Source organism: Paramacrobiotus metropolitanus, unplaced genomic scaffold (assembly GCF_019649055.1).
Source record: "Paramacrobiotus metropolitanus isolate TYO unplaced genomic scaffold, Prichtersi_v1.0 Parri_scaffold0000058, whole genome shotgun sequence".
Taxonomy (NCBI): domain Eukaryota; kingdom Metazoa; phylum Tardigrada; class Eutardigrada; order Parachela; family Macrobiotidae; genus Paramacrobiotus; species Paramacrobiotus metropolitanus.
Window position 1 is genome coordinate 3,902 of NW_026570278.1, and position 67,366 is coordinate 71,267.

A 67,366-nucleotide genomic window follows, 5' to 3' on the forward strand; every position below is an offset into this window, starting at 1 on the left:
TGGAGGGGGCGCTCGGTTTTGTCTCGGCGCCTGCGGGTAGAATCCACTCGGTTGATCGTAAACTCTTCCGTACCGGTCGGGCTGTGTTCCCTGAGCCGGCATCCGACTTTGTGTAGGTCGGTTTGGAGGTCTCCGGCCTTGTTGGTCGGAGCTGTCCTCTCCGATTCTTGCGTCCTGCTGCTGGTCAGCCGTGTTGAATGACCGAGCTCGCCCGCGTTCAAGGTCGAACTGCGGGTTCTGGCGGAGCAAGTTTGGGTTGGAATTCGTCCGTGGAGGCCGGTATGCCTCCGTGCCAGGTTTTGGTGGCTGGATTGGGAGACGTTCGGCGTCCGTTGTCCAGTCTCTCCTGGCGTTAGGTACTGGCGCGTACATTGTTGTGCGCGTCGCGTACGAGGTGCTGGTATACGCACCAGCCGACGTCGTTGTCGCCACGTTCGTCGTTGGCACTCGTGGTGCTGCAGTCGACGTGTTGTGTTCCGGTTCCGGAGCACTCGGTACTGCTGGTGGTTGTGGGATTGTTCCCACACTCGGGTCGGTTGTTACGACTCCGACGAAGTAGGAGGTGTTGTTCTCCTTCTTCACCATTTCCTGGGTCGGGTTGATTCCCCACAGGATGTCACTGATTGTTCGTGACGGCTGTTGATCCTGTGCCATGGACGTCCGGTATGAGGGCGGTTCAACCCGACTATGTTCCTGGTATGGGGGAAGTTCGACCTGGCTTTGTTCCAGGTGTTTCTTTTCTTCCCTCAGACATCTTGTTTCGATGTCCATTTCGTCCATTTGCCGCATCATGTCTGTGAGGTTGCGGGCTGCCTGTTCGCCGAATTCGTACAGCTCGGTTTCGCGGGCTTCCAGGTAAAGGATGCGGCTGTGTTGCGCCTCGTTTACCTTTTGAGCCTCATTTAGGTTATACTCAAGTTGAGCTCGGAGTTTCTGTTCCTCCTTAAGGACTTGGTTCAATCCATGGACCTGGTCAGCTAGCTGGGCGTTTGCTTCCACCAGGTCGACGTCGGCTGTCCTTTGGTTAGGGAAGCCCATGTCCCGAGCATTCGCGTCGATGAACCGTCGTCCCATTCTGGTGAAGACGAGTTCAATTTCCGACTCGAGCTCTTCTACTCTGTGGGTTAGGCGGTCGATCTCGTCATCGGCCTTCTTTAGTTCCACCACATATCTATCGACTTCGTTTCGATAGACCTCGGCTTCTTCGTTGGCCGTGTTGAGTTGCTGGTGGAACGCTCCAGCTGCCTGCTCCGACTCGACCAATGCGGTCTGCACATCGGCCAGGTCTTTTTGGGCTTCTTCGAGCGCTTTGTTCGCTTCGGCGAGTTCTCGGTTTAACTCGTGGACCGCATCCATAGATCGATCCAACATGCCCTTAAGTGTAGTGGCTTCGTCGATGTCGTGCCGACACGGTTGGTCGGTACGCTTCAATATGGCATTCAGCCGGTCAATTTCCCGTTGTTGGATGGCGATGCCTTTGTTGGCGTCGGCCATTTCGCGTTCCCATTTGCTTCGTTCGAGCCGATGGGTATCTTCCGAGTTTCGGAGCGATTTTCCCGCCGAGTCGATAATTCTGTCTGCCAAAGCGATCTGAGTGATCAGTCTACGGCATCTCGAGCGGAGTAGGTCAACGTCTACGATCCTTTCGGGCGGTGTTGCCGCTATCCACTTCTCGGCCGTATATTCGAGTGTACTGGCCTGGTAGGTGAGGTCGTCCTGGTTGGACTTCACCGGTGTTGTGAAGAATCCGTCCGCACTGTTCGGTCTTGACACCTTTGTTGTGTCAAAGACTTCGTCGTTCGGTGTCGGGGTTCTTTCACTACCAAGTTCGCCAGGTTCGAACATTAACGGTGATGGTCGGATCTTCAGGTCGACTGGTCGACTTTGTGTCGCCTTGGTCGGCTTCGCCGTTTGTTGAGCTTCGGTTACTCGAGTCGACTCGCTTCCGGTTGGCGAAGGTCGGCTCAACGGTGAAATAACCCTTTCATTGGGTGCTGGTATGCTGGTCGGCGATCCAGCTGGGCGAGGAAGCCGCTTCGTGGCGGTACCTCGGAATCTTCCGTTCTGGTTGGTATTTTAGTCGACTGGACGGCCGCATCCGACTTTGTGTCGGTTGGTTGCCGTTCCAGGGAAGTCGGTTGCTTGTTGCCGACTTCCTTTTCTCCGACTTTCGAGGTCGGTGAAATCCTTCCGACCTGTGTGGTCGGTTGGACAGTGCCGACTTCCGTTGTCGGCTTATCCATTCCGGTCGAAGTCGGTTGCTCGGTCCCGTGAGTTTGTGGCAGGTCGGCCTGCTGTTGACCGACTTCTTTTGCCTGCGGCTGGTCGACCATTTGTTGGTCGGCCACCGTAGGTTGTTGTTCACCGACTTGCTTAGTCGGAGATTTTCGCTCGGCCTGTGTGGTCGGCGATTTCCTTCCGACTTGGTTAGTCGGAGCGTCCATGTTAGGCGAAGTCGGCTTCGGCACCTCTTCCGTCCTGTTGGGTGAATGCCGTCCGAGCTCGGTTGTCTTTGTGACTACCGAGCCTTGAGCTCTGTGTGAGCTCGAATCCAGGTCGGTATGAGACAATGTGGTCTCAGCTTGCGGCTGTTCCGCATCCCCCTTAGTCGGGTGGGACGGGGCTGCTGTGTCAGCTGGGGCTTCCAGGAATGTTTTATCCCGGGCGTCCTCGAAACTGTCATCCGAAGTCGGATTCGAGTCGGCAAGGAGGATCCGCTCGTTGCGTTTCTCCCTTGCTTCGGCCGACTTAGTCGAGTCGGTTGAGGACGGTTGACTTTTGTCTTGACCGGCGTACCGGAGTGAGTACTTCCCGGTCATGTTCGCACGCCGAGAATAGTCCGTGTTGAACTTTCTCGCGTACTGATCTTCTCGGGGATTCGACATTGTTGTCGAGTCAGGTCGGCTCTGGTGGAGCCTTTAAAGTTTAATCAGTTAGAAAGAGAAAGTCGAACAATCTTCTGTGTGAAGATGTTCGTCAAAATCAGAAATGTCTTTTTGCTCAGGAACTTCCGAGTGTCAGGACCGTCCAGTGAGATGTTGTTGTTGTTGTTGATGTGTCTGTTGGTGACTCAGTACACGGGGTATTAGTATACAGTACTATGGTACAGTACAGTACGTAATAGTAGTACGGTGTAGTACGTCCTATATTACTGTGCTGACCAGTGTGACGTAACAGGTTAAGTGGTCTTGCACTTCTGCCTACGTCACAGAATGCGAGCCGCGTGCAAAATTTGCAAAAAACGATGAATCACGCCTATATTAGGCTATGGGAACTTTCCCCTGCACGCTGATTGGCTGCCTCTTAAGTACTGATAAGCGGTCGTTATGACGTCACAAGGAAGTTCGAGAATTTTCGCGCTATTTCCCGTTAGAAAAACAAATTATTTTTGCTCGGCTAGAAGGTCGATCTAGCTCGGATTTTTAAGTTTTTAACCGTTAGCAGTTATTTTTATTAATTAAGAAAATTTTCTGGTGGTCGAAACACCGTTGGAAATCAAAATAAAGAGAATTTCCGACCTGTTGCCGGTTAGCCTTTGTTAAGCTGTCTAGACAGGTTCGTTGACCTAGCAGGTCGGTTCTCGACCAAAAGCAAAATTCCGAGTCGGTTTCTCCGTCGAAAATTACTTTTTAACCGTTAGAAAATTTAGATCTACGGCTAGAAATAGTTTTCTACCGCTAGAAAATGAAAAGCCGACCTAGTTTCGGCTGAAATCGACCTACAACCGTGACTTTACCAGTGTCGGTGTCGGTGTCGGTTCCACTCGATTTCATCCGTCCGAGGTCGGAAATCCGTCGTTTCCGAACTGAAATCCGCGAGTAAAGTTGCGGGTCGCTGTTCAAAGCGAAGGTCCCCGTATTATTGGAGTAATCCTATCGCGCTGCAGACTCTCGTTCGAGTCTGATCCGTCAGTTGGGAGAAGAAAAGTCCGTGCTGTTGGGAGATGAGATTCCGCTCTTCAATGTGGAAGAGACCAAGGAACTGTGCTCACCAGCTGGGTAAGAATCACTTCAGTGATCCTCGTTTTCCTCAGCTGTAAGACGATGCGACCGTTCTGATCAAAGTCAAGGTAGAGATTGCTTCAGCAATCGATCTAACAGTGACTTTCAGGTTCCTCACAATTTCTCCGTGAATTGAGCCTTCACCGTCTCCTCAAAGGGTCCGTTGAAAGAAAACCAAACGATCCTGCTTACCATGTAACAGGCAAGCGCGAGGAGATCACGAGTGTGCTTTATTGTACAAATAAAGGAACAATACTGCGTAATAGCAGGGAATGCAAGAACAAAGCACTGATGGCTAAACAAGCAAGTGAATGCTAGAAGGCTCTTGAGCGTTCGTCAAGGCGTGAAAGAAGCAACTGGCGGCAAGCACGTGCTGTGTGCCATCAGCTGTGTGATGATGCGCAGACTGGACTCAATCCAACGCGAGCGTATGAACGCTGAGTCATACCGCGAAAGAGGGAGGAGAGAGCAAGTATGCTCAGTGTGTGCGCCGCGTATATCCGCTTCAGCGGATATGAGTGCAGTGCAGCAGCACACGTACGTACAGCGAGAGAGGCGATATGGCAAGCATGAGTGCAAATACGTCCATGGTGGGCCGTATGCACCAGGCGCAGTCATGTGCCTCTGACAACTTATTTTCCAATAAATAACAATAATCATAATTAATAGATTTATTAATTTTACCCATTTTTTTATAAAAAAATATTCAGAATAAAAATTAAGAATCTGTTTTTATAAATTCCAGATTTTGTTTCATTTAATTGAGTTCATGCCAGTTTCAAAATTTTTATAAAAACGACCCAAAAGTTGGCCAAAACTATTTGAATTTCACCCATAAACTGCAAACAGCCTGCACAAGTCAGTGGCGATTCCATCGACGCTGGAATTGGAACCACAGACTGGGCATTTCACCACCATGAATTTCTAACGCGTTCATATATTTTTCATTCTGTTGACGGATTTCACAGCAGCTCACAACCGCTTCGCACCACACCCTCCGCCGATCTCCACACCCAATTGCGCAAAAAAAAATTTCCCTCGACCCAAAAATTCAACAACAACAAGAAGAACCCTTCAGAAAGATTTTCTAAAATTATCCTTTCCATCCCCATCGCTCCCGCTGGCCGCGCTCCGCAGCTTTGCGCGCAGCCCAGTCCCCACCTCCCGCAGGGCGGTCGGCAGAACGTCTGTCGGCCATCTGCGGGCGGTCGTCATTGCGGTAGCGCGGCTGCCGTAACGCCGCATCGGAACGTGGCGTGCTTAGCCGGCGATCGCCGAAGTCCTGTCCTTGCCGTTCCGAATTTTCACTACTTTGGAACTGAATAGGCAGGACGAGGTACGTCTCTAACGTCTGACTATCAATGGCATCGTTCTCTTCCAGATTTTTAAACGCCGCGTCGAATTTTCGCCGCAGTTCCGGGTTGTCTTTGGTTTCCACGGCTTTCTTCACTTCCGCAATCTATCAGCACATGACCAGGCAAATTATTCATTCATAAATACTATTTAATTTGATTTAATTACTATTTAATACCATTTAATGTGATTTAATTACTATTTAATACCATTTAATTTTATTTAATTACCATTTAATACTATTTAATTTGATTTTTCAGTTTCATTTTACTTCCTTCCACATCTTTTCCAAAACATCCCGAAGAAAATGAAAATAATTCAGAATTTTTTTTTAAGAAAAACTCTGAACTATTTTCATTTTCTTCGTGATTTTTGGAAAAGATGTGTTTTAGCAAATTTTCACCTTTTAATTCTTAGGATACTATTTAATACCATTTAATTTTATTTAATTACCATTTAATACTATTTAATTTGATTTTTCAGTTTCATTTTACTTCCTTCCACATCTTTTCCAAAACATCCCGAAGAAAATGAAAATAATTCAGAATTTTTTTTTAAGAAAAACTCTGAACTATTTTCATTTTCTTCGTGATTTTTGGAAAAGATGTGTTTTAGCAAATTTTCACCTTTTAATTCTTAGGATGCTTCGCTGGTAAATTTTCTCGTATTTCCACTGACAAGTTGTTCTGCTAAATTAGTATCATTTAATTTTCAGTTTATTTTTTCCACGTTATAATTATATTCTCACATTGAAAATGATTATTACGAATTTATTAACTTCCCACAATTTTCATTTTATGATTTTTATCCCAGTTGAAGGCTGCTCTAGTATTCAAATTATTATAAGCCTTTAATTACAATTATTATTAATTAATTAATCCATATTAATTATATTGATTATTAATTATATTATTAATTAATTATTGTTTAGTTATTATTCCGTATTATTAGAATTATTTTCTCACGACGGAAGCAATTCCGGTGGTTTTTATCTGTCAAAGACTCAAAAGTTTTATTTTATTTACGCGCTGGTTTACCACGTAATAAATAATCTTACTGGCTATCATTTTCCATGCTGTTATTTTTTCACCTTTTATTTACCGAAGTTCTTGCTGTTTCTCTACAGATACCACATATTCCTATGTCATTGCTAATTTTTATGTTTATTTTATTACAATGGCAAGATTTTCTACAGTAAACTGATGTTAAAATAGTCCAAACAGCAACCACGTACCACATCACTGAAAAGGCCGAACCATGTCGGTTTGGACGCACTGTCCCGCACCGTAACCCCGCTGAAAATCGGGAGGACGTCTTCCAACCGATCCAGTTTGGTCAGCGACAGGACTAATAAATTGCGCAAGGATTTGTGGTTGTGCTGGGATGGATCAAAATTCAGCACCTCCAACGCACCCGCCGCATCGTTCTGCACAAAACCCGGAGACAAAAAACGTCAAAGATAATAAAAAAATATAAAATATAAAATTAAAAAATTTCTCAAAATATTTTACAATTAAAAAACAATTAAAATATCTTTTTGCAATTTAAATTTCGAGTAACACCTTGTTATTTTCAAAACAGCATCTTAGAATTCTTATGCACCACTCGCAAGGACTGTTATATACTTCGGTAATAATTCTCTTTTTTTAAAAAATCCAAAAATGATGACACTGAATAAACTAGGTTGTGCGAATTAATGATAAATGCAAATTTAATTTTAAAATTTAAAAAGAAATTTTATCCAGTCTGCTCACATTTTTCAGAGCTAACGCCGCCGCAAACGCCACCGCGCGTCGCATAAGCAGTGCTTGCCGGTCGATGGCGCGTTTGACCAAGTCCATGACGGTTTTGTGAGCTGCCGGTGTACCCTGCAAACAATAACGTTTTGCCTAATTTTTTCACGTTTTATTTTTCCTTAGTATTATTACGTATTTTTAAAGATAGCGTTAGAAAATTGTATGAAAAGTGTAAAGTGTAGACCACGCATTCGATGACCAAATCGTTACGCGTAGTAACTGTTAATTCACTATTTCGTATTATAAAAACTACTTAACCGAATTCTTTATCTAGCAAAATAAATTATCCACATGCTCGATTTATTACTTTACTGAATTAAACAATTTCTTTCAAAATAAACCAATAGAATTAGAATTACGAATATAAAACAATAACAGATATTCCAATACACCAGAAAATAATTTTTTATCATAAAATTTATTTAACCAAATTCCTTATCATACAAAATAAATTATCTCATGCTTGATTTATTAATTTATTGAATTATTAATCAATCAATTATTAAACAATTTTTTTAAAAAGAAACCAAAAGAATTAAAATAATAAATCAATAACAAATATTCCAGGTTATCAGAAAATAATATTTCATCCTAAACCAAATTATATCATAAAATCATCAGCATTTATGAGAAAATCCAAGAACACAATAATATGTAAACTAATGCGACCAGATAACTGAACGTCATTGTTTTTGAATTGAAATCACATAAAAAAATGCGATTCATCAAAGGCCAAAGTATTAACTATTTTTCGAAATCGTACCAGTTGATAGCCGGCGGCACAGGCCAGCGTCAGGTTGATGCGGAACATAGTCCGGGAATTGCCGATGAAGGGCCGCTCCAGCATGATCTTGTACAGCGTCAGGACGTCGGCGTAGCGCTGGTTTTCGTACAGGAGATCCATGGCTACCGTGTAGGACGTCAGCTGGTCATACACCGGCCTCAATTCCTGAAGAGAAACAAATTCTTCTACCCCAGCAGATTTTCAAGGTAACTCGCAACTACGGAAAATTACGGCCGAAAAATTGGCAATGATCATTAAAAAAAGATTTTAAACAAAAAGTGATTAAATGATTGTTAAAAAATTCAAAAAATAAAATTGTAAGGGCGGGACGCCCCGCCCTCCTGAGTAGCTATTCGCTGTTTCTGGGGATTTCCACCCCGCACATTGCTGCGCTGTTTTGACGGATCTGCAGCACAGTTGCACTGGCTGCAGGATCCTTCCTCATTAGTCTGGTGTTGCTGCGCCACGGTGCGCATTAGATTCGGCAATAAAGCCTCATCCGGGTTCACCGCTGTTCGCTGTCGAGGATACGCGTGGCGCCCATACGGCCCCGCGTTATAAAATATAAGTAAAAGCATAAATACTCGTAAAAACAAATAAGAAATGATTAAGAAAATACAAACATTAAAATAAATAAAAAGTGATTTAAATGGTTTAAAAAATCAAATAAAATATAAGTAAAAACACTAAAACAATGAAAACTTATTTTATGAAAATCCAAATAATAAATTAAATAAGTAAAAAAGATTTAACTGACTAGAAAAATCCAAAAAAAATATAAAACTATTAACAAAAACTAAATCAAAAATGATTTACAAAATTCAAATTGATAATAAAATAAATAAAATATAAATGAAAATATAAATAAAATTAACCAAGCCAGAAAGCGTAGTCAACAAAAACCCAATTAAAAAATGAAAAACCAGCCAAGTCAAACTGCAAAACAAATTTTCTTAGAAAAAATACATAAACTTAGTTGTTTAATTTACCAGTCCAATTTTTTCCGCTTGCATTAATTTGCGTTTTAGGACAACTTACGGGATCTTGAATGGCGGCCAGGGCTTCATCGGGTTTATTGAGATGGTGGTAGAGGCGCATGATAACCGGTCCGAAAGCGAAGGCGGCGAAGCGCTTATCCGTGTGCTGCTTCGAATATCTTCACAACAAAATCCGTGACACATAAATGATAAAATAAATTCAAATTCAAAAATAAATTCAATTACCCACAAATTAAATTACAAACCAAATTAAAAATTAAATTACCAAATAAAATGAATTACAAAATAATTTAGAATTAATTACAATCCAATAAATAGAAATAAATTATCACAATCTCACGCGAAAAAGGGGGACAGCATACTTTTTCAGCATTTTCTTTAGCGTTTGCAAATCCTTCTCGTCCTCCGCCACATAGCACATCTTCCTCAGATCCTCGGTTAAGATGAGTGGTGCCGAGTTGCCGCTCAGATATCCGTCCAGTTTCTGCTTGAAACGCTCTACACCCGCCAAATTCCAATATTAGCGAACCAAGATTTACTCATGGCTGAATTTTTTACAATTAAAAATCTCCCAGTTACTCAGTAAAATCCCTGTTCAAAACGTGGGAATTCGGAGTTTCTCAACATTTACTTAAGTGCATTTCAAGATACATTAGCAGCCAGAATTCTGTAACTCCTGGTCGTAAATTTCGAATTTTCAGCAAAGTTCGAAAGAAAACCAGTAAGTAATTTTCAGTTAAATTTTGCGGAATCAAATTCAAAAACAAATCAAATTCTTCAAGCAAAACTGTCTGAATTTTTTGTAATTAAAATTTGACAAAACCAAAAACTCAATAAAAATATAGTCAATTCAATAAAAAGTAAATTGAAAGTTGACTTATTATTTTCCCCAATTCATCGAATTTTTTACGGTAAATTGTACTAGTAAGTAATTTTTTATTTTTTCAGCAACACAATGTGCAAAATCTAAGGATTTTTTCCCCAAATTCACCGAACGTTTTCCGTCAAATTGCACGAGTAAACTTTAACTTTTTCATGCACCACAGTACTACCTGCAAAATTTACTGAATTTGAATAATTACTCCTTGACTGAGAGGGAAATTAACTCCATTCTGATCCGCATTTCACGGACCAGTTAGGGAGTGCGTACCCACAAGCTAAAGAAGCGACGAACCTTTCATGGTGCCCATTTGCTCCGTGGTCTTCTCGCGCACATCCACGTACTCCGTCAGACCCATGGCTTTCTGGCTGAAGAGCAGCTGGCACGCTGACACTGCAGAGAGGAAAACTTCTGATTATGCATGCGCACTGCAACACGATAAGGGCGCAACTGGATGAGCAACCCACCGGAGAAATTCCGCGGCGCCGTCGTCAGGATGCTGTTTGCGGTTGAGTTCCCGCAACAACCATGGGACAGTGATCGCCAAGTCGCTCCGATCCACCGCGCGTTCATCGTCCGGTTGACTGGAGCAGAACAGGAAAACTATGCGGTAAAAATGCAGCGGCTCGATGTATTCCAGAATGTTCTGTAGGAAATTAAACTGTAAAGCGAAAAGCTCACAAAATTCCCAAACCTACGAAAATAGAAATTAAAAAAGGCAAAATGCTGCAACTTGCGGTGTTCATGGCAGCCGCCCATGAGGGCGGTTGGATGCAATGTGTGTCTGCCGCCCTGTTTGTGGCGGAAGCGAAACTGTACTGTACTGTGCTGGTCATACCGCTAAAATTGTTCTGATAAAGACTTCACCCGTTTTGAAAGTAAAAATTAGACTACAGTAACATGACTTCATCAGAGTACCACGAACTTCCAAAAAGTAGAAGAATTTGAATTTGGGCTTTCGTACTTTAAAAACAGTTTTTACCAATATTACGCGATGCAGTTTCCGCTTTTCCGAAAGAAACAAGTATTACTGTCTCTTATATTTTGTGCCGGTTATGAACGGTCAAATTATGTATTACAAGTTTTGGTTAATTATTATTACAAATGTTGGCCGCGCTTTTAATGATAGCAACTAAACTCGTATCCAAATAAGTTCAAGAATATATGACCTCTGTACTTTTGACAGTACTTTTTTACGTGTATTCAAATGATATCCGCATATTAAGACATAAAAATGGGATTTGAATCATTTGATTTGGATCATTTGGATTTTAATCAATTAAACCGCTTTTTATTTTTTTATTATTTGGTTTTTTTAAATCATTTTGTAGTTGTATTTATGCTTGTGCTTTTATTATAAGAATTTTTTAAATCCATTTAATCACTTTTTATTTGAATCCATTTTTTAACAATCATTGCCAATTTTTTCCGGATAATTGTCCGTAGTTACCTTGAAAACCTGCTGGGGTTGAAGAATTTGTTTCTCTTCAGGAATTGAGGCCGGTGTATGACCAACTGACGTCCTACACGGTAGCCATGGATCTCCTGTACGAAAACCAGCGCTACGCCGACGTCCTGACGCTGTACAAGATCATGCTGGAGCGGCCCTTCATCGGCAATTCCCGCACCATGTTTTATATGGTTATAAAACAAGTTTTAAAGATTTTGTTCGAAGAGTGGTCATAGTTTTTTGTTCTAAGAAAAAGGTGCTTAGAACAGCTTGCGATCATACTGTTAACACATTTTTTGATTAGAACTGTTTTAAAGGCTTCGAACACGAAGTACGACCGGGGCACAATGCTAGACTGTGCTGGCCAGCTGTCTTGTTCATGGTGCGAGTGCTGCGCATCCTGTTGTAAGTCCTGGCCAGGCTGGCCTCATCGGGTCACGGATTGTCTTGGCTGAGCCGGAATGTTTATCTAACACCCATGCGCCAGTGGTCAATGGTGATGAGCACGAAAACAGGGCAATAAATTCCATTGTTCTACGCTGATCATTCGAGACTGTGCGCATGTAGTAATATGTCTTATGCAAATAATTGCAGTCGCTTATATAGCTTCGTAGGGGTTTGTACTGCTTGTGCTCACCAGGCTTCCCGTCACCAGAACAGAGATATTCCTCTTCTGCGCGGTGATGAAAGCCGTGGCAAAAACTTCAGACCTGTGATTGTTTTTAGCGTCTGTAATTTTACACAATTTTTTACTATAGACGTAAATTACATCGGCGGGGAGAGAAATGATTTCTCTATCGGTTTCTGTGTAATATAAAATGGGCATATTTGAGTGGAAACTCACCTTAAGTAACTATGATCGTACAGTCATGCAATAAGATTAATTACGTTCAGTCGCTCGCGACAGTTTTTGTTTGTGTTCAGAAAATTGCGAGCGGACAGGGTACAAGACTCAAAACTGCACTGCGACAGAGCCAACGTGGCAAAATGCATACGAAGTCGTAGCGCCTGGGTCGGAGCGGTGCACCCGTTGGCTATCATTTTTATGAACACAAAACCTTTATCACCTCTAATTAGGCCACACTTCCACTTTAAAAACTTCCCGCTCATTATTCCCCATCGTGGCCAAAACTTGCAATCCGTACCCGCTAACATCGATCCTCCCGCCGGCATCGGCGCGTCGCACGCGCTTCGACCAGTGACAGGAACGCGGACCACCCGATCCATCGCGATACGAAAAGCAGTCTTTGAAGGTGTCCTTCAGACTCCGATCGCTCTCACAGCTCCCCCCGGAGTCTGCTTGTGTAAGCATAATTCCGTAGCGGTTAGACCCCGAGTGCCAGATGACGCCCCAGGCAATATAGATGCACACTGCCCGTCCGTACCCATCGAACCGGTAGCGCAGCACCCCGCTCGTGCCTTCCGCGCGGTGCCAGTACTTGGAGAATCCACAAGCTTCCTGTTGTCCGGGTCGAATGGTGGGTTGTGGAATGATACGGTTTCTGCCGTAATACGCGTAGAAATCCTCGTAATGCAGCGAACGCTGACGGATGGCTCGGGTCATGGCCAAGGAAAGGTCCGTCACATTAGGCGCCAAATCAATGCACGGATACACTTCGCACGTCGACGGAGGAGCAAAGTGATTCTGGATTACGATGACAACATTCCGCCAGCAGTCCATGTCACCGAATGTCTGCAGATCTGCTATGGTTTTCTGCATGAGTGAACCGCCGTTTATTATGCCGTTCACGGCGGAGAATGTGGTTCCCCATGATATGCCTGCTGTGGTCAAAGGGACGGCCAGAGATGAGATCAGAATTATCGTCCATTCGGTCGGCATCGTTGTAACAAGGAAGAGTCGAATTATCCAATCATCACACTTAGCCAACGGATTTTAACCTTCGGTTGTACAACTATTAGCCAACAATATCCCCAGCAAAGTACTGTATTTACTATGGTAAAACTTATTCTACGAGCACGTCCGCTCTTCTCACATAAAACAGTCGAGATAGGATCTAAAACACCGCTTGATCTTGTGCATGTGTTGATGTGCATAGTCCAGGCGCGGTGCGATCTACCGTACTCTGTACATCGATTTCCCTGGCAGACAGAGTGCGTAAGCTGTAAACTGTAACTTAATTTCGGCGTAAGCTGTAAACTGTAACTTAATTTCGTCTCGTGTGCGCACTTCTGTAGCTTTACAGAATAACACAAGCTTGGCAGAACAGTACAATCATTTACTACAATAATTAATATTTGAAATCTGTTGCAGCTATGTCGGATCAAGTCCTAAATTCATTAAAAGAAAAACATCCACCCGCTCCTACAGACCTCAATTTTCCTTCACCGCCCCCGGCTGGATACCCTCAGGGCCTCAAGAATTCTTAACAGAGGAAGTACATGCTGTCATGAAATCTTTCCCCGCTGGCTCTGCTGCTGGGCCAGACGGATTGAGAGCTCAGCACTTGAAGGAATTGATTGTAGTGCCTGGCGAATGCGGCGAATCGCTCTTAAGTACTTGTCCTCACAAAATTGGAGAATCATATTGTTTATGGCTCTATTCCTGACAGTGCATGTTCCCGCCAGGAACTATGTAAATCACATTCAGCCACCGGAATCGCCCAATCCGGTTACCCAGGCTGCGCCTCTTCCGGTGAAAATCAATAAACACCTCTGCCATCAGATCCGGTGTTAACGAACGGTATGCTTCGAATTCGCAGGTGGGAAGTAGCAGTCGATTGGGGCCATTCCACCGTATGCACGCCGCTAGTCTGTCGCATCCTGAGTCGCTTCCGCCGCCGGTCCGCATGCCTCTTCCATGGTCGGGAGGGATTGAGCCCACTGCCCAACACGCCAACATGCCGGTGATTTATTTCTCTCCGCCAGCTGGTCCTTCCAATTCGAATGGTGCATTTGACACTGGTAATCATGCGGAATTGATGCCGGGCTTCATGCAGATGGGTATGCCCATGCCGCCCTTTCAACAAACAGTTTTCACCTTTCGTCGTCTTCTGTGCCTGATGCGTCGCTTCCGGGGATGCGGATCACGGATTCCGGACGGGCTACGTATCAACAGTTGGCGTAAACCAAAGTTGACTTATTTGATACAAATTCGGTTCCTTTTTGCACTACTTTTCTGTGGTTTTTTATGCGTTCTGTTTTTCCACGTGAATACGCGGTTTTGTTGTTGTTAAGTTTGTACGTTGGAATCGCATGCCTTTGAAATTTGAAGTACTGTACTAAGTGTACTTATTGTTGCGACCAAGTGCGATTGTGGGCTGGCTTTTTGCCAAAAAATTCTCAAAAGCAACTTTATATTTTTATATTATTTAGTGCACTGTTTACTGCAGGGTGCTGTACAGACTACAGTGGTTGCCGAGTACGTATTACACAGCTCTGTAGTTGTTAAGTACGTTCTTTGCGTCGGTTGTTTATATTTTACATACACAAGATTTCCCGTAATGGATCCGCACCAAATCGATAACTTTGATAAGGTATAGAATTTCAACAGCAAATTAAAATGTAAAACTATCACTGAACAGCAAAGTCATATTATTATTGTTATTATGTTAGTTACTTGTTAATACTCGTATTATGTTGCGCGAAGCAAATTCTCGTACAACATTGATCATGGTTGTTTTTTAGCGTTCAAATGTTTATCATTTTATTGGTGTGTACCAGCGCTGTCTTTTTAGGGTGGGTCTCACATTCGAAGCGAATCTAGTTGCGATACAGCAACTCCACCTCGCGAGGTGGCTTCGCGTACCGTATCTGTAGGCCTGGCCCCTGCGTACAGCCACCTCGTGCGGTTGAGCAACCGTACCATAGCGAGATTCGCTTTGAATGTGAGACCCACCCTTATTCTACGAAGTGGCATATAAATTGCCGAATAAATTTTTTTTTGTTGTGTGTGTGCAGTTTATAGGTCGTATTTTCGGCCAGCGCATAGCGGCTGTACGTATGCACTGCGTATTGTTTACTCGTGCACAATTCATTATGCAGATTTTAAAAGAGTTTATATACACGTGAAGATGACATCGACTGGTATGCAACAATTACTGCTTCCTTGTTAATCACTTACTAGTCTCGCATTTCAGATTTAGCCTACAACACTCAATTCCTGAAGCAGAGAATCAGTATTGCTTTAGTGCGATGTGGCGTTCAGGAAACGTTTTGTATCAGTAAGAGAATGGATGAAGTGTACTGTGTGTTGAAACGATGCGAACTGCGTACAGTGTAATTTTGAGTTTACCAATGTTAATTTGAATAACTCAATAAAAAAAACCCTCGACAATCGCAATAAAGTGATATGCAGCTGTAGTGTTAATGCGCCGAGTTCCAGCTTCGAATGGCTACTTCGAGCCATCAGCATGTTGAATGTGGCTGTGCAGTGGTAGCGATTCATAAGGAGGTGGAAGCCAATCAGCGGGAACCAATGGCGTGACTTTTGCCCGGGCGTGGTCTGTCTGGTCAGTTGTCGACGACGTTTGCTGATCAGCAACCGAGGGTATTGTATAGGGTCCATAATTGACGTCAAAATTCAAACTGCGAGCAGTATTGGGCAGTTTGTGGATGTTGACGCTGGTCGACACCACCTGACCAAGATTGACCGCCATCATAATACTGAAGAAGGCAGTGTGAGCCGCAAGTAATGAAAATGCTTCAGTGCCGCCGGGAATGAGAATGCAGCTCGAACAGTGCAGCAGAATCCACTGAGTAAGCACCAAATCGTTATCAATTAATACGCTCATTGTCAGAGCAAGGATAAAACCGGGAATGCTGAGTACCAATGATGTGATCAGAAAGCCACGACGAACCCGTGGTCCTTGTTGGGGTGGTATAATGCGTCCAGCCAGCACACCAAATATACCGGTAATAACGAAATAACCACCACCCCAGCAGCCGGAACCGTATGCGGTGCTGGCACGAGTTCGATTATCCGCGGGAGAGTACCAGGTGAATGCTGCGTGAATAAATCGTAAACACTGCCTGTCACTGCCAGTATTTTCATATTATACACGACTGTAACCGTCCAAATCGTCTGCCATCCGAGACGTCCGACGGACGCTTTCGCCCTTAAGTGAAATGGCCCGGTACATGGTGCCACAAATGGGATACATACTCGTACACTAACACTTCGAATTATTTTGTCTATAATCTTTTATATCATCCTAAAGGCAATGATTTGTTCTGGACACTGTTCTGGACACTGTTCTGGACACCGTTTGCGCGCGCAACACCCGGTTGTCGAGATAGGGCGTACTAAAATGTGCGAAAATTTTAAATGCAATGTTGTGTACCAAAAGTGGGGTTATTACCCGATCTTTTTGTTGTAACTTTGCTCTAAAAGGCGCATGGCCATAAAGTCGAAAGTGAATCAGTTTCAGATTCCGCGTCCGATCACTTCGGCCGCACAGGTTCATTTCGGCCAACGTTCATTTCGGCCGTGGCTCACTTCGGCTAACACTCATTTCGGCCAACACTCATTTCGGCAACTGGATGTGTCGGCCATCTTAGGCTCTCTTAAGTTCCCTAGGTTTCTTAGGTCTCGTTCTGTTTTCTTATGTTTTCTTAGGGTTCTTAGGTTTGTTATGGTTTCTTAGGTTTATTCTGGCTTTTTGGGTTTCTTAGGTTTCTTTGATTTTCTGATGTTCCTTAGGTTTGTTATGGTTTTTTGGGTTTCTTAGGTTTTCTTAGGTTTATTATGGTTTCTTAGGTTCATTATGGCTTCTTAGGTTTCTCAGGTTTTTTTATGTTTCTTAGGTTGTTTAGGTTTCTTAGGTTTCTTAGGTTTTTTTCTTAGGTTTCTTCTTTGTTTTTCTGGGTGTCGTGCGGTTGACTCACCCGGGACGGTAGACTCCGTGTGATCGATCTTATGACGGTCAACTGTGACCGGCAAAAATGTCCTTCCTGTCCCCCCGGACATTTTTGCCGTGTCCCCCATGCCATCATCGTCAAAATGGTAACCCGTTGGCCAGAATGGTGCCCTGGGGGACCTACCACGAAAAGCTAATTTTCAGGTCAATCGGTGACCTTTGAAAAACTGCTACCAGCATTACCATAGCGTTACCGGTTAAAACTAACTGAGGGACATTCGTCACCGAAAAGATATTATTGTCGGAACGGATTTACAGCTTTTCGGCATAGGGGACGATATTACCGGAGTGAATTACCGAGTGTCCGATATAGGGGACATTATAGGGGGCATTATTGCCGGAACGAAAGTTTTAACCGGTAACGCTATGGTAATGCTAGTGGCAGTTTTTCAAGGGTCACCGATTGACCTGAAAATTAGCTTTTCGTGGTAGGTCCCCCAGGTCACCATTCTGGCCAAAGGGTTACCATTTTGGCCATGGTGGCAGGGGGGGACACGGCAAAAATGTCCGGGGGGACTGGGGGGACATTTTTGCCGGTCACACCTATTTCCGCCGAAATGTACTTTGGCCGAAGTGAATTGCGGCCGAAATGAATGGCGGCCGAAATGAATGGCGGCCGAAATGAATGGCGGCCGAAGTGAGCGCGGCCGAAATGAAAACGGCCGAAGTGATCGGTAGCCTTCAGGTTCATAGCGCTATCCCATAATTTTAAAATAAATTTTAAAACTTTTGATTTTTATTTTAAAATCAGAAGAAAGTGCTTTGAATGAATCTGACAATTTGTTCGATTTCGTCATTATGGCCAAGTGTCTATTACAGCAAAGTTTCAAGAGCGGGTAATAACCAGTTGTTTGGTACACAAATTAGATGCGTTTAACTTTTCGCCCATTTTAGTTCGGCATATCTGGGCCACAAGATTTTGCGCCCGTGTAGCAAGCGCGCAAACGGTTCTCATTTTCAGAACATAAATCTTTTAGCTTTAGAACGACATAAAGTATTATAAAAAAGTGATTCGGATTGCGCGAAAGCGAAAGTTTGAGTGCTTGTATCCCAATTTTGACACCATGTACCGGGTCATTTTCCTAAAATCGTCCAAAACGTCCGGGAGCCGTCAGAAACGTTCGGGTACGAGTATTCATTCAGGCGAAAAGCTACTAATGTACGCTTACCATTATCATTCAGAATTAAAACAGCAAAGGATACTGAGTAGGAAAAATTTACGGCCGACGTGTTGGCGGACCGGAGACATTTTGGACGGTTTAAGAGCCAAAACGTTCACCGAGCGTCTCTGATATTCATGGCGTTGTAAACGGTAACAAATGATGGAGATACAAGATCGGCAGATAGAAAGCGTGAATATAATCAATCACAGTTTTCAGAATTACATGATTCATTTACCTATAATGTCCAGTATAACAAGTAGTATCCCAAATAATACTTGTAGAACTCCAAACCTTAGGACTGCTTTCCGATTGTGGAGCTGCCCATTGGTCAGTGACGTCGGAGCAGTTTGTATGATGACACCAGACATTGTTGAGATCAGGAAAACTTTCCACTCAACGGGCTTTAACCTAAACAGCCAATACGGTTTTGCGGCAGCAACCTCACTGCAGTTCGATTTTAAAAACTGCGGAACGTTGTCCCAGTTCCCAGTCTAGAAACCACTATTACCTAAGACTGATCACGATTTTCAAATCACGACTTCGAAGTTCGAGGCGTACACAAAATATTTGTCGTACTATTTGAAGTGTGGACGGCTTATTATTTTATGCATGTGCGTGTCTATGTGACGTGTCTTGGCAATCATAGCAGTTCCATCGCACAGTTTCGCAATTGACTGCCCTAAGGGCCTTTCACCAACAAATACATGAATTTTTTTTTATCATTCATCTTCGAGTATAAGCTGGGCAGGTATTTTCATGTACGTAGCTACGTACTGTACTGTACTAGCAGAATGTGCGAATTCGCAGCCATAACACACAGCAGTTAAAACGCTGTTCGCACTGCCATCCGTTTGCCAACTGACACAGAATTTTGTCTAGAAAAACCGACGCAATTCTCTGTCGGTTTAAATTGTAATGTAGGCACAAATACATAAATACAGAATTGTTCGCCTTGAGAGAGGAGATCTCAGATAGTAACACCGTGTTACTATCTGAGAATTTTGAGAAAGTTGCGTGCGAATTTTGATAAACCCGTGTTACTAACACGGGTTTATCAAAATTCGCACGCACACATCCAGTATTTTCAAAACAATATTTGTTGTTTTGAAAATTCTTGCTTAAAATACCGGAAAAAAGGCAGTGTACTTACAGACATATAATGGTGATGTACGAACACAAAGTACTATTAATTCACTGTACGCTTCTACTGTATTGTACATTAGACTAATTAGAGTACGGTATACCGTTATAGAATTTATTTTAAAAACCGATCCACGGCCGCATGTTCCAACTGCACTGGTTTTCGTGAGTATTAATTCAGTACTAATTACATAATAATAAGTCTGCTGTGCGTCAACAATTGACGATCACAATTTCTCAATGGTAAACAATCGTTGTTAGACGGTAGCATTAACTGGGAGCGTCCCCATGCGCATATTATTCCCAGCCGGCAATCCCCGGTAGATGATGGGCATCCCGCCGATCCCGGTGAAGCCCCCGGTCCCGCCCACTCCGGCCATTCCCGGCTGGCCGACGCCCACGCCGTTGGCCGCGTCGATGACGGTGGTCTCGGGGGTGTAGCAGACGTTGCCGCAGCCGTTGTTGCAGCAGATCTGGCCGGCGGTGCATTCCGTGCTGCGATAGCACTGGTTGGGACAGGCCCCGCCCGCCGGCATCCCCAGCCGGGTACGGCCGTCGGTGTTCAGCGAGCCGGCCGGCACCTTGTACACCAGCTCATCGAAGCACTTTGTCACTATAAAAAACAATAAAAATATAATAAATTAATAAAACCGAGCAGAAACACCAAATCGAACTTTTAAAGCAGTTTTAAAATTCATAAAATATTAATTTTTGGAAAATAATAGCTTATTACATAAAAAAAACAATTTTGTATCGTTTTCCGGTTATGCAAGAATTATTTCGCCATTTATTAGGTTATATTTTTAGTTTTTCTTTTTGCCATTCAAGTTACGAAATTATTTTTAGATTTTTTCAAAATTAAACTAACAGAACCTGGCTAAAACAATAAATCCCTGTATAACAAAACCTCTAAAATTTACAAAGTTGTAGCTTCGAAAAGCTATTGAATCAACATATAAAAAAACAATTTTGTATCATTGTTTTATAACAGAGGCAGCCATAAGTCGGCTGTCCGTGGTGATCTCAGCGAGGGAGGGCGGTCAGATGAAGATCCTGTCTGTTGAGGAAATTCCGAAAAATGGCGATGGAGCGGAATCGAACCGCTGGCTACCGAGTGAGATCCACGTAGCACAGCCACTGTGCCATCGCCGCTGTTGGCGAAGATCAAGATATTTGTGCTTGAGCTTGAGCCAACCGGTAGGCGGCTGCTGTGTGGAAAGAGGATTCTCCTCTTACAGTTTGTTTGTGCAAGAATTTATTTCGCTAATTATGCGGTTATTTTTGTAAATTTTCTTATGACATTCATTTCAGGAGTTTATTTTATATTTTATTCGGTATGCACCATTCATTTATTTAAATCGGCGTATAAGAATAGTACTGCTGTTGCTATATTACACAGAAATATTTTTCGAAACTTTTTATTATTGACGTTTTAATTTAGTCTTAAAGAGTTCCGTTTCTTAAAGAATTGGTTCTGTTATAAAGAACTTTTTGTCGATATACTTTCTAGCTTTGTTTTTTGGGTTCACCTGGTCGGTAATAATTTCCATAAATCCCTCCCGCTGCACCGCCCGGCATGCCGATTCCGCCGCCGACAATCGGTGTCAACGTTCCGCCACCAACGATTGGCTGGGGCTGATACCCGGGATATAAGCCACTCCCCCCGCCCATGATCGACTGTCCGTAGATGCCGTTGATGCCACTGGTGCCCCAGGTCGTGACCCCGCCCATGCCGGGATAGATCCCGCCGCCGGGATACATTCCCCCGCCGGTGCCCATCACGCCGAAGCTGTTGTCGTCGCCGTAACGCCGGCAGCGGTAGCTCTTGCCCGGGGAGACCGTGTAAGTCAGCGGCTCACAGTATCGCCCGGTGCCGCAGTTAACGCCCTGTTTTACAATAAAACAAATCTCGTCAAAATACATGTATCGTTGTAAATAACTTTGACAGGTTTACATGCAAACGCTTTACAACCAAATGGCATGTTTTATGGTTGACTACAGCAGGATGTTAAAATCATTACAGGCATTTACAGCCAGGTTTAACACCGAGACTTGATCATCGGCATTTTGTAGTTTAATTTACGACACGGCATTATTCAATTTTTACTGTTTTTGCATGCGAAATTATACCCGCCGTCATCATAATAGGTGTATCGGTTTTTTAAAAGACGTGTGAAAACTGAACTCGAGCGGCCGCAGTTTTTTTATGGTATGAATCGGCAATTTTTAATTATGGTATGTATCAGAAATATCAAGAAAAAACTCTCGATTTATTACAAAGAATTGGGAAAAATCGTTGAAAACAACTAATTACATTTGAAGAGGCTTAGGAAAATTGCAGTACCTGGCAGACACCGTATCCGCCGTACATGGTAGATCCATACAGCGAATCCGTCGGGTACATTCCCCCGGTTCCGGACAGGAAGGGATTGGGATTGAAACCAGCCGATGTGTAGTCCGGATATTGATAGGAATTGTACAATCCAGATCGCTCTAGAATCAGCAAACAAAATATGTCTATTAAGTACAGTTGCAGGCCGCTAAACGAATGTGATCAAAGGTCACCTTCCGACTGCGCACTGCTGATGGTCAGCGCGCACAACACCACTAAAATCATCCGGTCCATATTTCCACAGCTGGAAGTTGAAAAATAATATCATCGACGGATAAAACCCAATACACAAGACTACCCAATCCAATGAGATACGAGTAAATTGTTAAGTAACGAGCGGGGTTTTATATACGTTTTATTCACTGCCGGCACTGACGATGAGTACACACATCCTTAAGAAGCCGACGTTTTTTTTAATGACAGCGTTACGGTATTGTGATTTTAATGTCGTGGAGTTTAATACTTATGTTGTTACCGATGATTCAACGAAGTAATGCTTGGGAACGGTTCGCAGTTCGGTGTAGTGAAGATTTAAGCGAAATTGTCACAGATGATCGGATGTTGCCGGTTTGTACACTGGCCAAGAAAACTTTGCGAGGATTTAGTGTTTGTTTACTCAAGGTAAGACGCTGTGTTTTACAGCTTCCTCAATTATCATATCGGTATGATTCCACATAACTTTATGATGATTCACTCTGCAATTCCAACGGTCACACTTTTCAAGGAAGCCCTAACTTTCTTTTAATCAAAGTTAATAAAAAAATACTAAGAACAGCTTTTTTCCAAGCAGACAGTCCGAAAAAATTTAGAAAAGTCAGGCCACACGGAATTGTAAAACCTTGCGTCAGTTTATACAGAGTGTATTTATTATCATTTAACTGTACTGATCGTAGTCAGTATTTGGGGCAGGTTTCGGTGCAGCCGTCGATGCCGGCAGCGCGCTTTTGGGACAGTACCGTCGACCTTCATAATTAAAACACTGCGCCTCCTCGCCAGTGGAATACACTCCCATAAATCCGCGGCTGCTACAGCGGATACTGTGCCCGATAAAACGACAGCGCGTCCCGCCGGAGGGTGTGCCGCGGCCGCCACACATCAGCCCCATCCCCGCCCTCTGCTGGCAGCTGCCGGTGGGCGCGTTCGGCAGGACAATCACCACGGCGATTAATCCCCAGCCTCCCCCACAACTGCTACAGCCAGGGGGTCCCGGGACAGGGGAAGGCGGGACGACCACGCCCGGACCAGCTGGCCCACCAATGGGCGACGGAGCCGGGCCACCAATGGGCGACGGGGCAATGCCGCCACTCCCACCGGGTGCCGGCGCCGGGGCTTGACCGTTTCCTTTGGCCACGCTGTCGATCCAGTTGGAGAAGTAGCTGACCTTGGTGAAAGCGTCGGCTGTGCCGAGATTGCACCTGCAACAACCAACCATTGCTATAATCGCTTCTTAGGTTTCTTAGATTCCTTAGATCTGAATGCCCATCGCAATATTCGATTCCGTCAGTTTTGCTTCGAAGTAGTAGCTATATTTCGGTGCTTCCATAACGGCACTATTTGTCGTCTTACCCAGGCATGCCGTAGCTGGTCAGTCCCACCAAATAATCGCCATCCGGTCGGCGGTTGATAAGCGGTCCGCCGCTGTCACCCTGTACAATAACACATCCATCGGTTTCTTAGATTTCTTAGGTTTCTTATATTGCATTGCTCTGGAATTAATATGCCGAAACAAACTGCAACGGCAGTCTAATACCTTGCACGTGCCCGCCTGCTCGTTCTCCGTACAGATCTGACTGTCCGGAATGGGATTGTGGGCCGGCCGGCCCAGTTTCTGGGTGCAGACCTTCCGCTCAACCACCTTCAGGGTGGCTTTCAGCAGGATGTCGGAGGCGGTGCCATGCTTTAGGCCCTGTGTGGTTTTGCCCCAGCCGGCGGCCTCCAACGGCCGTCCGGCATCCGGTTCGCGGTTGGGTGGTGGTAGTTTGACGCTGGAGACCTTGATGGTGCCCGTGTCGGCGACGGCGCGCTCCAGCCGCAACACGGCGAGGTCGTTGAGGATATCGTTTTCGCTCCACTGCGGATGGACGATGACCTGGCTGACCTGGATGACGTTGGCCGTGCTGACGGTCGACAGACGACGAATGCCCACGGCGACACTGAGTTGCGATGCCGGTGTGGCCTCACCACTGAAAAGCATGGCTCTCCATTAAAAAGTTACACCGGAATAGCCATAATCGCGCTGCATTAAACTGCATTAAAAACTAATTGTCGGCAATGCTCGGCGGAGATTCGTACTTGCTGTGAACACAGTGGGCGGCGGTAATGATGGATTTCCGATCGGGGACATCCAGCACGGAGCCGCCGCAGATATGCCGGCCACCGTTGCGGAGACTGACGATGAAGGTGAACTCATTGTCTGGTACGGTCTGACCATCTGTAATCATGCAGCTTTTTACAGCATGAAAAGGAAGCGAGCAACACCCAACAAGAGCCAAAAACTGGAACCAACCGTCCTATAAAGCAGAGTCATGCCAACGAACAATTCTGGGTAATACGTGAGACAACCGCTTTTTGCGGTATATAGTGGTGCCACTTGGGCGTCGGCCCCGCACTACCTTTTCTTCGCGCGCTATGACGATAACACCTTATAGTCCGCAATTCTGGATGGCCCGCGCTAAAATCAAGGACGTACTACATTCTCCTTACTGCATACTTATAATCATTGTTTCTTGACCAAAGCCTAATTCCTCGTAATCAACCGGAATCAATGGCGCTTTCGCGCCCGCGTGGGTCATAACAGGGGTGTCGTAGTCACCAGGAACCGCCGCACTCTGCGTCAAATCGGGATAATCATCCGCGGCTTTCCCCTGGTACGTGCTCGGCGGGACGGGCGACGAGGACGGTGTGTCGGTATAATCGGCGGAAAATAGACTGCTTTTCGGCGCACCATCGGGGTAATCGACGGGCACCAGGCTGCTGCCGGTGCCGGTGTTACCCGCTGACATGGTGGCCGGGCCGACATCCACGAATTCCATGTCGTACGCCGACATGGTGCTGCCAGTGCTCTCCGTGCCGTAGTCATCCGGAATCAGTGGACCGCCTGCATCGACAAACGCCATGGCAGTTTATTTTACTCCATTGCAACACTACTGCGGTACTCCCATTATTAGTAACGCTATGCTGTACAGTACTGGAAGCACTCAGCGCAGTGACGGACTCTCTCGCGCGGGATAGAGGGTCCACACAAGATCTGACGGGGACTAGCTCAATCCGTATCCAGATTCTTGTTGCAACCCTGGCAAAATTGTCTGCCACAACCAGTGCGAGCGTTGCTGCTTGACTGGGCAATGCCGCAACACGGCTGATAAGCCGCAATGTGCAGCAAGACGCCGCAACCGGTGCTAGCGTGTGTTCTTAACTAGATTGCTGCAAAGCTTGTATTGTAGCCCGTATGCTGTTGCGTTCGTAGCGAATTTCGGTCTGCAAACGGACAGGTACAGTAAAACCGAACTGAGCACAGATTGAGCCACTTCCGGTAATCTACTGAAAGTCCATGAGCTCGGCAGACAGGTGCTTTGCAACGGGATGTACTTACCGAAACAACCGACGACCGCGTAACACCACAATATACACAGTGCGGAGTTCCACATTTGTGTTTTCTTCAAGGCAAAAGCCCCCACCAACAACTATCCTAATCTGAAGTCATATCATGGATTTATATATTATCGCTATAAACGTTAACGTTTGTCACCTAGTAACGATTCTGTAACAGCCAAAACGAACGTCGCTTCCGTCTTAAGCACTATCGGCGTCAATGTCCGGCTGCTCCCATACTTCCGCTTGGACTGTGGATGCGCTGACCAGGAAGTCCATCACACCGATGGCTCGCGCGATCGCACCGAGGTGCGTCATATCCTGGCATTGCACACAGCTACGTCGTTTGATAATGTGACTGAGTGGCAAGCAGTGTGGTTGATGGGAATCAGTTTAAGCCGCTTGATTCGTATCTAGTATGAAGACGTAAAATCTGTACATAAAGCGTCTGGATAAAGCCGGCAGTTGCGGTGTCGCCTTAAACGATTGCTTTCTCCTATTCAACAGTTACATTTGCCATTTCAGTGCATGTACGTTAGCAAACCATGGCGCGAACGTTTAGGATAGTTTCCCTGTTAGGACTGTTGTGTCTGGGTAATCTACACTTCCCCACGAATTCGCCGTAACGAACGGTTTACTAAGGGAATTCCTTGTTGTAGTCGGTGCGAACGATTACGCGGATTACAGCTGGCAGCCGCATAACACATACGGCGTTATCCCCAACCAGGCCACCGGACCACCCGCTACCGCGCCACCGGCACCGGTCAGCGCACCACCGTCACCTACGCAACCCAGTGCCACCGGCGCGCCCATACCTAAAGGTCACTACAATGCGGCTAAAAGTGCTTTAAAACAGTTCAACTAAGACAGATTGCTTTCCAATAGAACCCGAAGATTACGCGGTGAAACCCGGGGAGTTCCCGTTCATGGTCAGTCTCCGCGGGGATTACGGGCATTTTTGCGGCGGGGTCCTCCTGACGCCCACGCATGTCCTGACCGCCGCCCGCTGCTTCGCAAAGTCCGTCCGTCTGTTATTACCTTTTTAACCGTTAAACACTGTTTGAAACGTGAATTCTCGGTTGCTAGATTCGCGACTCAATGGAACAACCAGCTAACCGCGACGACCGGTATCATTTACCAGCCGGAGGTCTCACCGGCCAACACGGTGGGCATCCAGCGCGTCATCTATCACGCTGATTTCAACGAGTACGACAATAACATCGCTATTCTCAAACTGGCCAACTCCACCACCGGGACACTCCCAGGATCCACGCGGTCGCTCGGATGGGGCGGTCAGGCAGTAGTTGGGCAGGCGCTGACCGCTGTGGGGTGGGGCATCACCGGGCCCCAGGACTACCCGATGCCCAGTGTGCCGTACCAGCTGTACAAGACGCAGTTGCGTCTGGCCAAACCGGAGGAGTGCAGCAGCGCCGAGGGCTTCGGGCGCGGTATCGGGAAGCTGTGCGCTGTCAGCCACAACCTCACCGTCTGCAAAGTGAGTTTCTTAGGCTTCTTAGTTTAGCGCTTTCTTAGGTATTCTTAATATAACAATTAATATCATTTATTATTGTCTGTATTTACGGTATAACCTATAACATGTGTAAATGCCTAAATTAATGATTAGTATTTTCATTCTCTCAATTTTGGAATATTTATATTTGCTGTTCTTATAAGCAGTATTATACCTATTACAGTTCATTCGGAAATTTTTGCCTAGGAACTGAAAACAAGGGGTTTAGCTTATACAGAGCCTTACAGAGAATAAGAGTCCTTCGGCTCTGTGCATTCACGTACTGTACATACATTCAGGTTTAAATTTTAAAACCAGTGTACAGCAGAAGTACAGCAGTTATAGTGCGCAAACAACATCTGGGTTAATACTGCCACTAATCCTAACGCTGCGAATTTGGTCTAGAATGATGTCGGCGGCCCACTGGTTGACGTAAGCCAGCCCAAACCCAAGATTGTCGGCTTAGTAAGCCACGCAATTCGAGGGTAAAATGGCCATGGTAATTCTTATCTGAGAGACGCTGATAAACAATCTTCTGCAGATGTCCGGTTCCCGGTCCCGTGGTGTTGACAGAGGTACGACACTTTGCGGATTGGATCAACGGCGCCGTGGAGGCCGCCGATACTCCACAGAAACCTTTTGCACAGGGCAAATGTCTGGGTGATTGTGGACAAACCGCGGCGAAAAAGCAGACATATATGATCGACTTTTAGCCGACAAAAAGCTGTTTTTTTCTTTGCTGTTCTCTTTTTCTTATGCACGCCTTTTACTTTATGTGTACTATACGACCAATGCAACACTAATAATATGTAAAAGCGAAGATTGCTTGGGTGAGACGCAGCTGACAAACTGACAAATTCCCAACAACAAGTATCAAGTGCACTGCTGTCCCGTGGACGATGATTTAATTACACGAAGTAGCAGGATACTGGAGTTAAGCTCGTGCTGTACTTGACCGTCAATGAAATGTACACACCACTCCAACAGATTTGCATCGAAAACGAACTGCAGAATGATATTTCTCAGCGCTTAATAAAAGAAACATTAAGGTCAGTAAAGCAAAACACAAATTTCTTTAACGGGAACAGAAAAACGCAGGCGTGGTCACGTTACATATTAAGATAATAAAAACAATTTGAAAAGTTTAAAAAGCAACCAAAATCTGATGCACATGTATTTGCATTGAATTTTGCACCATAATATTGAATACAGTTATGGCCGATATGCTGCCGAAATGATCAAGAACAGTGGACATCGTCTGGTAAATGGTGACTGAACAAAAATTGGTGGGTGCAGTAAGGGAAGATTTAACGGCAGAGCGGAAATTACCGTTGGAATAATCGTAGTGCAGCGGCCCAGTATCCAAGTCCATTATGAGCTACCGGTAAATTTACGCAAGACTATTCACCGGGCTTCGACGAGTACACGGTTCGTAGTGACGGCTGACGTTAGTAGGCTAAAGACTACACTCGCATATCCGCTCTTTCTTCTACAAATCAGATATCATCGTGGTTGTCGAACCCTGACGACAAATACCCGCAGTTTTCCGGCACTGACGGAAGCTGAACGGTGATGGTATCAGCGGCCAAGCCGTCCGCTGCAAGATCACGTGCAGGAACAGCGTGCTACCCTTCCGGGTCGCAGTTCAGGCGTATCCGGTCGCTACAGACGTCATTATACCGGCATCGATGATTTACGTATCCGGACTAGCAAAAGTCCACACTAAACAGCGATGCTTGTCCATCGGCCGCTACGCAGAAGGCCGTTGCAGTACGGAAATGCACGTTAAAGCAGCTCGTCTGAGCCGAAGGAGGACCGGCCGGTTGTGCTCGCTGTGTATCTGTTGAATAATTTTTATTGGTTTATACCAGCGCAGGCTGATTGTTCGATGAAGTAGGTACTGCCTTGATCTGCCTAGTTCCTATTAGACGCCGTATAAACTTCTGTTAGATCTGGGCGAAGAACCGCGCCAAGCCGAGACAGCGGGCGGACGGCTTAGACGCCGTATAAACTTCTGTTAGATCTGGGCGAAGAATCCAGAATGCGTTTTATACCAACGATCTTGCTGTGCGGCTGTTTACTGCCGTTAACAGCCGGTAGGTTGTAGACTTGTAGTCCTAGATTAGTAAACGAGCTAATAACTGCAAGTATTAGTGTGGACTATAATATAAATATAGACTATAACTGCGTCTGCATCAAGTGAACCAGCTGAGCTTTACAGAGAAGATTATTCCAGTCGACTATCCGGGCAACAGCGACGCGGCAGCCGACAGCCGTAGTGTGGATGCCTTTGCCGAGGATCCCGAGGACACGGTCGCCAACAGTCAGTCGGATTCTCTGGGTCAGGTTTCTGCGCGGATAATAAGTAAGCGACAACTTGTACCGCGGTTACCTGATCCCATTGGGGTAGCGCGCCATATTATCGTGAATGGCGCGAGTGAGGATTTTACAGAGTTCTCGGATTTCTAAAACGGGCTTTTGATGCCTTACCCAGCAGTCAGGCATTAAAATTTCTTGGTGGTATTTGACCCCTGGATCGAGTTTACAACATCTAAAGCGAATTGCTATCGATTTTGGATGAATGTTTTCAGATGGCGTCGATGCTGAGGACGGTTTCAACTTTATCGTCAGTATACGCCACAACAGCAATCACGTGTGCGGGGGTTCGCTGCTGCCGGATCTCCGGTCGGTCATCACAGCCGCGCACTGCGTCCACGAGCGATAGTACGAGCGAAACTTGTCTGAATGCATGAATCACATTAAGTAATTTTCGTATATATTTATCAAGATGGACAAGAAAAACCTAGCAAAATCGTGCTTGCATTTTTTACAGTGGCGATCGCGTACCAGCACGGGACCTTACGGTCGCCGTGGGCATCCGCCGCCGCACCAACGTGCCACGCTCCAACATCATCGCCGTGCGGCAGGCCGTGGTGCAACCCGATTACCACCGGCAACGCATTCGCAACGACATCGCTATCCTGCGCTTGAGTGGCGGCGCCGCCGGCAAGGACAACGTCTCCAGCGTGAAACTTCCGCCGGCCAATCGGGAACCGGACGTCGAAACGGTCCTGCACACCGCCGGCTGGGGGCAGACGCGCGAAGGACCGTACGGGTTAGCGTCGGACCAGTTGCTGCAGACTATGTTGAAAGTGGTGGATCGCAGGGTGTGCCAGCGGGCGCTGAATGCCGGCAAGATCCCACCAAGTCAGATCTGCACGGAGAACGCCGAATCAGGCACTTGTAATGTACGCTGTAGCCGGCCGAGTTGCACAGCATATCAAGCCCCTGCATATCATATATGAATACATATGGTGCCGTAGTTTTTAGCAGTTTGCCGAATTCCGAATTTTACTAACGCCTTTCGGTTGCGTAGGGCGACAGCGGTGGACCCTTGGTGAACCGAAGAAGTGACGGGGATTACTTGGTCGGAATAACCAGCTACGGAGTCACAGGGTAAAGTTACACAGTGTGCATTAGATAAAAACGGTTTGCGAGTGAAAAGGCGTCAAGAAGGTCCTGCTAAACCGAAAAACCTTAGTTATAATCTGTGGAGTTTATGAGCTGAAATTCATAAGCAAAGTTTTTTCTTAATAAAAACGATCTTTTTGAAAACGTTGTTGCGCTTGGGAATTAAGCGACGTGGGTGACCCATTTAAGTAACGTTTAGCGACCGAAATATGAGAAAAATCGAATTAATGAAGAAACAGCGCTTCTCTGTTCGAATCCGATGCTGCATGGCAATGTGAAGCGCTCTCTGACTGTGTTCCTCTTGAACACTGTTTATTATACCAATTGAGCCAACACGAATCGCGACATACTTACGTACATCGAATTTTACCCTTTACATACTTACATCGAAGCTCGAAAGAGGCCTGATTGGCTGGGCTTCGATGTAAGTCCATTTTCGCTCGAAGTCTGTCGCGGGGCGTTGACGAAAACCGTTACACAGATAGGCGTACCTTGTAACGGGTCTAAGCGACGCCCAGTTACTTACAAACTTCGTGTTTCTGCGATTTTGATTGGCTGGTCAACATTTTGAGTTAGATCGAGACTGCCTACCGCCAATAGCAAAGTCCGAAATCACGTGGATTTTCTCCATACTTTTTGCTGCCGGTGCAGTTAACAGCAAGAAACACAGTAAAACAACGCGTTCTTCTGTTTTTTTATTTTCCAAGTTCTTCTATGCTTTTTTATTACTTTTATTTTCAGTTTAATTATTAAAATGGGGATTTAAAGTGGTAAATGCTGATACCTTTATGTCCATAGCAGGGAAGCCTGCATTTCTGGGATTCCAGAGAAAAATCGTTTATTTTACAGTACAAAACGTTTTTACAGTTTAGCCCGACGAGTTCTTACGTTTTGGATTTTTTCTTAACATCAGCTTTGAATATTGTCGAGATGCGTATTACAATTCGCTAGGAAGGCCAAAACGTGCTTAATACCTGTTTGGCCTTCTTTGATGATTTGTGATAATCTCGACATCGATTGTTGGCGCCGTATCGCAGGAAACCCTGCCTGCTGGCTATCCAGCTGTAGCTAATGTTGGCTGCCTTCTATAGTTCAGCGATTGTTCTGCTTTAACACCTGTAAGGGCGGGACGCCCCGCCCTCCTGAGTAGCTATTCGCTGTTTCTGGGGATTTCCACCCCGCACATTGCTGCGCTGTTTTGACGGATCTGCAGCACAGTTGCACTGGCTGCAGGATCCTTCCTCATTAGTCTGGTGTTGCTGCGCCACGGTGCGCATTAGATTCGGCAATAAAGCCTCATCCGGGTTCACCGCTGTTCGCTGTCGAGGATACGCGTGGCGGCCCCGCGTTATACACCCGACTGCCACTATTCTTACTGAATAGCCTTGCACAGTAAGCCGGATAAATGTTTTTATTTGAAATTGATGGGATAAGGTTTTAATTGGCTTGATGTATTTTAGTCAGTTTTTAATTTTGGCCTGTGTTGTATGGCTATAAATGTACTTATTAGACTATACTGTTGCACAGAGGGTTCCCGCTTCGATCTGGCTACCCAGCAATACAATTATGTATTATGTTAGCCGCGTAATTCTAACTCTATGTAGTTAAAAATTAAAGTATTCTATAATAAGCATTTTTTGGCGCTCTTTGTGATCGCGGGTTATGAATTTGTAGCAATATTCTTTGTATAGAAATGCTGTGCTGGAACATAAAATGTCAGCGCAGCATCTATTAAAGTGTGTGCGTCTTGGCTGTTTTGCGCACGCGGTCGGGTTTAGCCTTTACGGACATGCACGAAAGATGTGCAAACGGGCGCGGTTTTGCATTCTTTGTATGTAAATGCACGGTAAAAATCGATGTAAGTAAGTCCCTGATGCGCCTGTGCGCAATGACTATGTTGCTTTGAATAATAAATTTAAATTTCTGAACCGCGGACCGACTGACAGATTTTCACATTTCATGTCACCACCGCCACTCGCGCCTAAAAGTTAGACGCCGACACCGAGGAACTTCCTGCGGAAGCTTTCCGACACGTTCAGAAAGCATGGGGTACTCCTACTACTCTGCATATATTTTCACGACTGACCGCACTACGAACATCGCAGGAGGAAGTGGCACATTTGAAGGCGGTATCAGTTTCGGAATCAGGCGTGTGGATCCATGCATTACCGGGAGCATGTCTCGGTAACCTATTGGATGACAACGCTTTTCGCATTAGCGTTGCGCTACGTCAGGGAGCGCCGATCGTTACTCCACACGTGTGCGTTTGTGGTGGGTTGGTCGACGAGTTAGGCCGGCATGGACTTCGCTGTAAGCGGTCTGCCGGAAGACTACCACGACATGACGGAATCAGCGCGGAATTTGCTCGAGGCTTGAAGTCAGCCGGTTTCCCTTCTAGAATGGAACCAAAAGGTCTGTCTGTGAAGGATAAGAAAAGGCCGGACGTGATCACACTAATACCGTGGGCGCGCGGGAAAACCGCTGGCCATAGACGTTACCTGCGTGGACACGCTGGCGGTCTCGTATATCGACCGCACTTCCGTGAACGCCGGCGCAGCAGCCGAACTGGCTGAAAGGAAGAAACTAGCGAAACACGCTTGGTCCCGGCTTGGATGCAAACAAGATACGATTTCGTTGCTGCAGCCTTCGAAATTTACGGACCTTATGGAGATGGTACTAAAAAATTATTGGAAACGGTAAACGGTTGGAAACGGTATAGCGACTTCAACTGACCAAAAGCGGGCGAAATAGTTTTTTAAACAGCGAATATCTATGCAAATACAACGGGGAAACGCGATTTGTGTAATGGGTACGATCCCCGATCAGGATAGCATAGAGGAAGTGTTTCTTTTGTAAATGCCGTTTTGCTCTGGTGCATAGTTTGTACTCGTACCATGATACTTATTAAAGGTTAAGATTAAGTTTACACATTTTTGGTCACACAGTATACGTTCTGATGAACACAGAATCACTGGGTAACAATGCACGCAAGCAACAATATGTGGTGGAAATTGGATTACTGTGCTTAATTGTAAGCCGTTTGTTGGCAACGGGGTTGACTGGGTTCGTTGTGTAGGTGTCGTCGGGGGACAGCGGACGCTTTCACCAAGGTCAGCTACTTTACGGAGTGGATCCAGCGGCGTAGCGGATGGCGAAACACCTACCGGAAGTACGGCCGCACCCCGGACCAAGCGACGCACAACCCTTCGTCGACGGACGACCCCAGCACCGGTGGAAGACGATGTGGATGAGGAAGAGGTGGTAGAGAACGAGGAAGATGAGGAAAGTAGCGACTGCGAATGCGGTGAACTGGAGGACTGTTACCGCAGCGGCGCGAGAGTGATCTGCGATCTGCCCAGTAGACTGGAGGAATGTTACGCAGAGCGGCTGCCGTGTGATACGCCGTACGGTGAACTGCCGTGTCAAGTACGGTTCGCCACCGTCCGCTGTACTCTACGATCACCGTATTCCTCGTTGGCTCGCCTGGCTCGGATTCCTTTTATCCCTCGGTAGAGAGCTATTAAAACGGTTTCTGTCACGGAGACGCGAGATATTGTGTCAAAGTCTGAACTGCTTTTAATTAAGGATTGTCAGTTCTGATTGCACGGAATAAATCGACTGGAATATAAAGACTACCAAGATTTTGGGGAAGGTCCACAATATTTTTGACTCAGCAATTAAAACCGACCGTTCTCATTCTGATTACGAGCTGCAACTGTTCGTTTTATTAGGGAATTTTAGATTTCACATGGTTCAGGCTCCGTCCACTAGAAACTACTGCGTCACATAAACAGTACGTTACCAGATTGAACAGCGTTTAAAATGCTTGTACGGATGCTCACTTGCAGTGACGTACAGCTGAAAAATAAATTGAGTCGAGAGTGCCGAGAGCGTGACCAACCTGCTCTCGGGGAGGCGGTTAGAGCACATAAAAAAGATCCACAGGCAGCATGCGCTGGCTTGTCGCTCAGCCGTATGGCTGAGCCGTTGCACAGATCCACGCAAGGCAGATAGTTTTTACGCGTCAGCCAACGACGTTAGGTTACGGCGCCTTACGTCGCGAACGGACGTAAATCGACCCGTAACGCCAACTTCTACCCGCACGTCGAACTGGACGGAACTTGTTTTGTGAAATCTAAAATTCGCTATTATACCGAAATTACAGTACGATAGTTCTCATTGTACCTATAAATGTCGACTATCTGCAGACCACCACAACTCCGCGAAAGCAGCAACAATGCCGGACAAAACATTTCTTTAAATGAATAAGAAAGCCGTTATAGGTATCCCTGTAGGCAATGAGGCCCGCGCATTGCTGCTACCATGGATATTGCTTTTTGTGCACTAATCAGGTCTACGTAAAGATCTTAGTACAGTTAATTCTGTGTAGGTCGTTTATGAAACTGGCACGCTATCATTGCGGTCTGTTGCGTTCGAATCTGGCCATATTATCATTTTTTGTTGGCTAAGGCTATTTTGCCGCACTTTTCTACAGTGCGTCAAAATAGCCTTTTGCTATTTTGCCGCACACTGCGTTAAAATAGCCCTTAGCTATTTTGCCGCAGTATGGTAGGCAAAATAGCCATTTGCTATTTTGCCGCACACTGCGTTAAAATAGCCCTTAGCTATTTTGCCGCAGTATGGTAGGCAAAATAGCCATTTGCTATTTTGCCGCACGCTGCGTTTAAACAGCCTTTAGCTATTTTGCCACACTATGGTCTAATTTGCGACAGTAAAGGGTACGAAATGCACTGCCAAATAAAGTCACATTTTCTCCTGGATTTGGTCGATTGCCGTAAGCCGACCTTGACTTGTATCGCTGGAATTCGTAAAAGCACGTCCTTGGGAAGGTTCTTTTACCACGGAGACCGAATACTGGACATGAAGCTAGTCGAGGGCGGACGGCTCCCGATGAGTGCATATTCGGAAACGGGTTGTGTGACAACAATTTCTATTTGGTATCAGATCAGCGGCATAAAGCCCATTCAAAGAAAAGTCTGCCCCAGTCAACAAATAACGAAAATTGTCCACCGCCGAATATACGTTTCTTTCGATTTCGGCAAAAAAGACAGCCCAAGTGGTCACGAGAAATTTCGTCGTCGGACATTTCGCCACAGGTATTTCGTCGCAGAAGCTAACTTGTTTTGAGACAACTCGATTTGCTGCCGTTTTGTTGTGTGACATTTGAGCGCGCGACGTTGGCGAAGTCGAAAATTATAAACTAGTTTATGCCACCGAACAGCCATATGGATATTGGCCCCAAGAACGAGTTGCCCTTAGACGCGATGTTTGTAAAAGCAATTATCACGCGACGACCTGTCGCGCAGCCAAAAATCGCTAGCCGCATAAACAATAACAACGCGTCGCCAGTCGCGTATGAAAGCGTGGATGCGCACAGCCGGCCTGTGGACCTATGGATCACGCCATTCATAAAGCGCCTCCATATGTGATGGCGATTGTACATAATGTGAACAAAAAAACAACAAACTACTGGCTACCCAGACAATGCACGATCGCGACACCGTAGGCTTCTCACTGGAAGTTTCGACAACAGCCAGTATACATAACAAAATGCCTGCGCCGATTTACACTAATAAAAATGATCGAATTTAAACGTTAAAAAAACATCCAAATCGTTAGTGCCACTCATGGCCTTCGGACGTGCAGGCAATGTACCAAAAACGGCTGCTGCATTTCCGCGGACTACAGCTAGGCTTAATCGCTGTCTCAAAAAAGCGGTAGATCGCGGTTCCCCGGTAACTTCACGGATCTTTCTGCCAACGAAACGCATCAGTTCGGCAAAAGGCGCTCCTGGAAGTTATTAGATTCCATAAACTCGTCAATGGAATCCCCTTTTCGGACACGGTCATCCGCGTCGTCGGTGTCCATGCGTCCGCCGTTGGCAGTTTCTCCAGTCGGAGGAATCCAAGACGAGGCAGTTAACTGCTTGGCTTCTTCACCGGTATTCGCAGACGAGGCGGCTAATTTCTTCGCATCTTCAGCGGCTAGTTTCTCCGCTTCTTCCGTTTACAAACCTTCCCATCTCGCCCAGTGTTTGCTCTCCTTGCTGGAGTCATACTGCGGAATGTCGACAGGGCAATCGGCGCAGTCGTTCAGCACCGTCCAGTGCTTTTCATGTGGGATGCTCCAGTCAGCCACCAAGGTATCCCTGGTGTTCCATGTGGTGGCATCATTTTTTCCGACGGGGAAGTTCCTTCGCTGAAGGCGATGTAGCATTGCTTCGGTGAATGTCGGCGCGGGCAACTTCAACGAAGCAATGCAATCGTGGTGTTAATAGAGCCCCGGGCGACGTGCATGGCCCGCGTGCAGAAGTCTTCGTAGGCGGTCGCGCGCTTCGCTACATCGGCGTCCATCAACGCTGTATGCGCTGTTACCCAGTTCCGGATCGTGAAGTCCGCTGCGCGTTGAGGCAGGTACGAGCCGTCCCGCGGACGCTTCACACGGGAATGATCCAAAGCAAACGGGTAACCGTTCATCTGGCTTTCCATCCAGGTCTGAGGGCCGATGTACCATTGTGCGACGTTTGGCCGTACTGCTCTGGGTTTAGGAGATTTGACGGAATGGATCTCGTGCAGCAGGTCGCACATCGCCTGTTCGGAGAATAATCCAGCGGTTGGCCGGCGATATGTGCCATCTTCGGCAACCCGCATAACGCGGCCCTGCAGATCCTGCTGTTTCAGCGGATTCAGTGCAGCCTCCACAGGGGGAGATTCCTCCATTGCTGGAGCATTCGGTTGTCCGTCAGCAATGGGCTGCTCCAGGTCGGAGGCAATCAGACTCCAAATACGGAGGGTGATCAGCCAGTTCCGGGAACCGGTCACGTGCATCCTGCAGAAACTGGTCGACGGCTTTGGGCCGAGCAAGCCAAGCCCGCAGGCGATCATGACCGGACTTGACTCCGGATCCCGTAGCCACAATGGCGTCCCGCATGTCGGCTGGAATTGTCTCCAGGGTAGCGAAATAAACGTCATCAAAGCCTGCATGAATGCAGAAATATTCTGGAATTGTCCAGTGCTGCGGTAAATTTGGTGCATCTGATATCGGCAGGCACCTCAAAGATAAATTTCGCTAGCCATGTTAATGGAAGAAGCGATAACGGCTAGCAGTAAAGAAAGAAGCTTTTTGCACACGTAACTTTAAATTTTTAAAGTGAAAAATTGGAAGAAACCGATAGACTTTGCCGGTGCATCATCTGCAATGACAACATTGGCGGAGTGATACGGGCGTTAAAGACTCACCATGACCTGAACTGGGTCGACGGTAGACCATCGTCATCCGCCCCTCCGCAACCAGAACGGAAGGTAAATCGACGCCGGAAGACTCAACCAGTAGCCACCCAATGGCTGAGCAACCTAAGCTCACAGCCATCCGACCTGGAGAGTTAGGAAGAAGCGAGTCGACCGATCCAACCGACGGATACGGCCGACCAAGGTGCACCGACCTCAGAGCTTGTAAACGGTAACGTGCCACCGACCACAAAAGTCGGAGATGGTAACATACCAGAGGTCGACCTTGAAAGTGGAACAGCAATAGAGTACGAGGACTACGACTCGGATGGTTTGGACGTACAAAGTTCGAGTGATTCACCGGATACGGACTCAGATAATGAACCTTTGGAAGAATCCGAAGAGGATGACGACGAAAAATTCCACCCGTGAGTTCGACACTGCAGGTCGGATAAACCGCGGAACGACGACTTGGATGACTCGTCCGAGGAAGACAAAGAACCGACCTACGACGTCAGGCTAACTACAGCTCATGGTCGACCCTCCTCCGGAACAGACCGGACAGAAAAAGGCAGTCAACCCTGAACGACAAGCGAAACTTGACCAACTTAAAATTTAAAGGGAATTCGGAGGAGGCCAACCGGAGGATGACGATCTCCGACCTCCAACGATAGTAGTCCAGCAGTTGTCAACGGAACAACCCACCTCAGTTAACTTGGCTGACGAACAGAAGTCGGAGCAACCGCGCCCACGGAAGGTCCGGATTTCAAAAGTCAAGCCAGTCCAAGAGTTAAACCTGGTCAACAAACACCCAGAAGTTTACCATTTGTCGCTGGACCCATTCATTGACGCTAAGCCGCTGGACCGACAAATGGTCTTTAACAGCGAAAGAGTCTCTCTTCCACCATACTCAACGTGCTCTATCAAGGTACGGACGGCCAAACCAATGGTCCCTTTGAGACGCATTTACTTCTATATTTTACGGCGGAAAAACCGGCCTTATCGGCCAATTGAAGCCAAAGTCGAGATCCGACCTCAGATAGACACGGCCTGGATAAACATCCAGAATACGACCCATGAACCGGAGATAGGGAAGAGGGGCGTAAAACTTGGCCACATGCAGTACAGCGACATATACGAACCCGACATCGACAACGAGCATGTCATCTGGGAACTCCCACTTGAAATAGCCAAGACATGGCCGATTAAGCCGGAGCCCAGACCATCGCCGAAATTTGAAATTTTCGAGGCGACAGGAGCTCGAGCTCAACGGTAAAGGTGAACTCCTACCTCGGGCGATAACTCAAGTACACGTCGTCATGGATATAGCAGTTTCCACCGGACAGAAACTCATGTACCTTGGTGGATCCGACCCCCAACGAGACGGAGTCGAGGTGATGGATGGCGTAACCAAATATGACGGGAAACGATTCACCGCCATGGCAGCCAACCATGCTCACCGTGAGGTCACCTTACGAAAGGGTGCACCCAAGGGTAGAGTCGAACCATTCGCAATGATGACAGACAGTCAGAGAATCGACGAAGCGAGAATACGCTCAGCTCAAGTAGAGGAGGAAGACGCGAAATCCCTGGAGGAGCGACGGAAAATCATCGACTCCATGAACTTCGGCAAAAACCTGACCGATGAGCAACTGGCCAAACTGAAGGGAGTTGCCTGGGAATACCGGACACTCTGCCCGACCTCGAAGAAACCATACGGAGATGTCAAAGGTGTAACACACACCATCGACGTCCAAGGAGCACACCCAATTAAGATGAACCCCACCAGAACAAGCTGGAAAGGACGGGAATTCATCTAGAAACATGTGCAGGAGATGCTCGACCAAGAAGTCATCGAACCTTCATCGGCTGCATGGAGCTTCCTCGTCGTCTTAGCCGCGAAACGGAACGGAGACGGCACGGTTGGAACTCGCTCCTGCATCAACTACATAAAGTTGAATGCAGTAAAGAAGAAAAATAATTACCCACTACCGAACCCGGACGAGCTACTGGACCAGTGCACCGGAATGGAGTACTACGGTAAAGTAGACGGTCAGTCCGGTTTCTGGCAAATTCCCATGGATGAGAACTCCAAGGATTACACAACCATCGTAACACCGGAGGGGATGTGGAGATTCAACCGTATGCCATTTGGAGTCTGCAACGGACCAGCGACCGTTAGCGATTTTTTAGCAAACTTCACGATTTACAATTCCAGTACACATCAGGTTCATTAGCCTCGGCAGAACGGCTAAGTAAGCAACGAGCCTCGGACGAATCAGGACATTGGGCGTCTCATTCATTCACTCATTCATTTATCAAGAGCAGACAACCCGGTTAACGGGACTTCAACGTCTGGTCGGTAAAAAACAGCTAAAGATTAACAACAAAAAAAGATTATTCGAACATATCCACCGTTTTCAGAGCAAACTTAAAGAAGCCAACACCGCTAACATTGAGTATCTCCATACTAATTTTTTGAATCCGCTCAAACACGTTCACAGACGCATTGCCAACGTACTTTCTCCAATTTTCTTCTTTGCTCTGGCTTGGATTCGCTTTGGTTTCCGGACGTTATACTGGGACGACAAATCCTTGAAGTTGACCATTTCAACCAAGTAGGGCGGTGGGTGCTGCTTCATGGTTTACCTACAAGACGGAGTAGACCCACCGAGACCTGACCGAGTCCCACCAACTCCGTGTGAAGACACAAATAGTTTTCCCGGCGGATCAAGAACACCTTTAATCCCGGTCAAAGTTACCATCCGAGAGGTAACGATCCAGCCATTATAATCCCCCGGACGACCGAAGGTAGTCCGGGCATGGACACATGAAGTTCAGATTTAACCTGTAATAACTATGGCCATGTTGGACACCGGAGCCGAAACTCGGCGTTTCCGGACAAGTCGCATTCATGTTGCCCATTGCTGTACCGTACCGGTAACTCGGCAAGGATACACCAGCCGCCACACATTCCACGTCCAATCAAACAACTCGGACGTTCCCGTACTTCTCGGATGCGACTATCTGCATTCCAAGTTTGTCTTAACCCGGGCGCCAAAGACCGCCAATGAGGGTCAGCGGAACCCATCTTCCAGTGTATTGCAGCCTATCCAGATACCAGAGGCAGCGAGTGAGTCTAGGATAAATCGGCTTGATCAACCGACAAACCCGGACTCCCGATCTTCCCAGAATGCTCGGAAACCAAGCGAAGCCTCGTAACGGAGCTGCAAATCCATAACGCCATCGAATAACATTTGGCGAGTACGGACGACCCGATTGGAACCAGTCCGAAAGATACTGAAGTCAACCGTAGATGGTTGCTTTTTTAACATCTGAGCAACAGTCAGCCTTGGGGGGTTGCATCGTTTATCTCACCAACCACAGCTGTTGGTTGGTGAGTAAACGTGCAACCATACATGGTTTCCTATTACGTCAAAAGCTTACGGAAATGGTGTTCAGTTTAACTCGCAGCAACTATGCACTACCGACTCAACTGTAATCTTCCTGGTACCGACCGCTTCTTGTTGTCGGTTTCACCGGCGGAGCGGGTTGTCCATCCGTTCGCTTTCGGCGTGTCACTATCGAATATAAGAAAATCCGTGTCTCGACTAATAGCCAGCAGCAGCTCGCCTAAGCATCCGCGATTCAATGACTTTTTGTCGGTTCCGGTCAGTGCCAGCACGGTCGCTTCGCCCATCCGTCGGGACGTGTCGCTGGTCCCGAACGGCGTCGGCTCGGCCATCTCGCCAATTTTTACAATGAACAGCACGTCTGGCGTTCCGGCAGTCATGGTTCCCCGACACTCTTTCGGCTGTATACGGTTTGCCAATTCTACAGTGTTGCTTTACTGCCAGTTTTGGAACTTTACTTACTGTTTACTGTCGCATACTTTTGTTTTACTTTACTGTTACTGTTTCTTTGCCCAAACCTTTACTGTTTATTTACTGTTTACTGTTCGCCTCAAAATTTACTTTACTAAGTAAACCAGTAATACTTAGTAATACTTTCTGCAAGGCCAAAAATTTCAATAAGAAAATTGTTTTTTGCCAAGGAAAGTTAAACGGTGCACGGCATGAGTGCACACTGCGCAGGACACCAACTGCACGTCAGTCTTGCTCATTTGGATTTTGGCAATAAATTGCACTACAAGCAGACAAATTTTGCGCGCGCGAAGGTAACAAACAATTTTCGGTTAAAATCTCTGTAAATTCCAGTAAAAATCATAGTAAAAAATCTAAAAATTTTCCTTTACTGTTGACTTACTGTTTACTGTCAGTCCGAAATCTTTACTTACTTTTACTGTTACTGTTCTGAAAAAACTTTACTGTTTATTTACTGTTTAATATTAGGTTACTGTTTACTGTTTACTGCCAGTTCACCTTCTGTTTACTAAGTAAAGCAACACTGCAATTCTAGCAACTTTTCTCTGTCCTCAGCTCGCGTTTACGTCGGAACGCGTTGGAATCGGCGGTCCCTCTTTGATTAGTTCTTCCGACTCCCATTTCCCTCCGTCTCGCCAAAGTCGGGCCGACCAGTATCGGCGACGACTGTCCTCCTCGATATTGGTAAACGTGGCTGTGACTGCCGTTTTCCGGCAGTCACAGCTTTCCAATCGATCCCGTTGATCCTGTGTCCGATCCCGCAGTTGCACTGTGGGTGGCTGCCACACCATCCATATAGGTCGGCGTGGTACGATTTCCGGTTGCCGCAGTGTCCGTTTAGGTCGTCGGTATACATGTTCTGGTTGATGTGCAACCGCGGCCGATCGCTGTTCCCCGACAGCTGGCCGCTGTGCTGTGTCGAGTTGTTATCCGGCCAAGATAAACTGCTTTCCCAAATTGACGGGTTTTTGCAACGCTATGTCGGGCTGCTGCACCACGATGGCCAGTTAACCCGTTCCCGACCATCCCTGTCAAATGGCAGGGTGGCGGACTTAATTCCTGTCTCGTCCCACACCGCAGAAACCTCGTAGTTAGTGACTTTATTCCAGAGTAAGGATGTTGTAAGCCATTTTAAAAATTTGGCCATTAGATACAGTATGGTTGGGGCACACAGCAAGTGGCCAAATATCACCAAAATGGCACCTTTGGGGGCTCGCGGAGGTCTTGGTTGTACATACGGCCACCCAAGCACCCGATAATTCACATATAATTTATTTAAGCCAGCCCTGTGGCAGACGTTGGAAAAGTATTGCATGGTCCGCAAAATAGGTGGACAGTGGACAAAGATGGTCATTTAAAAATTTCCTGCCACGTTTGACAGGGATGGGCACGGTGCTACTTTAACAATAAATTTTACCAATTCTACATAAAATCCTAGAAACATAATAAAAAACGGAACAAGGAATCAGAAAATCGAGAAAAAAGGGTAGTATAAACTGCAGTGTTTTGATGGTCATCCAGATGACCAGTGGTCAGCAAACAAAAACTTTTGAAAATTCACTTTTTTTAGTGGTAAAACTTGAACAACTATGTACAAATAAAGTGTAAACTGCAAAGACTGACGCAAATTACCGAGAGATAGGTGTTTTTTTTTGTTTTGTGGCACCGAAATTTTAGAGATGGGTTCTAATTTACATTCAGCAAGCGAACGAAATGCACACCTCTACCTATCCCGGCATATGGCGGAACGGTATCATTTGATTTAATGTGAAACTGATTTATGTAAAAACGTCGTTATACAGTTTTTTGAAATTGAACTTAGTTGCTGCATGCTCCCGGCGCATCGGCTTTGTGGAGTTGCCGTGCCATAGCGGCTGGGAGCGGAAATGACCATGCGGAAATGAAATATCCTGTGCAAATGTGCACCATTCACTATTAGTAGTACTGTGCGGCTTGTCGCTTTGGTTTTCGGCTCAAAGACTGTTTGTAGACTGTGTAGACTATTATTCGTACCCTTTACTCACTTAAAAGTCCACCAAAAGTCAGCTTAGTCAGCACCAAAAGTAAGCGGCAACAAAACGAAGAGAAGCACAAGTTCTCAACACGCAGGCAAACACGGGCTGAAGCGACAACCACCACAAATTCACAGGAAAGGATGCATTTTGTCGATCTTTTTATAACTTAAGATCATTCTAAACGATTCTATATGCAGACCAAGTAGACACTAGCTTTTTTAGCAACTACCAGCCAAGAAATGTATGTTTTCACAATTTTCTGCGTTACTGACCACTGGTCATCTTGATGACCACATTAGCGTCAGAGAAGTGTAGGGCTTTTCAAAATGTTTTGTTTAAGTGGGCGTGCTGCTCAGTGCCATCTTCCAATAATTTTCTACGAATTTCGGCGTGTGACCTGCCAAATGGCAGGATGCCCATCCCTGTCAGTTTGGCAGGCTATCGCCCTGCTTGACCTATGGTCACAAAAATTCCCCAAAAATAAATTTTTCTTAATTAAATTATTTTACTATGAACTGCAAATTTTCATTTTGATATTCGCACTCCTTCGGGTACCTGACTTTGGTAGGTTAATGCATAGAGCCAATCGGCTGCCCGATCAAATCCTGTATTGCTGCGGCATCATGTCGGACTTCTGCGCGGATGCCTGCAAATACCGGTTAAACCGGGTTTGGCAGCACTTTACCGGAAAAGTCGGGAGGTGCCGTCCCGGGTTGGTATCTGAAACGGGGCCGACGTGTCATACTGAACGGGCAGAAGCCGTCTCACGGATCCGCTATACCGGCTGGATTCCTTATGTCTGCCAAGCCGTTCCGCGTGTCGAATATACCGCCCAGATGGATTCACCCCGCAAAGTCCGAGATTGAGCGACACCACTCAGCCATTAATTTTTCAGACCTGCCCGGGTCGTTGTTAATGGACTTGCCGGTATCCTCGGCTATCCGAGCGGTGTCGTCGCTGAGTCAATATTTCGCCTGCTACTGCTCTAACCAAGTCCTCGGGCTCAGAGGCGTACTAACTGCTGAACTCGACGTGTCGACCTATATCTGCGATTTGGACGCGTTGATCAACGACCAGGTTTAGGCTCCCTGCATCATGCCGACGATAAGCCGGATCCGGACAACTTGATCCTTATCAGGTCGTTCGTACGGTTCCGTGTCAGTGTAACACTGGGGCGAGTCCCCATCCACGATTGTTCACTAAAGCTGCTGTTGCTCAGCTTGGCCGACTGATCCGATATTTCCGACCCTGGTCGCACTGTATTCTGCAGTGACCAGGCCGGAACGCACGTTTATTATCCGAAGACCGAATGTATGGTAATTGTTCGCATAAACGAGAACGATTGGATCGGATTTTCAAGGGAAACCGGTGATTCTTGAGCGAAACGCGAAAAACACTGCGTTGGCAAAGTTTACGCCAGACGCTTTGGAGGCCCGGAACTTACTGGAAGGATTGAAAACTTTATCGTCTAGCGGATGTCTGAATGCCATGGATGGACGGTTTGCTCCCGTAAATGGGATCCCAGAGCATTGCAGCCCCCGCACTACGCTACCGATTTCTCCGTAGACAGATAACTTTCAACAGCTACTAAAACTGTTCTGTGTTAATCGGAGACGGCGGCAAAATAGCTAAAGGCTATTTGGCCACCCATACTGCGGCAAAATAGCTATAGGCTATTTGGCCACCCATACTGCGGCAAAATAGCTAACGACTATTGTAACACAGTGTGCGGCAAAATAGCAGCAAAAGGCTATTTTGCCGACCATAGTGCGGTAAAATAGCTAATGGCTATTTTACCGCAAATACTGCGGCAAAATAGCCACTTCGTTTTTTTGGCTAAACCGAACATAAAAAGCGAATATAAAAGTTCAGCGTTTTCAAAATTATTCTACGGCAGTAAAGACCGGCGTTGCATTTAGCACCACATTGCTAACATCATCAGAAAGTACAAAGCGCATTTCGAAAACTGGTGAATGCTCAAGGAAAATGGTCCGATAAATCGTAACTAAAACTCCCGCTTTCGCGCACTCCGTAACAATATGTACTGTACAGTACATTGTTACCAGAGTCTGTACAGTACATGCACTGGTCTGAATACCGTATGTGCGCGCAGAAAATACCGTGCGGCTGCTACCATATGGCGATTTCCAATACTTTGGAAAGGTTTATGAAATGAATAGGATGGGTCGTAATGCTGTTTGGTCATTACCCGATCCTCTTGAAACTTTGCTCGTCTTGAAGTCTCTTGATCCTCTTGAAGCTTTTCTAAGACACCGAGCTGCCTAGTTACGATAAATACTCGGCTGTGAAGCCGAGTGTTAATCAATATCAAGTCTATTTTATTTTTTCCCCGTTTCAACAGAAATTTTTTGAACATTGTAACGTCCATTTTACAGTTTCAAGTGCAAAACATGCGAGTGTGACTCTACTTCCAGACAGTGTTATTTTGGCCTAGTAAAACGGAAACGATAATTAAATTTCATGGAACACAACCTGATAGCGACATAGGTATCTGGATGACTACATGTATTGGCTTGCGTGCTTCAAGGATGTGGTAGCTGGATAGTAATCGGGCTTCCTTGAAGCGATGCAATCGGCATGCTGCGAACGTGATTGACGTCAAAAGACGTTCGCCTTTTCTGCTGTTACACGTTAGACCCCACGTGTCCTCTATAACGCGCTTCCTGGTCGCAGTCCAGACGCACCCATTTCCACGACACGTAATAAACGGCATCGGCCGGTTCCGTATCTCTACGCAGAACAATCCTGCTGATTAAATCGTTCGTCAGCTTGCAGTGCAGTGACGAGCAGATGAAATGCGAAAACAGGTTCAATCCTATATATACGGTAAATAAAGCCGGATATATGGGAACGCTACCCGATTATGGCATTTTTAAACAGCGCTATATGAGAATGCTGTATACATGGATTGTAGTTGTTGCCGGCTGCTGTTGGACGGTGGCGCACGGTACGTAGGTTTAGCCCTACTTAGGTTATATACCTAATAATTAGGCGTGGACCTGGTGACGGCCTTTGCAGGCGATCCGGTGCGTAGCATTATCCCCGTTGACTACGAGGATAACGAGAGCAGCACGCCCGCGCCCTTGACCGGGCGCAGTGTGGACTTTTTTGCCGCTAACGACGATTTCCAGGCGCCGGACAGTGCCACGATTATCCCGCTGGACTATCCGGATGTGTCAGCCGCCGCAGCTCCTTCCTCCCGCCCGGCCCAACCCACGGAAGGCGAGGGTATTGCTGGACGTATCATCAGTAAGTTGATCACAGCGACGGCGATGATTAGTAGTTATACTTTTACTGTTATAAAGAGATCTTCCATCGCTTTTCGGTTATTTCGCTTTTTCTTATACCTTTATTACTGTGGCCGCGGTTTAGCGGTACTTTGAACGGCTGCCTCTCCCCAAAAGCACATTACGTACATTACCGCTCGTTTTTGTGAATATTTTTTTATTTGGCTATAAATTTTGCGTACCTCGGTGAGTAGAAATTAGAGTAACTGTAAAAACACACAGAAAAGTGTATGCTTCGTTCTAATGTTTACTGCACAAACGCGCACGTCACTGGTCGAACCCGGTGCTGGCAATTTATGCACATCGAATGCGCACCCTATTTGGTGGTTTTACAACTTTTTTATTAAATTTTTGAGCCGCCGTCGGACCGACCGATTTCTGTTGTTTCGTTTGCATTTGTAGCTAGAACTGTTAGCTTGTGGTCAATGATCGAAAGTTCTCTAGAAACCACTGAATTTAAAATAATTATGTGGGCCGTTTGGCAGATGGTACACCCGCGCCGGATGATGAGTTCCACTTTATCGTCAGCATTCGCCGGGATGGTGACCATATTTGCGGTGGTTCTATGATGCCGGATATGCAGTCCATTATCACTGCGGCGCACTGCGTCTATGACCGATAGTAAGGAGCGGACAAAACGCCACTTTTCTCCCTAACTTTATTCCGTTTTGTGTTACACCGCAGTGGAAACCGGGTACCCGAAGGCGACCTCACCGTCGCCGTGGGCATCCGGCGCCGTACCAACGTCCCGTCCGCCAACCTCCTGCAAGTGCGTCAGGCGGTGGTCCATCCCGATTACGACCGGGAGCGGATTCTCAACGACATCGCCATTCTGCGCTTGAAGGGCAGTGCCGCCGGCAAAGTGGGCGTGACCAGTGTGCAGCTGCCGCCGGCCAATGCCGAGCCGGATGTGGGTACGCCGCTGCACACCGCCGGCTGGGGCCGGACACAGGAAGGACCGTATGCGCCGTCCGCCGAGCGATTACTGAAAACTACGTTGAAAGTGGTGGATCGCGCTAAGTGTGCGCGGGCGCTGTCGGCTGGACAGATTCCCGCGAGCCAGATCTGCACCGAGAACGCAGTGTCCGGCACTTGCAATGTAAGCGCCTGAACTACTGGAACTGGTTAAGAAAATATTATATGCCTATTTCCGTTGGCGTAGGGTGACAGCGGCGGCCCATTAGTCAATCGTCGGAAAGGCGTGGATTATTTGGTCGGCTTGACTAGTTACGGCGTTAGAGGGTACGTTGGTCTATCCATTCAGTTTAAGCGATACCACTGGTCTGCCTAGTCATCATTAATACTGCTGATATCCTTTAACTCTACAGTAGGGAGTTCCCTAGGTAAAACGTTTTATCAAATAAATTAGTAATGCGTTTTATAGATAGGATTTGAGTTCTTTCTAATGCGGTGACCGTGAAACCGCGTTCCTGGGTTCACCGCTTACTTTTTACTGAACCATAGACAGTGATGCTGTCATAGTGCTGTAATCGACACCCGACAAGATTGTAAAAGCCTTTTCTGAACGGCTGCTGTACAACGCGCTGCGATTGATTATTAACCGGTTCGTTGTGTTGTTAGGTGTCGCTTGGGTACAGCGGACGCCTTCACGAAAGTCAGCCACTTTACGGACTGGATCCAGCGCGTGGCTAACGGGGAAATCCCCGGCAGCGGCAGTGCCTCTGCTCCCTCACCATGGCGCCGGCCCACGCCAGCGCCTCCTGCTGCTGATAACGATGATGATGGAACCTGGGGCGGCAGTTTTCAACCCGGTGGTTGTGGCGGTGGATTTCCGGGTATGGGCGGATCCGGATGTGGTGGGTCCAGCGGATCCGGTGGCCTGGAGAACTGCTACATGATGGGACTAACCCTGGTCTGTCAAACGCCGGATGGGGAAATGCACTGCCAGCCCATGGGCGATCGCATCCGGTGCTACCTGAGTTCCTCATATTCTTCGCCGTCCAGTAGTCGACTGCACTGCTTTTACCATGGAGGCGCGCGATATTGTATGACAATCTAAATTGTCGAAAACTAGCACTGTTGGTGGGCTACAGTCACTGTTGTATAGTGGATGCAGCGACTGGGAGCACCCTTTGCCGCATGAAACTGTCACAGCATCACACATGCCGGGATTAAGTGGCGTAGCGCACCGTAGTAAATTAAATGGCTCCAGCCAATTTTTATCGGAATTCGCTGTTATCGTCTTCACCGGTGTTTGAAACGAGCAGGAATGCCCACATGTATTAATATTTTGTAAGTTGTCGTCATCTGTTTGCAGACATAATTAATTAAAGTCAAATCTCTCGCTGACTTTTGCAATTGAAGATTTCGTTTGATTGCTACGAGTACTTAATTAGCAAGCAGTCTTAACAGCCGGCCATTACGAGCAGCCCTTTCTTAGTACTAGACCTACGTTAAACAAACAACATTTTGCTGCCCGTTAATTTAACTGCGTTCAATAATTTCTAGCTTAAAGTGACGTCTTCTCTTCAGTTTGATCAGTCTCGGTAATGGGTCTTCTCTGTGCAAACGCATTTTGATTTTTTTTCAGTGTTGTTTTTGAGATTATCACTGTACCGATACCGTGTACTGGCACTGCAACACCCATTCGGTATATGTTGATCTTTTTAAAACCAACACCTGCGATGATGTGATACAGTTTTTGGGCATGCTGAATCCGATGGTTTTACATTTTGTTTTAGTTATTTTTATTAGCTTGGTTTGTAACTTTGCTGTATTCAGAGCCCACAGATTACGAAGTTTCCAGTAGTAATATTGATGTTATTTCTTGATAAAGGTCATATCTGTATATGTACGAGTACATTATTATTCATCAATTCTTTCAACTCACGCTTAATATTGTGGTTTATATTATGTGATTATGGAATCATACATCCGTTAATATTTTTTGTTGATGTGTTGCCGTTACTACTCGTGCTAATACTACAAATGTGGTCCAGAATGTCATAATCGATCCAATCAATAGGCTTGTAAATATTATACCTTAACGTTGATAGTCGGAGCGAACAAATAAATATGTCGAAGTTACAAAACTACTGCTCGTAAATCGTAGCTGTGGAGCCCTTTAGCTGATACGTGGTAACACAAGTAATGAGAGTCTACCGCGTTCGACCAAATCAATCAGTCAAATTAAATATATACTTGGTACCCTTGAGCCATCAAAATTAGTAAACTTCTGTGACAGATGAGCACATTTTAAAACAGATTTATATATTTCCAATAACATGTGCATACAGAGTCTGTGTACTGTGAGCTATGCCAAGGCGACCGACCTTTAGCATTTCGTCAGGTCATGCGCAGCTAAATCCAACCTTTTGTGGTAAACGGAAATTGAACAGAAGGGGAGACGTAAAGGCTTCAAGTGCAGTGCTTTCCCGCCACAGTTAAGACAGCGCTGGCCAGTCGCTGGAGATGACGGCAACATAATGTCTTTGTTTTGGCGAACCGCATGAACAGAAAACGTCGAGTACGTCTGGCGTAGAGCGTATCTGACGTTTGTGCGTCAGATTCCTGTCTTCGTTGAAGCGATTTTATCGTCCTTCCCGAACCGTCACGGCAAAGGGGAAAGTTTTAATCTGCATTTACGCGACCAGAAAGATGATGCATCACCTGCCACGGCCTGTGTCAGTCACGTGCCCGCACAGAACATAGCATTTCCTGCTGACAATTCACACGCACCCGTCTCCAAATGCGTCACATACCGGCATCGGCCAAATGGATATCCTCACCAACAACCGTGCACTGTGATAGTTATCGTCCATCAGTCGACGTAGGCAACAGATACGGAGGAATATCTAGCTTCTAGCGTAATAAAAAGAGACAGTATAAAACGCTGGGTCACGCACTTTTCGGTCATTCGTCCTGGACGAAGGATTAAAAATGCGGTTGATACCGATTATCGTTGTATGCGGCTGTATGTCGTTAGCATCAGGTAGGATATGTTCACGAAATAGTGTTTCAAGTCACTTAACTGCCAAGAAAGACTGATGCAAGCATGCTTTTCAGGGGGAAAGATCCCAGCAGGCACTCGCAGCCTGGATTTCTTCGCCGACGAGACGGCCACCATCATCCCATTGGATTACGCGGATGATACCGTGGCCGGTTCCGTCTCGACGCGGATCATAAGTGAGTGGCCATATACGGTTAAAGTGAACGGAGCTGTACAGTAGTGCTACAGTTACGGAGTGACTAGCTAAAGCATTCGAGCTTAAAATAAAATGCTCTGTACCGTGTAGGCAATCGTAGACCAGCTGATTTCTCAGCAGATTTTACAAGATACGCAAAACTACGAGGATATATTGGGTAACTGCTTGTTTAACCTGTTTAGACGGTGAAATTGCCCCGGCAAACGAATTCAACTTTATGGCCAGCATCCGTCGCAACGGTCGCCATGTGTGTGGGGGATCGCTGATGCCGGATCTGAAGTCCATCATCACCGCCGCGCACTGCGTCTTTGACAAAGCGTACGAGTAACCGTTAAATTATCATTTAATCCAGCCAGCGCGCAATGTTGCCACAGCGACCATACGGCTATAACACGGAACCTAACAATTTCTTAGGTTAACCATGAGGTGGATAACTTGTCCTTTTGCAGCGGGGATCGCGTACCATTGAGCGAACTAACTGTCGCGGTGGGAATTCGCCAACGGACCAACGTGCCACGTTCCAACATTATCGCCGTACAACAGGCCGTTGTGCATCCCGATTACGACCGACGCCGTATTCGCAACGACATCGCCATTCTGCGCTTGATGGGCAGTGCCGCCGGTAAGGGTGCCGTGTCCAGCGTATATTTGCCGCCGGCCAACGCAGAACCACCCCTCGGCACAACACTACACACCGCCGGCTGGGGACTGACGGAGGAGGGACTGCACGCATCCGAAGCGTCGGAGCAACTGCTGAAGACCACGCTCAAGTTGGTGGATCGCGCTACGTGCCAACGCAAGCTGAATGCGGGGAAGATTCCGAGAAGTCAGATTTGTACGGAGAACGAGAAATCCGGAACGTGCAAGGTACGCTGTAACCGGTAATTGGCAGGACGATTTCGCATAAACTAGCGTTGTTCGGTTGCGTAGGGTGACAGCGGTGGACCCTTGGTGAATCGGCGAGATAACAAAGATTACTTGGTCGGCTTGACCAGTTACGGCATCCCAGGGTAATTACAATGAAACCGTTAAACCTAATAGATTTTTCGAGAAAATCTGTCCAGGGACTAAAAGGATCTAAAAATAGCCTCTTTTCGTCTATACTTCGACCTAAATCTACACTTCGAGAATTCTAAAAATCCATTCCTCTATTCTATTCTAAAATCCGAATGTTGAGCAGTATGCTGCAGTATTCCACCTGGTATTCGAGTACCGCAATAGGTAAAACATTGGACTTAAACGTTGAACATGCAGGTGTACACGGGGCACAGCGGACGTCTTCACCAAGGTCAGCCACTTCACGGAGTGGATCCAGCGCGTGGCCAACGGCGAAACGCCCACCGGCAGTACGGCCGCTCCCCACACCAAGGCACGGACCAAGCGGACCAAGGCACGGACCAAGCGGACCACAACAGCACCGGTGGAAGAAGAAGTGGAGCACCTGGAGGAGGAGGAGGACGACGAGTGTTGTGGATCTAGCGGACTGGAAGACTGTTACATGGAAGGAGCCACCCTGGTCTGCCTTTCGTCTTACGGTGAAATGCGCTGTCACGAGCACCGGGATAGAATCAGCTGTACTGTCAGCTCGTTGTATTCCTCACTGTTCGCTAGTGAACGCTACTGTTTCCGTCATGCAGGCGCGCGATATTGTATCGCTCTCTAGAGTAAAACGCACCGTTGTAACATCCGCAGGGATGATGGTACCGCATTTAGCCAGCGTTGTGCGTTGATTTACGGTTGCTTTGCGGAATACGAGTAAATGTTGAGAACATTATTACCATTAGCGTTAAGACGGAAAAAAAGGGCTAGCCCTATAGTTTGACCTCTGCAGCGCTGAGTGAAATAAAACGCCGTAAATCACGCCTCATCTGTGTTAACCTTAACACCGGCATTCATATTTACATTTTAAACATTCTGCGGAATAATTCATGCATTCTGCGGTTGCCGTCGTATAGATCATACCATCGTTCGTACCAAAGTACATAATAAAACCGGACTGCTTTTGTCATAAATGTTTTTTCTTACTTATTTTTATTTTGGTACCTGGTTGTTAAAATTTAAACAGAACGGTCTTCCTCTTTTCGGTACATATAACGCTGTGGAGTAATTACTTGGTGATCGGCATCAAGTTTGTCTTATTCGAAAAAACAATGTTAATCGGATAAGAAAACGAAATTAAAGCAACCTCGTACAAAGGTCAGGCTTCTCTAAATTATTTTTTAATAATGGGTGGAGCTGGAAGATACTGATAGGTATATGGAAACACAAATTTCAACAAATCACATTCACGCTTGTCTCAGTATTATTGTCCTAATTCGTTTAGAGGGGTCATATCTCGTTTTTCGTAAAGAACTGTAACACTACTGAAAGTGTTAGGAAGAGAAGCGGAAGATAGATTGTACAGACACAGAGACCTAACCTGGCACATTTATTTTTTCGTGAAATCCGCTGTCACTGTTTTAAAGCAAATTTTTCGCCAACACTCCAAAAATTTATATTTATTGTTTAAACTTGTTGCTGGAAGGCCAGTAATTTGGTTAAATTTACCAATCTTATCTACTTTGTCATGCAGCCAAAAAATGTAACGAAAATAACCAAAAAGAATTACACAAAAAACTGTAAGAAAACTTTAAGTTTTTTGAAGATACAGTTTTTTGAAGAGTTACAAGTTCGCTGACTGCACAGTTCACCCGGTGCAGCCACCATGCCAACAATTTTCTTCTACTATTGAGGAGTGATTTTCCGCCTAAGGCAGTTAAACAATTGAATTGTTTGGTCCGAGGAAAAGGCTTCACGAGATTTTGCGTTTCGAAAACTGAAAATAAATAATAACTGTTACGATACACTTTTACGTTATACGATATACGATATACTTTTACGATACGATATACAATTACTTACGATATAGATATACGATATACATACTTTGCTATGATATACTTTTACGATTTTAATCACCGCCATTACAGACTAACAAGCATGTCAGCATTTTTTTAGATGCGTTGTATTGTTTTTGCAGATAAGAAAATGGCTGTTGAATACATTTATTAAGTTACGGTATGACACATTGTTCTCTGTAAGAAATAAACTGAATGAGGACGCACACGGTTCAATCACCCGGTACGAACTGTACACCCAGAAACAGTGTGGCGAAAGTTCCTTTGCGTTCTTGAATAACCAAACACTCAGTAAGCGATGTATCCACTACCCGTAGAAATTCCATCAGCCGGAAACAACGTCACCGTTTCAACTTCGAAATGAAACACGATTACATCGACCGGACTTCTGCGGAACGATTTAATCTTTGGTTGGGGAACGTCATAAGAAACAACTGTAGCGTATTTTCTTAATGGCACCTCTACATCCACGTCCGGAGACACGTAGACTAAGCATGCAGTGCGTACTTCCACCAGGTTTACACTCATCTGTCGACAAAGACGTCAATTTCTGTTAACGGAAACCTGGCCCTTCTGTTCGACGAACGGGATCTTAATACCCATACGAGCCTTTTACAAATATTACAATGTAGGACGAAATGGTCGCATAGCCCCATACCCAGCATTCTGTACGCAAGCGGTGCAGTGCACTTGTACGAAACGGATATTTTGAACTCAGTCGTACAGTGCACTGCGCTGCATTCGTACTGAATGTGGAGATGTTGGGTATGCGACCATTTTGTCCTAAGCTGTACGTTCTTGCCTTCGGCATCCAGATATTCGTCACGATTTACGCATGAAAACGGACTACAAACGCGTACCATCCGCTTGACGTTTGAAACGTTCAGTCTACCTCCGACAATTATTAATTCATTTTCGTCACCATTCAATTACCGATAAACGCCCGTTTAACAGTGTACAATCATTCGATGTTATACAACTTACAAAGCGTAAAAGAGTACGAACCGACGCACCCAGAGAATCTCATAACACTCACAGTAAAACGGTGAGGAAAAAACATCATTGCCCGCTGCGGCAGTGTGATACAAATTAAATTCAAGGTACTGTCTGTTGACTGCCAACATTAATCGAGCAGTTTTTCCAATCCTGAATAGAGAATGCAGTACATGTGGATTGTGGTTGTGTGCGGCTGCAGCTTGATGATGGGATCGGGTATGTAGTACGAAATCCCGCCACCATTATTTGACCAAGATTCGGCTGACGCGGCCATACGGTTATTTCGTAGGTCGCACTATCCCGGACGACAACGAAACACTGATAAAACGTCGCAGTGCGGGTTTCTTCGCCGCTGACGACTACTTGGATGGATTGGAAAGCACCGCTAGCTTCCCGCCGGACTACCCAGAAGATGATGAATCTTTCACGGATCCCTTTGCTCACCGGATGGATCAAACCTTACGTTAGACGGCTTATCTAATTCATAGCCTACAGTTATTTTGGCGGAATGATATCAGCCGGCTTTCAAACGAAAAATTCAGTTTGTTTTTGCAGATCACCATTTTGGAGGAGGTGAAGGGTTCGGCTATATCGTCAGTGTACGCCGCAACGATAGCCATGTCTGCGGTGGATGTTGCTGCCGGACTTGATGTCCGTCATTACGGCCGCCCGCTGCATTCATGATGGAGCGTAAGGGCGGCAGATTTTTACAGCGCCAGGTACCGAGCGAGGTCGCCGTTAATTACGAGCCATTGACATTTCAGTGGCGAACGCGTTGCAGCGGAGGAATTCAGCGTGATGGTCGGCCTCCATCGGCTGTCCGCTGTGCCGCTCTCCAGCGTCATTCCCGTGCGCGGCGCCGTAGTCCATCCGAGCTACCAACACGAGGAGACCTTTCACGATATCGCCATCTTGCGCTTGGTCCGCAGTGCCGCCGGCAACCCGGGCGTTCCGGTCACCAGTGTGAAACTGCCGCCGGTCAACCGGGAACCACGCATCGGTACGGTGCTGCACACCGTTGGGTGGCCACCGAGAGGAGAAAGAGTGTATGGTTGGCTTTGGAGAACCTTTGTGAAGGTCGTGGATCGTGCTGAGTGCCGGCGTCGTGTAGGACCGGGAGCCAGGCTGATTCCAGTTGCTGCCCACCAAATATGCTTCAAAAACGAAGCCTCAAGCGTTTGTAGTGTACGCTCTGACTTGGAAGAATAATGCGTGAAGGTGGCAGACAATAACAGTGCGATTTTTTCTGTGTAGATCGACAGCGGCAATCCGGTAGTAAATCGTCAGGGCGGCCGGGATTATTTGATCGGCTTGACCAGCGACAGTTCTTGAAGGTGCTTAAACGCCACCGCTTTGCGATAGACACAGCATAAGCCGCTCTACTTTCTGCAGTCTGTATGATGTTCTTTATTTTTACATATTTTTTTCTTGAGTAGTTTGGAACCGGTCGCTGGTTTATTGACCAATTCCCTTACTGTCCTTTGCGAATGTAACCTTTCGCTGATACAGGTGCAATGAGACCACAGCGGAGGCCTTTACAAAGGTCAGTTTCTATGCGGACTGGATCCAGCACGTGGTTAGCGGTTTCACGGCCAGCCTTCGTGACGACGCGTGTACAGTAGGTGATCTACATGAGGTGCACAGGATAATTATTACGACACATGGAATGGTACCATCAAGGAACGCCACTGACACCTACTGGATGCAAGAGTACGGCTAAGTTAAAATATCCTGCTGTTGTACGCTGTGCAGTAATCAGCGCCATTATTAACAAACATCTCTTAATTTTTCAACACACGTTTAGTAGTTGTTTTCTGTTGGCTATAGGCTATAGCTAATAAAATGGTTTGTTGAATAAATCTAACAAGAAATGGCACGGTATGGCACATTGCTACGTAAGAAATAAACTGAAAGAGCCAAAAACTGAGATCCACAGTTCAACTATCCGGTACGCACTGTACACCCAGAAAAAGTGTTACTGAAGTTCCTTTGCGCTCTTGATTAACCAAACATTAAGCAAGCCGTAAGCGTTATATCCGCTAGAAAATCCGTTCCGCCGGAAATGACGTCACCATCTAAACCTAAACCGCAAATAGTTACATCGACGAGGCTTCTGCGGATCGATATAATCTTAGGTTGGAGAGGGTCGTAAGAAAATGTTATAACGTAATTTCTTAATGGTATTTCGGAATGAAACGTCCAGTTTACCGGGGTCACGTGGAGTGAGCATGCAATGCGTGCTCTGCCTCTATCCTCGTTAATACTCATCCGTCGACAAAAACGTCCTTTTAGCGGAAACTGAGCCCTTCGCGTCAGTTTTTTTAACGGGAAGCGGGATCTTGATGCCGATCGCTAACATATAAAGTTTATTGGGAAAACACGATGTTCGTTAGTCCGACGTTGGCTGATCCGCACTTTATACCGTGCGGTTCAACTAATGAGCATCAACCGTTGTGTGTTACACATCTGTTGGTCCAATAGCGTGTGTAACGATAAGTTGAGCGATCAGTTCTCTGAACCGTAAAGTGCACGTAAGTCGAAGTGACCAATTTGCGAGCGGAATCGAATTAACGATGAATACATACATCGCATTTTCTTACGTTAATGCCGTGAATACGTACATCCCGTTTTCGTACGTTAAAACGGCGGAGAAGCCGCCGTTTTCTTACGTTAATGCCGTGTTACGGTTTCGTGATTTTGATGTCGTGCCGCTTGTGTTATTAGCAACGACCAACGACTTAGCGGAGTAAAGCTTGGGAACGGTTCGGTGTTTGACGGAGTGAAGGGTTAAGCGAAATAGTCGCAGATGATCGGATGTTGCCGATTTAAACACTGTCCAAGAAAATTCAAGGAGAAGTCAGTGATTATTTACTCAAGACGTCGCGTTTTACTGCTTCCTCAGTTACGGTATCACACCGGCATGATGCAACACAACTAAATATGATTTACCGTTTAATTTCAGCGATAACGTTTACTTTTTCATACAAAGTACCAACAAGGCGCATAAACAGTCACTCACCTAAGTGAAAAGTCATGTCGACAACAATCATTTGTTGCAAAAAAGCTACCGATAAAATTTCGAAAAAAGCCAGTCATACGGAATCACAGGAACGTATTCACTTTATTATCATTTAGCCGTACTGATCATAGTCAGCATTCGACGTAGTACTCGGTGGCGTAGTCGACGCCGACAGCGCGCTCTTGGGACAATACCGTCGGCCTTCGTAATTAAAACACTGCGCCTCCTCGCCAGTGGAATACAGTCCCATAAATCCGCTGCGACTACAGCGGATACCGCGCCCCGTGAAGCGGCAGCGTGTCCCACCGGAAGTCGTACCGCGGCCGCTACACATGAGACCCATCTCCCTGCCCCACATCCCCATCCCTGCGCCCGGCATCCGCTGGCAGCTGCCGGTGGGCGCACCCGGTAGGACGATCACCACGGCGATTCCACCAGGTCCCCATCCGGCATCACAGCCACTGTTACAGGGAGGCGGTCCAGGAGCTGGGAATTCGGGAATCGGGACGGGGGCAACGGGCGGCGGCGGGGGGTTGATTGGTGCGGGTGCCGGAGCGGGGCCGACTGGTGGGGGTGCCGGAGCGGCAGGCGGCGCTGGTTGTTGGCCTTTGGCGACCCTGTCGATCCAGTCGGAGAAGGCGCTGACCCGGGTAAAGAAGGCAGCTGAGCCCAGAGTGCATCTGCAAAGCAAACGTCAGGCCTACAGGGTGTTTCCGCTAAAGGTATCTTAGGTTTACAAGAGTTTTTAGGCTTCTTAACGTTCCTTTTCAAGTTTTCTTAGGTTATTCCCTCGGTTACTTGTTTCTTAGGCTCATTTTTAGTTTTCTCAAATTATGGTTAGGTTTTCTTCGGTTATTTAGGTTTCTTGTCCACAAAGATCACTGGTACGCCGGTTACGATCACAACGATTTAGGTACCATTATATAGATATTATGCAAAGTCTGCATTACTCGTTGTCTCACCCCCGAGTTCCATAACTCGTCAGTCCAACCAAGAAATCTCCTGCTGGGAAGCGATTAATGAGGGGACCCCCACTATCACCCTGTGCAACAGTATCAGCGGTGAGAACGAACCCAGTCAGAACAGCGATAATAGTGTTGATACCTGGCAGGTTCCCGCCTTCTCGTTCTCCGTACAGATTTGAGTGTCCGGAATGGGATTTCTTGAGTCCCGCCCCATTTTCTGCGCACAGACCGCGTGGTCGGCGACCTTCAGTGTTGCCTTCATCAGGTCGTCGGACGCGGGGCCACCCTGCGGGCCCTGCTTCATGGTGCCCCAGCCGGCGGCGACGAGCGGCCGCCCGGTATCCGGTTTGCGGTCGGGCGGAGGTAGTTTGACGCTGGTGACTTTGGGGTCGCTGATGCTGCGGGCCAGACGCAAGACGGCGATGTCTTTCACGATCGCTTCTTCGTTCCACTGCGGATGGACGAAGACCTGGCTGACCGGGATGATGTTGGCCGGGGTGGCGGCCGATAGCTTGTGAACGCCCACGACGACGCTGAGTATCGATGTCGGATAGGTTACTCCACTAAAAAGCGTCGATCTATTAATTTTAGTCTTTAGCAATGAACAAAGAGCCGTATTCGGAGTTTTGTGGAACTGGAAAGATATTAGAAATTTACGCCACGCTTTTAGAGGCGATCGGTAAAAATCGATGTCCATATCTATTGACGTCCGATAGCGTTCGGTTCGCTAAGGGTCAAGCGAAAGCAACAGCCAACGGTTGCAGTCCGCGGAACGCGGCTTACCAGAACGCTATCAATCGGCAATGCGCGGACGAGATTCTTACTTTTTGTTGACGCAGTGCGCGGCGGTGATGATTGTCCTGCGATCCTCCAGTACCGAGCCGCCGCAGTGATGCCCGCCGTCTTTGCGCAGACTGACGATGAAGTTGAACTCATTGTCCGGCACCCGTTCACCATCTGCAATCATGAACGATTTGTACCCACACGGACAAGGAAACTGCCACGTGGTGAGATACAGCATCGTTATACGAAAATACATTGTTTTCATGAACGCAACCGTACTGCATTGATGTCTGAAGTGGCAAGAGCTGGAAAAGACCGTATAGACGCACGTACCGATAATCATCACGACACTCTTGATCTCCCCGTAATCCGGCACCTTTTCAAATTGCTGAACGGGTGATGGTGCCACGTCGTAATCGCTGCTTCCCGCGCTCTGGGTCAGATCGGGATAATCGTCCGCCGCTGCCTGTTGAGTTTTAGACGAGGGCAACGAGGCGGCAGATGCTGTTTCGGTGGGATAATCAGCGGAAAGTAGAGTGCCGATGGACGCTGCCGGTGCCGGTAAGTCGGGATACTCTGGCGAAATCAGGCTGCTGGTGCCCGCTGCGCCCTCCGCTGACATGGTCACGGCTGGACCGACATCCACGAACTCCATGTCGTCGGCTCCGGTCGACATGACGCTGTCACCGCTACCGGGGCCGTAGTCATCTTCAATCAGTCCGCCTGCAGTGACACAACACTAAAATTTAGTCAGTCCGATGAACCGGTTTCTTCTCATGCGCACTGGAATATCGCTGCTCACTGAGACGGTTTTGCGGCCTTAATTTCTATGAACTGGTGGCATTTGACGCAGTTCTTATATCATCAAATATCAAATTAACAGCGTTATTAAATGTTATTATAAAGTATAAACTATAAACTCGAATATGGTAGTCATTCGCCAGTTGCCGGAAGAGTCCGTAGTTCTTCATTCCATTCCGGCTTTGAGAAACCAAATAAAGAAACTGTGCTTTAAGCAGGCATTTGCTTACCGAAGCACCCGACGATAGTGAAGCACCACACAAAACACAGCACAGACTTCAGTCCCATGTTTTGCGTGAAGACGCAGAAGTAAACCGCTACCAACAACTTAACTAGATGATCTACCGCCGTAGCGTTGTCTTATATGGGAAAGAATGTTATATTCTGAATAATCCAATGTCGACTGCTGACGATTGCTCTTCAAGGAACGACGCTTCCGCCATCCGCATAATTATCGGCGTCATTCTCTCGGAAATTCTACAGCTCCATTGGCTTTGGTTTGACTGTGGACACGCTGACAAATCAGTCCGACGCACCATGTGTGCGCGTGATTCAGCCGAAACGCGTCATTTCCCGGTTTTGACACGCATTACGACTCTAGCGGTTTCCCCTGTGACGAGTATCCGTAAGAAGACGATGGCGATCAGTTAACATCACGCGATTCTTATCGGCGGTTAGAACACACAAAAGCGTCTTTATTACCAAAAGCGTCTCGATCAACCGCACCGAACGGTTCGATCAGTCGTTCTAAATTTTAACCATGGCGCGAATTTTTCGGATAATTTCCTCGTTGGGACTGCTGTGTCTGGGTAATCTATCGCACGAGCTCTCAGAGTTTCTCACTGCCAGCTATGATCCAGAATTCCAGATTATGGTGGCAGGCGTAGCCGCGTATAATACGTTCGGCGTTATTCCCGTGTACTGGCGAGTTTTGGCCCAAAAAACTTTAAATTTCGACAACCAATAATAAGTAACATATGTCTTTATGTCATTAATGACACAATGAAAAACCGGCCTGCACATTGGGCAACTAGTTACATGTGATAAAGGAGCGAGCTGCCGTATCTGATGTCATTAAATCATTAATGACACAATGGCGGGCCGGACCGGGACAACAACTACACGATATAAAGGAGCAAGCTGTCGTCTCTGGTGTCATTATGTCAGTAATGACATAACGACTGGATACTATCAAAGGTCACCCGGGTAAGTGCCGCACTGATCCCAGAACAACTGGCCGCAAATGTTGTCATTGTGTCATTAGTGACATGATGACAAATGCACAAGTACTGCTAGTGGTCAGACTGGTATCTGCAATACGCAGGTACCCGCGATAGCTGATGTCACTACGTCATTAGTGACAAAATGACAAAGTGACCACATGCAGGTCTGCGCTGCATCTCGCATGTTGAGCCGTGTCACTAATGACATGTAATCTCGTCAATAATGACTAGTGCAATCTAGTGCTTCCGCGATATGAAAAATGAATCCTATCCACTAATTTAATCTCAAAACAAATAACCAACTGTTAATAAAAATTTTTGGCAGCAAGCGCACCTCCGTAGAAAATCCCTGTTGATGCAGAGAATCGGCGCACCGGAAGGAACCAAACCGCCGGCATTAGACTTTCTCTCACATCCGTCGTAGATGAATCCAATTAACTCCATGTAAGCTTTATGCTGGGTTTTCAGAAGACTATTTCTGATAGTTGGCAAAGTGCTGTCTTTGCACCGTTTGGAATACTCGTGGATGGTAATCGTATAGTAGCTGAAGGGCATGTTGGAGCTGCCGTCAGAACCCTTCGTTGCTGCGGCGAGTTGCGCCATTGCCGTCTTGCCAGTATTACGCGGTCCGACGAAAACTGGCGTCGGCACGCCATCGTGACCCAGAACCTTTGCAATGTACAGCGGTCTAAGTAAGTGCTATATTCGTTTGACCTGCAACATCTCTGTCCTATTGCTAACTTGTCGGTATCCAAAAGTTACCGGGACTGTATTCTTACCAACAGCTGCGAAAAATGTCACCATAGTCTGGATTCCTATTGCCTCTAGGAGGTCTTCGGTGAAGGTGTTGGCAGTTCGTTCTCGAGAAATCATGACCTCCGGGAGATCGACAAGCGAGGTATTATAATAACCGGCTTCTTCTAAAGATACAGGACGAAAAATGCGCTTGCTTTTGTCGAAAATGTGGGCCAGTTGACAGTTCCAAATGAATACTTGATCCGCTTGCAAAACGGATTGGTTTTGAATTCCGATGCGGTTCCAGTGCAACTTAAGCGATCTACCTTCATCGTTTGATACTTCCCTGAACAAAAACTCACCAAATACAACATCAAACGTTGCGTCAACAAGCGTCGCATATGTCAGATAATGCCAGGGCCGTAGCGAGTTCCGTGGGATGGGGTAGGCGCAATTTGGCTGCGCCATTTGCGCCCGCTTCGAAGGTCAGTCTGAGCCCACTGCGCCCATAAATTTCGAAGCCTGCGCCCGTTGCGCCCGTATAAAGAGGCCGCGCTTTACTACTTAAATTAATATAAAATATAGTTTAATTATTATAGCTCCTGATCGCCGTAGCTCAGACCAAGGCACATCGGCCAAATTCCACTCTGCGCCACGGGCGCATGGCCAGTGGCGCCCGCTGCGCCCTTTGAAAAATCCAGAAATTTTGCGCCCGCGCGCCTGTGCGCCAGTTTCGGGCGCAAATATTAGTCAAAAGTTGGCCGAGGAGGGGTAGGCGCGCGCCAGTGCGCCTATACCCTCGCTACGGCCCTATGATAATGCTACATTTACGCAGTGCATTATGATTGCGTCTACATCTTGTAATAATATAGCTAACAAATGAATACTCATCGCTCAAATGTGTCGAATTTCAGTGTTATGTATTCTTTCCATACGTCAAAGTCCTTTCTAAAAAAGGAAATGGTTTGGCCTTTATCCCCGGAATGGATCCTGGCTTTTTCGTAAGCAGATTTGTCCAGTTTCTTTTCAGCTGGCACGAAAAATTCACTATATAACAGCCGAAGGAAAACAAAAAAAATTAAGCGGTGACCTTTCAAATGATTCTGCTCACAGCGATACAAAATGCGCGGTACTTGTGTATGTTGGCTTTCTAATATTTTTAATCTTGTACCATAAAATATTTGGGGTTTTTTGTTATAATATTTAGCAGTTGAAAATTGCTGCAGCCATCTCATTCATAGCTATACACATACCAGGATTTGCGTAAGTCTCCAGCTTTCCACTGCCACTGTACAGCAAAGGCCACGGTTACATTGTCTTTGACTTTTTCTCTCTTCAGTGGGCTGCTACAACCGCTTGTTAGTCGTGTTCGCTCGTCCGCATGCGCATCTTGCTTCTCAACTATCCGGTACTTGAGGCTGATTACACCTATATAGTAAATTGATCTGTACTGCTCGTCGGAGTTACGTGGGGAGTAATACGTCTTAAGTTCGCGCAGGTCTCCATTAAACCGGAATCGGGTGGGCTGAGAAAAGGTCAACATATTCAGGACAGTTGTGAAGCAGCAAGTCACTTAATTGTATCTTACCAATAAAAATGGATTTACAACGACTTCCCCTACAGCTTGCATTCGTAAAATATGACACTCGACGAGAAATGCAGGTTCGCGGAAAAAATCGCGAATTAGTAATTACACTAGAAATACTTATTTTCTGTTTGCTTTTGCACTACTGAGAACGCATGTTGAACATGTATTCCGTAACTAAGTAACTAAGCACTGTAAGTACTAATAAAATTAACAAGAAACGTCTTGAAAAATCAAAACAAATAATAATAAGATAGCATGAATATAACTGGTACAATTTAAGCATGCACGGTAATAAAAATTAATTTTAGTAAAACCGAAATACCTGTAACTCGTCAGTTTCTTGCAGAATCGATTCGTCTGTCCGAGCAAGTTTTTTTCCTCTCTGCAATAAAAATCCAAAAAAACTGCACATGACAAGAAAAAAAGTGCCATTACTTAAAGATAGAGTATGCAAAATACATAATAAGCACAATAATTTTACCACTGGGAGATCAAAATCGAGGGTCGAGTTTAGGACAACTTCAGTCGCTTCTTTTGCAGTGGGGTTGATAACGTCCGGCGCCTCCGCATTATTTTTCGGTCTTGTTTGGCCAGACCGCAACGAGCGTGTCGAATGATTGACAGTTTTTTTCGAACGTGGGTTTTTCGGAGGCATACAGTAATTAACGATTACAAAAATTATTAAGGCCAACTAAACATCTGCCAAAAATGCAGTACCTGACTTGTGCACATGCAAGAAGTCAACCAGTTTTGGTCAGTTTTGGTGAAGATTTGAGTTTGAATGCGCAACAGCGCATTCTGTTTGTCGGTTTGGTTACAGAGAAAAAGACATTTGCAAGCGCAGTGCGCGGCAGGATACGAGTGCTCTGGTACGAGTACAACAGCTGTAACGATTTCTGGCGCTGCTTGTCATTAATGACAGAATGACCTGATCTACAGTATCTATGTATTTCAGGTGTTGACCTTGCGCTACCGGTAAACATTGGAAAATTAGCATTTTTGTCATTACTGACAAAATGACGCCAGCTAAATAGGTGCCAGAAGGTTGTTTTGGTAAAAATGTCATTATTGTCACTTTGTCATTAATGACCAAATGACACCGTTAAGATTCTTGGTTTACCATGGGTGAACTGTGGTATTTGCTGAAAATGCTAACTGTTGTCATTAATGACGAAATGACATCGTTTAGTCTTGTGCTTCACCAAGGGTGATCGGCAGTTTATCCAAAAATACTATAGTTGTCATTAATGACAATATGACAACAACTAGGCACCCGTCATGGCCCACCGCTAGATAGCAGTACATCCAGTATTAGTAATGTCATTAATGACTTAATGACACTTTTTGACCATCTAAAGACTCCCCGATGCCTTTTGGGCCATAACAAGCCAGTGGTGAAATAAAATAGCATTTGGGCCAATACTCGCCAAGCCTCTTATTCCCAACTAGGCAACCGGACCACCTGCTGTCGCACCACCGGTCACCGCGCCACCGCCCTCTCGGCCACCAGCAGCCACCGGCGCCCCCTCCGTTAAAGGTTAGTCAAGTACCATTAGAAATTTCCACAACACCGTTAATTGATACGCTATCTTTGCACACAGAACCCGCAGATTACGCGGTGAAACCGTTCATGGTCTGTCTCAGCGAGGATTACGGGCATTTTTGCGGCGGGATCCTTCTCACGCCGACACATGTTCTTGACCGCCGCCCGCTGCTTTACAGAGTACGGTCTAAAATAATTTTCAAATAAAATGGTAGATGCTTCTCGTCGACGCCTCCTGCCCAAACATCCGCGTCCCTGTTTGAACGCGGTTGATGCGCGGTGTTTACTGATATACTGAGCAAAGTTTCGGGCCGCAAACGAAACCAGCCATTTTCCGCGTTTTTCAGCCAACATTGCGCGTCACTTTTCGTACAGCAGACTCTGTAGTGCTGTTTCATCCAGAATTCGAGTATACTTACGTACATACATATACCTACATACGCAAAACAGACGTATATACTGTATGGCATCAGGTTCCGCGCATTTGGAATCGGAGGCACTGCTTATTGTTTTCCATATCACAATCAAACTTTTGCTCGTATTCGATATACAGTACACAAGAACATTTTCCATTCCTGTTTTTTTTTTCATTCATCGCATGGTTTGTTCATACGAACGCCAGTGTCTTCACAGAGCCGTAGAGAAGTTGCAGGGTAGTATTCTTCTCCATGTTCCAAGTTCCAACATCACAATTTTCAACAGAGTACCACGTCCGCAAACCATTCCACAGACCCTCTCCCCCACAAATCCAGATAAAAAAGTATTTCGAAGTACTTGTACTGTAGCGGCTCGTTCAAGTGGCACCAAAGAGTCTGTATATGGGAAATCAGCCCTTGCAATGTGTGCACTGCTCGTGCTTGCAAAGCGCATAAGCCTGCACACGCTGCATGTGTGCTGTTTTCTCGTACACCAACTCTGTGGTGTCACTTGATCGAGCCGCTACAGTAATCATTTTGAAAAATTCAAAATTTAAACAAAACAAAACTACAAATGAGAAGGTAACCGCGCACTAGGGCAGTTGGTCACACTGCCCGGAAGCTGGGATGTTGGATACTTGGATCGTATGGTATATGGAGCCGATGGAACGGATTTTTCGAAGCTGGCTTTTGGAAACCTTTCAGACGTTGGCAAAAACAAAGGGTGTGGCTAATTCACAGTCTTAGAGGGAAAGAGAATGCTTTGGATCCGTGCATTTACGTACGATCCATATACTGTAGTTGTTAATGTGGTGGTATTACAGCACGCATATAAACCACACTCACTACAACAAATTCGGGTGAGAAAGTCCAGTTGTCTGGATTAGGACAGCACTCCTTTCTTCGGCAAGTATCTTGTTCTTTCTTCGTCATATCGTTATCACTTCGGCTGCACCCGTACTATTTTGCACATATCCACCGCGTGCCATTTCTGTCCCCGTAAAGGACAATATCGTTATGAGTAAACGCAAACATAACAGATAACTCTGATTCCATGTCAGTCACCTTCGTATATCGGCTTTTCTACAAATTATGTCGCTGCTTTTAATGGAAACAACCCGCTTAGGCTTCGGTTATAATCCTCTCTCAGCGCCTCGGCCTCTTCCTCGGTTTCATTGAGACAGACGGTAAGATTAAGTATCTTAGCAGGCATCTCTTAGCAGGCAGAAATTTCTTGCGGTTCAAGTCACAGTATCATAGCGTAGCATCCTGAAAATAGCCGATGGTCAGCAAAATGGCGACGTGCGCAACGTGCGCTGGCGATATAACATCAATCTTACTGCTGTTATACAAAGTACCACACTGCCTTTGCTTA

General features: G+C 46.3%; 10 protein-coding genes across 11 annotated transcripts; 3 read left to right on the forward strand and 7 right to left on the reverse strand.

The window, feature by feature from the left end:
* Nucleotides 1-4,790: 4,790 nt before the first annotated feature.
* Nucleotides 4,791-11,292, reverse strand: LOC129592995 (pentatricopeptide repeat-containing protein 2, mitochondrial-like). The gene is made up of 9 exons (XM_055489174.1): nt 11,263-11,292; nt 10,280-10,458; nt 10,107-10,205; nt 9,295-9,430; nt 8,973-9,090; nt 7,914-8,099; nt 7,109-7,222; nt 6,589-6,780; nt 4,791-5,460 (listed from the first exon to the last, which is right to left on the reverse strand). The coding sequence occupies exons 2-9, from the start codon at nt 10,383-10,385 to the stop codon at nt 5,095-5,097; spliced, it is 1,317 nt and encodes a 438-aa protein (XP_055345149.1). The 5' UTR covers nt 10,386-10,458; nt 11,263-11,292; the 3' UTR covers nt 4,791-5,094.
* A 194-nt stretch (nt 11,293-11,486) lies between these two features.
* LOC129592987 (uncharacterized) lies at nt 11,487-13,241 on the reverse strand. The gene is made up of 2 exons (XM_055489163.1): nt 11,900-13,241; nt 11,487-11,731 (listed from the first exon to the last, which is right to left on the reverse strand). Exon 1 carries the CDS (start codon nt 13,100-13,102, stop codon nt 12,332-12,334), a length of 771 nt encoding a protein of 256 aa, XP_055345138.1. The 5' UTR covers nt 13,103-13,241; the 3' UTR covers nt 11,487-11,731; nt 11,900-12,331.
* LOC129592988 (uncharacterized) lies at nt 12,939-14,535 on the forward strand. The gene is made up of 4 exons (XM_055489164.1): nt 12,939-13,202; nt 13,535-13,776; nt 13,833-13,915; nt 13,983-14,535. Exons 2-4 carry the CDS (start codon nt 13,671-13,673, stop codon nt 14,454-14,456), a joined length of 663 nt encoding a protein of 220 aa, XP_055345139.1. The 5' UTR covers nt 12,939-13,202; nt 13,535-13,670; the 3' UTR covers nt 14,457-14,535.
* Nucleotides 14,536-15,295: 760 nt separating this feature from the next.
* LOC129593027 (uncharacterized) lies at nt 15,296-18,885 on the reverse strand. 2 transcript variants are annotated; one of them, XM_055489209.1, is made up of 3 exons: nt 18,810-18,883; nt 18,537-18,709; nt 15,296-16,225 (listed from the first exon to the last, which is right to left on the reverse strand). In XM_055489209.1, exons 2-3 carry the CDS (start codon nt 18,667-18,669, stop codon nt 15,615-15,617), a joined length of 744 nt encoding a protein of 247 aa, XP_055345184.1. In that variant the 5' UTR covers nt 18,670-18,709; nt 18,810-18,883; the 3' UTR covers nt 15,296-15,614. The 2 variants fall into 2 exon arrangements, with proteins under 2 accessions (XP_055345184.1, XP_055345183.1); XM_055489208.1 differs by having other exon boundaries at nt 18,537-18,885.
* A 655-nt stretch (nt 18,886-19,540) lies between these two features.
* LOC129592992 (WAG22 antigen-like) lies at nt 19,541-22,168 on the reverse strand. Its single transcript, XM_055489170.1, has 4 exons — nt 22,007-22,168; nt 21,786-21,934; nt 20,971-21,328; nt 19,541-20,054 (listed from the first exon to the last, which is right to left on the reverse strand). Exons 1-4 carry the CDS (start codon nt 22,065-22,067, stop codon nt 19,699-19,701), a joined length of 924 nt encoding a protein of 307 aa, XP_055345145.1. The 5' UTR covers nt 22,068-22,168; the 3' UTR covers nt 19,541-19,698.
* Nucleotides 22,169-22,508: 340 nt separating this feature from the next.
* LOC129592991 (transmembrane protease serine 9-like) lies at nt 22,509-25,580 on the reverse strand. The gene is made up of 6 exons (XM_055489169.1): nt 25,426-25,580; nt 24,544-24,930; nt 24,126-24,264; nt 23,584-24,016; nt 23,400-23,479; nt 22,509-23,248 (listed from the first exon to the last, which is right to left on the reverse strand). The coding sequence occupies exons 1-6, from the start codon at nt 25,478-25,480 to the stop codon at nt 22,708-22,710; spliced, it is 1,635 nt and encodes a 544-aa protein (XP_055345144.1). The 5' UTR covers nt 25,481-25,580; the 3' UTR covers nt 22,509-22,707.
* A 274-nt stretch (nt 25,581-25,854) lies between these two features.
* Nucleotides 25,855-33,827, forward strand: LOC129592997 (transmembrane protease serine 9-like). Its single transcript, XM_055489177.1, has 12 exons — nt 25,855-26,018; nt 26,084-26,245; nt 26,310-26,442; nt 26,511-26,919; nt 27,340-27,419; nt 27,476-27,646; nt 28,147-28,202; nt 29,156-29,299; nt 29,526-29,658; nt 29,768-30,182; nt 30,311-30,390; nt 33,482-33,827. The coding sequence occupies exons 1-12, from the start codon at nt 25,970-25,972 to the stop codon at nt 33,654-33,656; spliced, it is 2,007 nt and encodes a 668-aa protein (XP_055345152.1). The 5' UTR covers nt 25,855-25,969; the 3' UTR covers nt 33,657-33,827.
* A 12,602-nt stretch (nt 33,828-46,429) lies between these two features.
* Nucleotides 46,430-52,872, forward strand: LOC129592998 (uncharacterized). The gene is made up of 12 exons (XM_055489178.1): nt 46,430-46,519; nt 46,591-46,821; nt 47,345-47,480; nt 47,544-47,958; nt 48,022-48,101; nt 48,441-48,867; nt 50,709-50,811; nt 50,886-51,005; nt 51,208-51,343; nt 51,475-51,892; nt 51,956-52,035; nt 52,280-52,872. The coding sequence occupies exons 1-12, from the start codon at nt 46,459-46,461 to the stop codon at nt 52,686-52,688; spliced, it is 2,616 nt and encodes an 871-aa protein (XP_055345153.1). The 5' UTR covers nt 46,430-46,458; the 3' UTR covers nt 52,689-52,872.
* A 4,982-nt stretch (nt 52,873-57,854) lies between these two features.
* LOC129592985 (transmembrane protease serine 9-like) lies at nt 57,855-60,865 on the reverse strand. Its single transcript, XM_055489162.1, has 6 exons — nt 60,717-60,865; nt 60,019-60,408; nt 59,727-59,859; nt 59,042-59,465; nt 58,900-58,979; nt 57,855-58,617 (listed from the first exon to the last, which is right to left on the reverse strand). The coding sequence occupies exons 1-6, from the start codon at nt 60,772-60,774 to the stop codon at nt 58,050-58,052; spliced, it is 1,653 nt and encodes a 550-aa protein (XP_055345137.1). The 5' UTR covers nt 60,775-60,865; the 3' UTR covers nt 57,855-58,049.
* A 1,784-nt stretch (nt 60,866-62,649) lies between these two features.
* LOC129593034 (uncharacterized) lies at nt 62,650-64,076 on the reverse strand. Its single transcript, XM_055489217.1, has 4 exons — nt 64,033-64,076; nt 63,698-63,969; nt 63,380-63,491; nt 62,650-62,790 (listed from the first exon to the last, which is right to left on the reverse strand). Exons 1-4 carry the CDS (start codon nt 64,072-64,074, stop codon nt 62,773-62,775), a joined length of 444 nt encoding a protein of 147 aa, XP_055345192.1. The 5' UTR covers nt 64,075-64,076; the 3' UTR covers nt 62,650-62,772.
* Nucleotides 64,077-67,366: the final 3,290 nt, after the last annotated feature.

Coding starts and splice junctions, on each gene's coding strand:
- LOC129592995 (XM_055489174.1), bottom strand. CDS start 10,385: ATGAACGCGCGGTGGATCGGAGCGACTTGGCGATCACTGTCCCATGGT. Junction 9,091..9,294: donor CTAAAGAAAATGCTGAAAAA/GTATGCTGTCCC, acceptor TTTGTTGTGAAG/ATATTCGAAGCAGCACACGG. Junction 6,781..7,108: donor CGGCGTTAGCTCTGAAAAAT/GTGAGCAGACTG, acceptor GGTTTTGTGCAG/AACGATGCGGCGGGTGCGTT.
- LOC129592987 (XM_055489163.1), bottom strand. CDS start 13,102: ATGCCGACCGAATGGACGATAATTCTGATCTCATCTCTGGCCGTCCCT.
- LOC129592988 (XM_055489164.1), top strand. CDS start 13,671: ATGAAATCTTTCCCCGCTGGCTCTGCTGCTGGGCCAGACGGATTGAGA. Junction 13,777..13,832: donor ATGCGGCGAATCGCTCTTAA/GTACTTGTCCTC, acceptor TATTCCTGACAG/TGCATGTTCCCGCCAGGAAC. Junction 13,916..13,982: donor CCCAGGCTGCGCCTCTTCCG/GTGAAAATCAAT, acceptor TCGAATTCGCAG/GTGGGAAGTAGCAGTCGATT.
- LOC129593027 (XM_055489208.1), bottom strand. CDS start 18,669: ATGTCTGGTGTCATCATACAAACTGCTCCGACGTCACTGACCAATGGG. Junction 16,226..18,536: donor TGTTATACTGGACATTATAG/GTAAATGAATCA, acceptor TTATTCACGCAG/CATTCACCTGGTACTCTCCC.
- LOC129592992 (XM_055489170.1), bottom strand. CDS start 22,067: ATGGACCGGATGATTTTAGTGGTGTTGTGCGCGCTGACCATCAGCAGT. Junction 21,935..22,006: donor CAGCAGTGCGCAGTCGGAAG/GTGACCTTTGAT, acceptor TGCTGATTCTAG/AGCGATCTGGATTGTACAAT. Junction 21,329..21,785: donor GCGGATACGGTGTCTGCCAG/GTACTGCAATTT, acceptor ATTGTAAAACAG/GGCGTTAACTGCGGCACCGG.
- LOC129592991 (XM_055489169.1), bottom strand. CDS start 25,480: ATGTGGAACTCCGCACTGTGTATATTGTGGTGTTACGCGGTCGTCGGT. Junction 24,931..25,425: donor CGCGGTCGTCGGTTGTTTCG/GTAAGTACATCC, acceptor TTGTCGATGCAG/GCGGTCCACTGATTCCGGAT. Junction 23,249..23,399: donor ACCAGCTACGGCATGCCTGG/GTAAGACGACAA, acceptor TGGTTGTTGCAG/GTGCAATCTCGGCACAGCCG.
- LOC129592997 (XM_055489177.1), top strand. CDS start 25,970: ATGGCGCGAACGTTTAGGATAGTTTCCCTGTTAGGACTGTTGTGTCTG. Junction 26,246..26,309: donor CGGCGCGCCCATACCTAAAG/GTCACTACAATG, acceptor GCTTTCCAATAG/AACCCGAAGATTACGCGGTG. Junction 27,647..28,146: donor ACATATATGATCGACTTTTA/GCCGACAAAAAG, acceptor TATTGAATACAG/TTATGGCCGATATGCTGCCG.
- LOC129592998 (XM_055489178.1), top strand. CDS start 46,459: ATGAGAATGCTGTATACATGGATTGTAGTTGTTGCCGGCTGCTGTTGG. Junction 47,959..48,021: donor CAGTGTCCGGCACTTGCAAT/GTAAGCGCCTGA, acceptor CCGTTGGCGTAG/GGTGACAGCGGCGGCCCATT. Junction 50,812..50,885: donor CTGTATGTCGTTAGCATCAG/GTAGGATATGTT, acceptor CATGCTTTTCAG/GGGGAAAGATCCCAGCAGGC.
- LOC129592985 (XM_055489162.1), bottom strand. CDS start 60,774: ATGGGACTGAAGTCTGTGCTGTGTTTTGTGTGGTGCTTCACTATCGTC. Junction 60,409..60,716: donor CACTATCGTCGGGTGCTTCG/GTAAGCAAATGC, acceptor GTGTCACTGCAG/GCGGACTGATTGAAGATGAC. Junction 59,860..60,018: donor GAGTGTCGTGATGATTATCG/GTACGTGCGTCT, acceptor TCATGATTGCAG/ATGGTGAACGGGTGCCGGAC.
- LOC129593034 (XM_055489217.1), bottom strand. CDS start 64,074: ATGCAAGCTGTAGGGGAAGTCGTTGTAAATCCATTTTTATTG. Junction 63,970..64,032: donor TTGTAAATCCATTTTTATTG/GTAAGATACAAT, acceptor ACCTTTTCTCAG/CCCACCCGATTCCGGTTTAA. Junction 63,492..63,697: donor GGAGACTTACGCAAATCCTG/GTATGTGTATAG, acceptor GCTGTTATATAG/TGAATTTTTCGTGCCAGCTG.